The sequence below is a fragment of the Electrona antarctica genome, assembly GCF_951216825.1.
Source record: "Electrona antarctica genome assembly, chromosome: 13".
Classification (NCBI taxonomy): domain Eukaryota; kingdom Metazoa; phylum Chordata; class Actinopteri; order Myctophiformes; family Myctophidae; genus Electrona; species Electrona antarctica.
The window spans coordinates 17,373,810-17,445,898 of record NC_136794.1 but is presented as its reverse complement, the minus strand read 5'-3'; the positions used below and the strand labels follow the sequence as shown (position 1 = coordinate 17,445,898).

The 72,089-nt window shown below is 42.0% G+C and overlaps 4 protein-coding genes across 4 annotated transcripts; 1 reads left to right on the top strand and 3 right to left on the bottom strand.

Moving 5' to 3' along the window:
• Positions 1-9,207: 9,207 nt before the first annotated feature.
• Positions 9,208-12,110, bottom strand: LOC306935359 (uncharacterized protein). Its single transcript, XM_079518371.1, has 2 exons — positions 12,006-12,110; positions 9,208-10,850 (listed from the first exon to the last, which is right to left on the bottom strand). The coding sequence occupies exons 1-2, from the start codon at positions 12,088-12,090 to the stop codon at positions 9,529-9,531; spliced, it is 1,407 nt and encodes a 468-aa protein (XP_079374497.1). The 5' UTR covers positions 12,091-12,110; the 3' UTR covers positions 9,208-9,528.
• A 1,601-nt stretch (positions 12,111-13,711) lies between these two features.
• On the bottom strand, positions 13,712-23,756 carry LOC306934867 (uncharacterized protein; the record flags this gene model as incomplete). Its single annotated transcript, XM_079517676.1, has 10 exons — positions 13,712-13,720; positions 14,865-14,998; positions 15,839-16,276; positions 16,592-16,648; positions 16,927-17,367; positions 18,040-18,141; positions 21,182-21,229; positions 21,770-21,874; positions 22,285-22,539; positions 23,720-23,756. The coding sequence occupies 10 exons, from the start codon at positions 23,754-23,756 to the stop codon at positions 13,712-13,714; spliced, it is 1,626 nt and encodes a 541-aa protein (XP_079373802.1).
• Positions 23,757-27,750: 3,994 nt separating this feature from the next.
• Positions 27,751-36,113, bottom strand: klhl6 (kelch-like family member 6). Its single transcript, XM_079517911.1, has 7 exons — positions 35,864-36,113; positions 35,212-35,377; positions 33,142-33,591; positions 32,507-32,744; positions 31,294-31,496; positions 30,202-30,415; positions 27,751-28,954 (listed from the first exon to the last, which is right to left on the bottom strand). Exons 1-7 carry the CDS (start codon positions 36,103-36,105, stop codon positions 28,656-28,658), a joined length of 1,812 nt encoding a protein of 603 aa, XP_079374037.1. The 5' UTR covers positions 36,106-36,113; the 3' UTR covers positions 27,751-28,655.
• A 6,087-nt stretch (positions 36,114-42,200) lies between these two features.
• LOC306935066 (immunoglobulin superfamily member 2-like) lies at positions 42,201-50,863 on the top strand. Its single transcript, XM_079517906.1, has 12 exons — positions 42,201-42,308; positions 43,194-43,574; positions 43,923-44,339; positions 44,477-44,881; positions 45,664-46,047; positions 46,319-46,705; positions 46,807-47,205; positions 47,602-48,012; positions 48,273-48,662; positions 48,798-49,214; positions 49,517-49,909; positions 50,033-50,863. Exons 1-12 carry the CDS (start codon positions 42,236-42,238, stop codon positions 50,245-50,247), a joined length of 4,272 nt encoding a protein of 1,423 aa, XP_079374032.1. The 5' UTR covers positions 42,201-42,235; the 3' UTR covers positions 50,248-50,863.
• The last annotated feature ends 21,226 nt before the right edge of the window (positions 50,864-72,089 follow it).

Below are 72,089 nucleotides of genomic sequence, written 5' to 3'. Positions count from 1 at the left end.
GCTGGACAGTGGCCTGAAGAGGTGTTGGATTCAATGAAATACAAGGGAGAACATCTGGAAAGTACATTAGCGGCCATTCACAGCTCAGTCCAGTTTGATAGCGATGGCTGATGCAAACTCTTTGGAGTTGAGATGGCAGACGACTTTTAAGGGACACTGAGGTTCCCGCTGAATAGCGACGTGCGAGCCGAGGCCATTCACACATTAAGCAGATCAATCTTAATGGACCTACTTAAAGCGCCAGGTGAGCTAACATGGCCCTAAATGAGCCTTTTCCATAGAACCTAAATGTCTCCCAGATGTGTCGGACCCTCAGTCCTGTCGGCGTCCTTGGTCGTAAGCAAGAGAAAAATGGTGATGTGGGAAATCAAAGGCCCGTATCTGTTCAAAACCCACCATTCTAACGCCGCATGACACAGTCAGCGGTACACAAGTCACTCTAGTCAAGGATAATTGGGTAAGAAAGGGCAGCGGCGGGGAGTGCCTGAACAAGGTACTGCTGCCTCCACTCAACTGAGGCCTGTAATAAGAGCATGGGGAGGTGTGTTGAAATACAACCCCGTCACCATTCATCCTCACCCCCTCGAATGCAACAATGACTAGCTTGCAAGTCTGCTTTTCATTTAAGGGAATTACCTATGGGAGGCCGGCAGACGTCTCCTGAGTGGCTCTGTGTGTGTTCTCCCCATCCCCGCAGAGCTGTCTCATTAACACAGCACCCAGCAGGCCTGCTTCTGCAAGGCCCCGTCTCTGTCCTGCTGAAGCCTGCACAGAGCCCAGCAATAATGGGCTCACATATAAAGCCTGATTTATACTTTGTCATATGGTGGTGTCCGGCACCGGAAATAGCCGATCTACATGCTCTCCGTAGGTGCGCTATTTTCAGGTGCGACACCGGCACGCAACAAAGTATAAATCAGACTTTACACGGGCCTGGTGCACAATCCAAAGTTCATCGGCTCGGCTCGCCTCCCCCACCCCCCAGAGTAGTGTGGCGCAGACCTCCAGCCTCTCCTAACGAGTGGACTGTAATGTCCAAAGTACTTAAGAGTGATGAGAGAGGGAGAGAGACATTGCCAGGAGGGAGAATGTATGTGTTATGAGGAGGGGAGGAAGCAGCAGTAACTCTGATTCTTGGGTTTGAGGGGGTTTTCAGACGGTGTGTTATCCTATTGAATGTTTCAAATGTTACACGCACAACTTTTCTGTTTAAAGTGACAACTGACAAGTCTGTCTATTTTTTGAGGGGCGCTATTCCCTCCTATATACAGGTTTAATGTTTGTTTTTAGTTCAATGTTTGTTTTAAAAACGCCATTGACAATGAATGGAAAATGTCATCTTGTCCCTAACACAAACATTAAATGCCATTAACAATAAAGAGAATTTAATATTTGTTTTGTCACCGTTTGTTTTACATCACCATTACATCACCTAATCAACATGAGTTAGACTTTAATATATTAGCGCCCCTCACTTCACACAGGTGCTCCTATGTTAAGCAATAGTTTAGATTTTTGTCCTAGCACAAACTAATTATTAAATGCCATTGACAATGAATGGAGAATTTACGTCATGTAGACGAGCAAATCGGCTATTTTCGTCCTATACAAACTACAAAGATCACATTCCCATAGTCAATGAATTGAGAATTTACGTCATATCACACACAGGTGTGATTTATTTTTTTGTATGTGGCCAAAGCTGTCACGTCTGTAAAACACAAATTGGCTGTCAGTGGAAGGGCTAATTACTCAGTCATCAGCAGGGGTGGCTATACTGCCTACACAAAGCTTATGAGTTCTGGCGTCAACTCACCGGGGTGTGCCTCATATCATTTACATTTCATTAAGGCACACTGTGTGACATCATTGATTCCTCGGCGAACCAGGGGTTTCTGTGATGCATGCTCGTGATGTGGGGGAGGCGGGAGGGACGTGGCACCCATCAGGGCTGTCAGGGGCTGTCAGGGGCTGTCAGCGGACAGGATCCAGACCCTGGGCCAGGAGAGGCCAGGCCAGCCAGCTGTCACCTCTCTGACACCGGCGGAGACCATCCATCTGGCTGAGAGAGGCCCACAGTGGGTTGGAGAGAAACTCACCAGATCTTACCATGTGTGCACATGACTTCAGGAATATATGCAAGTGCACATTTAGTATGCCCAAGCACAATCACACACGCACGCGTCACACGTACACACACACACACACACACACACACACACACACACACACACACACACACACACACACACACACACACACACACACACATGCACCCACACATCAATGTTTGTTTGCCTATCCTGTAAATACACCCAGTGTACTATTATGCACATGTACAAAGCCACTCTAAAATGTGCATGTGTTTACACATGCATGTACTCGCCTTTCAAAGAACGGTCCTGTGCATCATGGAAGAAAAATGATGTGGCTCCTGTCCACATGGATTAGTATCTCTACGAGATATGTGTAAAACAGTACTGGCGGACTTCAATCAACAAACACTAATCAATCCCCTCCACTGGTTGTCTCATTCAGACCTTTTTTTTGTAATGATTTTTCAATTATTTCCATATGGAAATACCACACATTTCTGCGTAAAGGTTGGTGGGACATGCATTAAACGTTGCCTGCATAAACCCTCATTTACTGAAGAAATCCTGTGACTCTGTGAGCACTGAGCAGTTGCAAAGGCATTATCTTGTACGCCGAACTTCCTCTTCCAAATTTAGACATGCCACAGCAGTAGTTCGATCACTGCCAGGCTCCACTGGTATTTTCTACTACTGTGGAGGTTCATGTAGAGTAAAACAACAACACCACAGCACATTGGCTGAGTACGGAGCACATCTACCCTGGCATGTTTCAACAGAGGTCAGTGGAGGTGCCAGACATATGGAGAACATTTGGAAATATCCAGACTCCACATGTCCAACCACAACAGAGACAGACAGTTTGTTGTGCATCTCATTTTGCCAAAATTATCTCAATTATGCCAAATTATTATTATTGAGCCATGCCAAATAGTGCCCTCACCTGCATCAATCTCAGTGAAAGAAATATGTGTGCTATACTATAGCATCATCTGCCACCAAAAAGTTAATTTATTGCCATTTTGTAAATGGGCCATCAATTGAAACCATAATACTGTTTGTCTTTAAAACATTAGATATGTCCACTGGAATTTGTCTTGATTGGTTTATTGATTTTCAACTCTTTAATGATTATCTGACTTTGTTAGTGAGAACACAAATTAGCCGATTTATAAGGAACCAGTGGGTGAACTCACATTTGAACTCACATTTGAACCTGACATCTGAATCCAATCACTGGATGTCACTTTCATTTCTTCATTCAACTCTTTACACAACACTAACTAAAACCTCACCTCTTTTACTCATTTTGATCTTGTATGCAACAACATATTGTTTACGGTTGGAACAACTTCTACAGAACATTTCACTAGATTCTTCTCTGTCTTGAACGCGAAGCGCTGTCCCAAAAGTGTTTTTCATTTTCAAATCTGGCACCCATTGTGCGTGGACTCTGGAAATGTTTATTTAGTAATTGCTGTGAACAATGTCCCTTGCTGTTGGTAAGGAGCCTACAGGGGGCCCTAGTGACTGTGGCGGTGAGCCATGCCATCTTATTGGTGTGAAGAGACAGCAGCCATAAATACACCACATTGGCTACAATTACCCAATGAGGAGGTGCCAACACATTTTTTCCAGCTATTATCAGCAGGGATGCCTGTTAAGTATTAGAGTCAAGCAAAGGTGATGTGTTTGTTATGCACAATTTTGGACAAAGAGAGTCATTGTTTTGCTATTTGTGATTGATACATACATACATACATACATACATACATACATACTTGGACTCAGGGGGGTGGACGCCTCTGCCTTGCATAGTCCCCAGTGAATAGGCAGGTTGCCCTTCACTGGTAACCTTACATTGGATTTTAAATATATGAAGGTATTGTAGGCAGGGATTTTACAAAAAAGCCCCCCTTTTAAATACATACAGACATACATACATACATACATACATACTTATAAGGTATGCCATCTGGTGGCTAATGAACCAAACACATTCTCAGAAGTTGAAGCAGTTTTAGAGGACCCACTTTTAGGCCAGTGCAACAGAGCATGCTTTTGCCTCTTTTTTTTTAAACCTTACCCATTTTAACCAAATACATACATACATACATACATACATACATACATACAAACATACAAACAAACAAACAAACATACAAACAAACAAAAGTCCATAGACTTGGCTGCCACATGATGTGATCTTCAAAAGCCATGCATTGGAGGGGCCCCTCTAAAAGTTAAATTAACGCTGAGGACTGTACTGTGCTGTGCACTAGTCCATTTGTCAAGTGTTCTTATCACAGCAATGAGATGGCGGGAACAGTGAGTAATGGGAAAACTGAGTGAGAGAAGTACAGTTCATAATGAAGGGCTCAGAGACTGAGAAGAAGACAGATAGAGATTGAGAGAGAGGGGGGGGGGGGGCAGACTGTGACAGACAGACAGACAGACAGACAGAGTGAGAGACAGACAGACAGACAGACAGTGTCACAGACAGACAAAGATCAGCGATAACGTGATCTGATGTCATAGTCAGGCAAGCTGTTCCCTCGGTGGTCTTACCATGCATCGAACGACTGAAAGTTGAAGAAAGTGAGCTCTGTTTGGTTTGGCTTTAATCTTCCCATCAGGCAATGGGGGGGAGGTGGGTGGGGGGGGGTTAGGCAGTGTACTGGGAGAGTGTTTTCCATTTTGCCGCATGAGAATTGTGTCAGATTCTGCAAGTGCACGCGCACAATTCTCTTCGCCGTGGCACATTGACAGGCAGCTTGTTCAAATAAAGGACTGACAAAGCTCTGAACCGAGCGAATAAGCTATTGAGAAATGTATTTACAGGAACACGCATGACAACAGAAAACAAAAACAGAGCTATTTCCTCTGTTGTTTCTTAGAGGTCGTATCTACATGGTGCTGAAAAGATACATTTTAGAATGTTGAAAAGGGGAATGCATATTTTCCACTCTGATGTTAATTAGAAATGGTTACGGAGTAGTTTAGAAATGTGAGAAAATTGAAAACTTTTGTGACAACCTAGCTCTTTTTCTAGGCTATTCAACAACTTGCACAGAGCTTATCTATGACAAATGGTATCATACTGTATGCTGATGGTTGTTTTAAACAAAAGAGTGTGAAAGCAGATGAAGAGTGGTACTGATTGCACGGGAATGTGCAAATGATGGCTACATATCTGGTACCCATCTATTGTCTCCCTGTCTAGATGTACACATTATGCAAGCCTTTATTTACGTTAGATGACATGACACTGATTTTCCAAAACTATGAAAAAAACCACATCAACAAAGACATACAATGCTGAATTCAAACTGATGATGTGCTTGGACATTGCCAAACAATTTGACCTATGCCAAAACAGTTTTCTGTACAGCAAGTTGCATAGTCAGCCCTCTATCTGTTTATCCTGTTGGGGTCATCTTCAACGTCCCCACTGATCAAAAGGATGGACTCGCAGAAAAGCCTTGCTGAAATGAATACCTGAGACGTCATGGTGAACACTTACACAATATCAAAGAACATTTTTGTTCAAATGAAGAAAACATAAAACCTAGACTAAACACGATTTACTTCTGATTTTGGGTTTGTAGCAAAACATTTCAGAGCTGAAGGATTTCCATGAGGCTTTGTGACAGAGATACCGTACCAGCACAAAGCCATTACAGAGCTTCAAAGTCCAGCCAGATGACAAAGGGGTGTTTAGCAGACTGTAATTAGGTTTAATCTGTCTTGTATGTTAAAAGATCTACCCTTGTGACACTCGTGCAAACTGGCAACCACCGTGTGTGCCGTGTGTGCCATGTTCAAACCGGATGTGTGATAACCAGTGTTTATTTTACTGTGGTTGCCAAATATGAAAATATTATGCTTTGTTTGACAGACACTCTGTTGTTCCAATACAGATAGATGAGATAACATCCTCAAATTAACTTCCTGATTAGTGGAGTAATGACAGCATAATAGCCACATGAATCTGTTTCAAGACTTATGGGAGGATAACACACACAGCAATACAGTGCAATAACACACACAGCAATGCCTTCGGATATGTTGTTTCTTACTTTTTATCTGCTGTCCAATGATGATGTCATATAACAAGTAATTGTATGACTAAAATACTAATCAAAACTTAGACTGTTTTTGTTATTCTAGCATGAATCTATCACAGCTGTGCCCATTGTACCGTGACATTGGAAAAAATGTGGAAGTGGCAGAGAAGTTCAAGCTGACATGGCCCTGGTTATCAAAACGTGTCTGCCTCGGGCCATCACGTTGTACAGCATCCTCATGATGACCACAGATTGGTCTGCCTCGGGCCATCACGTTGTACAGCATCATCATGATGACCACAGATTGAGTTGAATCAAAACAGTCATAAACCTGCTTTCTGGAAAGCATTGCTGGTCAATAGAATGTGATCACACATTTCCCTCTTAATGTTTCCCTCGGTCCTGGTTTCATGTCTACAATGCTTAATGATTTATCCACACAATTAGCCTGGGCACCCAGATTGCACTGTCACAGTAAACTATGTATGGCACAGAAAGAGCCATTCATACACACCCTTTTATAGGAATTATATTGATTTCTCCTGACCCACCCGCAACTGGCCTCCTTGGGCCCAGGCTCCTCTGTGGAAGCAGCGCCAAGCCTCTATCTTAACCTCGCATAAAAATAAATGAGAAGCTATGGGGCCAGTCTCTTAAGCCAGAGGATATTGTTCGATTCCACGTCAGCCCGCCAGGAGGCAATTTAAACAACCCAGCATGCTAATCAACCTGGTATAAAAGGCTATTCTGGAGGGCAGCCCATTCTCCTCTCTCTTTCTCCCCCACTCTTTTCTCTTAGTTGCAGCATTCAGGGGCCAAAGCGAACCTAGACAATCTGAGAATAAAACTATAATTGGGCCTCTGTCTGAGAGAACATTACACTCCAGAGAGACATAACCATATGATGAGGAGCAGGAAACAACCAATCGTAAGAGGAGTTATGGCACCCTGTGCCGTGTGGTCTACCATGCTATTGTCAGGGTTTTAAAAACACTGGAAACGGTAGAAATCCCTTTTCACTGTAACATTCATGCCAGAGGGATGCAAAAGGAGGGAACGCCGAGGAGCGAAGTGCTTGTGGCCAAAATATCAGCGCTAGGATCTGAGCTCCCCTGCTGCCAGCAACACGTCAACAACGTCTCAGTGGGACCGCATTGTGACCCTCACGAGGAGTCAGTGCCCTGCTCCCCCACCTCCCAAATAATTCAATATTCTAATATTCCCATGGTATTTGCTGCAACCACAGAAATACGATAGGGTTCATTCTCCACTTGTGCTCTGAACCCACAGGTCAGTTGGTAGCAGATCACAGACTTTTCTGTGACTCAGGGGTTAAGCTAATCATGCGTGACTTTTTCACATGGCCTACCCAGTGCTCTCAGAAATCTACTCCAACTTGTCTTCCGGCTGGCCGATGAACCTGTTCCCGGCCCCTCTGTTTTTTGTTTTCCTTAAAATCATCATTTGACCACCTCAGTTGTTTTGAGAACCGCTTTATTGGTTCAGCTGTGTTTGTTGAATTGATGTCTTAATTGTAAGAGCTGAATTTAATTATGCACCTATTGCACAGGATGTGATGTAACCATCCCTTGGGCTGATAAAATAGAGTGCCAGTGTTCATTGAGGTCACTGAGGTTACCATGGTCACCTCCCATCACGTTTCATTGAAACAGACCTACAATACATACCCTGGATCTATAAAGCCAATATTTTACTACAATAATAGTAAATACACCCACACTCAGCCCACAATCAGTCCTAATCAAATAGAGATAGGTCCATGATTATTTCTGCTAAATGGCTGAATTCTAAATAGTAAATCCACACGCTTTAGATTGATTTTATATCACATTTTCTATACAATTCCCATAAAAACATACCTCTAAAATTGATTTACTGACATATATTGCGCTACAGTAGTCTTGAGAGCTAAGGACGTCCTTCAATGAAAGATAGCATGCCAGTGTTTAACTCGTCTTTTCTCAGAAGTAAAAAAAAGAAAAAGAAATCCTCATAATAAAGGCTGTCTACAGAAATGCTATGAAACACTTCCCCCTACTGACACCGAAAGGCTCTTGCAGTTTCTTCCAGTATTTAATAACACCAAAATAGCACCAACTGACCAACTTCTTTATACTCTTTCCATTTATTTTTTGTAATAGACAAAAAAAACATCCTGGCAACTATTCATTTAGTCACTTTATTGCAAAACATTTGAACACAAGCTTTGTCAATCGATTCAGTACATTTTCTGTATGAACATTGACAAATGTAAGACATTTTGTTACCATTATAAATCAATTTCATATTTAAAAAAAATCACACTTGTGTGAAGTGAGGGGCGCTCTTATCATACATACATCACATTCCGTGCCGTGAGTTTGGATCATCAAATAAAAACTACAGAAAGGTAAAGTGCAAGATTGTTAATAAAACAAAAGAACATAACTAAACCCTGAGTTATGCCATCATCCATGCTATCAGTTATCACCAGCTAGGCTACATTAACTATTGTTCAAAAACATCCTGAAGACATCACTATAAAAAACTAATTATGATGACTGGATCAAATTCTTTGGAGACATCCAAACTCTTAGTGCCAGGAGTCACAGTAAAATTATTATTTAAAGTAATATTGTTCTTCAAAAAGCATATACAATTGTATTGAAATCGGTTTATTATTGGCAAACTCAAATGTCTAGAATGGATGAATTTGGTGTACATTTGGTGTACAGAACTCAGACATCATAGGCAATAGGCAGTTAGGCACCATACCAATATTATATTTAACCTAGACTGGGGTCCACCTATGCTAGGCAACTCCCGGCAGGATCCGCCGGGAGAATCTAGACGCAGCTGCGCGACATGAGACTAATAAATTAGAGCGACAGAGAGAGAGAGGAGTGTGTGTGTGTGTGTGTGTGTACGTGTGTGCGTCAATTTAACAAAGGTGCAGACGATCGGAAATCAGCAGAGAGTGATCGACGTTTGCGCTACTGTATGCCGAATTCAAGTGGACTCGGCTTGGGTTTCCGAGGCTATAACATCAAATCAAGTCCAGTGTTTTAGTTGTATTCTTTCATACTGTATACAGTACTCATACAGTACAGTAGGCACTGTATGCGACTAATCTTCATTTGACATGAATCTTCATTCAAGATTGTTTCTACATTTTTTTCCTTCCCTCTTCTACTACTTCTACTTCTTGTTCTTCTACAGTACGTGTCTCTTCTATTATTGTATATCTACACCAGGATCATTTTGAGCCTATCCACTTTTCTGTCCTGATTTGAAGACTGCTTTTGATCCTACTCTTCTTCTTGACTGTTAGGTTGTGTTGTTCCTCCCAGTGTTTATCATTCTCTCCCTTAGTTATGACCAACTTCCATTTGCTCCTCTTTGGCCTCCTTTTCTCTATTTGATCCTTCTGCTCCTTTGTCACATACCTCTAATTGCGCTTGGTCGCCCGTGATATTGTTATCTTCCTTTTTCGGCGAGAGGCCGTGTGCGTTCACCTGTTTATCAACACCTTGAACACAGTTCTTCTCATGACTTGGGTCATCCTGAACCATACTGGACGCTGGCATGTTCAGTTCTTCCTGGGACATTTTTGACTCTGGTTCAGGGTTCTGACCAGGCTGTTCTGGTATAGTTGGACCCCGTGGAGGAGATTCTAACTCACAATTGGGATCCAATGATTTACTAACAGAGTCTGGTTGATTATTCCCTTCAAATTCCGGTGACTCTGCATGTTCACCACTCGCTCCCTTTACAACATCATTACCCTGTCCAATTTCCATTTCTTTGGCCCCCTGTTCTGTTTTCACTATTTGATCTTCATTATCCGCCTCATCACATCGCTCTACTTTCTCCTGGTCAAGACCCACGCCCGCCACATTTACATTTTCCACATTGGCTGAGGCACTGTGTGTGTTCACATGTTCATCAACATTCTGACTAAGGTTCTTCTCATCCTCGGATTCTACCCCTGGGTCACTAGCCCTATGAGCCGCCATATCGCTTCCTTGCCCAGGACGATTACTACAAGAACTTTGAGAGACTTCTTCCTCCTGGTTATCGCCAAACATCTTCTCATTGCAAGGTTCTTCACTACTTTGTCCAGGCTGGGCCTCATATTCTTGGGGCCCTGCTGTGTAGAGGTCTGTCTGTGAACCTTCTGACTCATCCAACTTGATCTCGATTTCGTGGTCAGGATGTGGCATGATTTCATCTGAATGATTAACGGAGGAAGGAGGCTGATTTGACTCCTTAATAGGTTCATCCGATTCAATAACTACCTCGTCTGCATTTGCTTCTTCAAACCCTGTAGAAAATCTTTCATGCTGGTTTGCATGAACAGGCTCTACTGTGTCATCCTGATTCTTACTGGGCTCTGCAATGTTTGCTTCTTCCTGGGACTGACTTGGTTCGGATTGCGTATGGTTCAGATCAGGGTTGGGGTCACAGCTAGGATCTTCTGATTCACTAACTGGTTGATTTGTCCCTTCAAAAGCTTGTGACTCTGTTTCTGGTTCAGTTGCCTCTGTAGGTTTTACTGTGCCCTGGTCTGGGCCTCCATCATCTTTAGGTTCACTATCGATGTCTTCAGTTTGAGTCACATCAGGAAATAGGGTTTTCTTCACAGTGTGATTTTGTTCGGTAGGAGACTGTGCCTCATCTGTCACATGGTCTGTAATGAAAGAACATTTATTACTAATAAACACAGTTGCACATTTCATAATCGTGATCTGTCCTATATTACACGTCTGGTCAATTACAGCATTCACCAGTATGTTATTTGATTTGTTTTTTTCTTTATAATTTTTATCCCACAATTTTGCAACCCAGTTTTTTTCACCCAGTGCCAATTATCTAATGTAATCCTGGGCGCTACACTTCCTCTGCCAACCTGGGGGGGGGGGGGGGGGGGGGGGGGGGGGGCAGCGGACTGACCTCATGCCTCCTTATATGCATGAGTAGTCCAAGCTGCTTCTTTTCACTTGACAGGGGGGAATTTCCCTGGCCGGACATAGCGCGTGGAAGGAACATGTTATTCCGACCAGTTCCTTTCCCCTCCATCAGGCGCCCCGGATGGCCAGGGGGAGGTAGTTTTATTTGATTTGTTAAAGATGGAGTGCTGTTATTTTTTCAGTTTTTCATGTGTTTATGATGTGCCAGTACTTCATTAGACCCCATGGTGTGGTTGTTATGTGCAATGATGTCTTTCCTTTGTATTGGGCTTCTGCCTGGAGGCTGAAATCTTGACAGTCAAACGTGCCAATGAAAATAACAGTGATATAGTGATATCACAACATCATCCCCTCACCTAACCCCTCCCCCTTTATCATACAACAACAGCTGTGGGTGCGGATTCAGTTCAGGTGGATCACCACCCACCAGGCAAACCAGGAATACTTAATGAACTGGTGGGCGTGTCCATATAAAAACGAAATTTTAACAAATACTGTACACTTTTTTGAAAAAAATCTTCCTCCTTGTATAATAATGAATAATGATACCTAATGGTCATGTTTTAGGGTGGAACAAAATCACGGCACTCCATTAATAGCAGACTGCTGCTATGAAGAACAAACTGTTGCTACAGTATGGCCAGAGTGTGTGCACCTGAATCAATCAATCAGTCAGTCAATCAACGTGCTTGTTTTTTGCATTATTCAACATGGCAGCATTGTAAACAATAACGCAATCTAATTTCACCGCTAAACATTACACTAAAGAATGTTTTCGAAAATATTTGAGGCAAGTAGTATCAGAATATTGATTTATGTGATCAAAACTGTTTTGACTGTTTTGTCTCTTCCTCAACATCACATTCATACTGTACCTTCTGGTGTACTATGTGATGGTTGTATCTCCTCATCATCTGCCTTCATCTGTACAGACTGTGCAGAGGTCTGTTCAAACTCCATTGATTCTCCTTCATGTTGGTTTGAATGAACAGGCTCTACTGTGTCATCCTGATCCTTACTGGGCTCTGGAGTGTTTGCTTCCTCCTGCGACTGACTTGGTTCAGATTGCGTATGGTTCAGATCAGGGTTGGGGTCACAGCTAGGATCTTCTGATTCACTAACTGGTTGATTTGTCCCTTCAAAAGCTTGTGACTCTGTTTCTGGTTCAGTTGTCTCTGTAGGTTTTACTGTGCCCTGGTCTGGGCCTCCATCTTCTTTAGGTTCACTATCGATGTCTTCAGGTTGAGTCACATCAGGAAATAGGGGTTTCTTCACAGTGTGATTTTGTTCGGTAGAAGACTGTACCTCATCTGTCACATGGCCTGTAATGAAAGAACATTTATTACCAATATATTCAAACAGTTGCACCTTTCATAGTTTTAAAATATTATCATTATAAAACGTGCATGCCAAACCACCCTAATGATTCAGCCTGGTTATGATCTGTCCTTTATTACAGAGCTTGGTTGAATAATAGTTTAACTGGTCAATCACAGCATTCAGCTGTCTGTTATTTCTTAATAGCAGACGCTGCTATGAATTACAGATCGTTGCTAGTATGGCCAGATCGTGCACACCAGAATGAATCGATTAATTAGCATTTCTTGGTTTTTGCACATATTCAACATGGCAGCCATGTAAACAAACACAATGTAATTTGACAGCTAAACAGTACACTAAAGAATGTTTTTGAAAACATTTGAGGCAAGCAGTAACAGAATATTGATTCATATTTGATCAACACTTCCTGTCAGAGATTTGTGAGACGACCATGTAGCGCTGGAAGCACCTGACATAATCTAATGGACTATTTTCTTTACCATAATTAAATTGTTTTGTCACCACATTTTGTGTCAATTTATTAATTTCTTTATTAAGTAGCCATGTACAAAGTGGGATAATTAACGGTGAGCTGGTCAGTGTTGAGAAATAAACCTCTTCAGAGTGATGAAGACCTCTGCTTCGAGTCAGTCTAATCACCGTCAGGGTTTATTTCTAAACAAGGACCAGCTACCGCTCATTATCCCTTGCACATTCACTCACTCTCTACTAATATTGTAAAAACGTTATCTCAAAATATTACTGTAATCATGTGACCAAGCATAATGGAAATGTTTTTACTCTTCAACATCACATGCTGTACCTTCTGGTGTACTATGTGATGGTTGCATCTCCTCATCATCTGCCTTCATCTGTACAGACTGTGCAGAGGTCTGTTCAAACTCCATTGATTCTCCTTCATGCTGGTTTGAATGAACAGGCTCTACTGTGTCATCCTGATCCTTACTGGGCTCTGGAGTGTTTGATTCTTCCTGGGACTGACTTGGTTCAGATTGCTTATGGTTCAGATCAGGGTTGGGGTCACAGCTAGGATCTTCTGATTCACTAACTGGTTGATTTGTCCCTTCAAAAGCTTGTGACTCTGTTTCTGGTTCAGTTGTCTCTGTAGGTTTTACTGTGTCCTGGTCTAGGCCTCCATCATCTTTAGGTTCACTATCGATGTCTTCAGGTTGAGTCACATCAGGAAATAGGGGTTTCTTCACAGTGTGATCTCGTTCGGTAGGAGACTGTGCCTCATCTGTCACATGGTCTGTAATGAAAGAACATTTATTACTAATAGATTCAAACAGTTGCACCTTTCATAGTTTTGAAATATTATCATTATAAAACGTGCATGCTAAACCACCCTAATGGTTCAGCCTGGTTATGATCTGTCCTTTATTACATAGCTTGGTTGAATAATAGTTTCTGACTGGTCAATCACGGCATTCAGCTGTCTGTTATTTCTTAATAGCAGACGCTGCTATGAATTACAGACAGTTGCTAGTATGGCCAGATTGTGCACAACAGAATGATTCAATTAATCCATTTGCAGTGCTTGTTTTTTTCCGTATTAAACATGGAAGCCATGTAAAGAAATACACAATGTAATTTTACAGCTAAACAGTACATTAAAGACTGTTTTTGAAAACATTTGAGGCAAGCAGTAACAGAATATTGATTCATATTTGATCAACACTTCCTGTCAGAGATTTGTAAGACGACCATGTAGCGCTGGAAGCACCTGACATAATCTAATGGACTATTTCCTTTACCATAATTAAATTGTTTTGTCACCACATTTTGTGTCAATTTATTAATTTCTTTATTAAGTAGCCATGTACAAAGTGGGATAATTAACGGTGAGCTGGTCAGTGTTGAGAAATAAACCTCTTCAGAGTGATGAAGACCTCTGCTTCGAGTCAGTCTAATCACCGTCAGGGTTTATTTCTAAACAAGGACCAGCTACCGCTCATCATCCCTTGCACATTCATTCACTCTCTAATAATATTGTAAAAACGTTATCTCAAAATATTACTGTAATCATGTGACCATGCATAATGGAAATGTTTTGACTCTTCTTCAACATCACATGCTGTACCTTCTGGTGTACTATGTGATGGTTGTATCTCCTCATCATCTGCCTTCATCTGTACAGACTGTGCAGAGGTCTGTTCAAACTCCATTGATTCTCCTTCATGCTGGTTTGAATGAACAGGCTCTACTGTGTCATCCTGATCCTTACTGGGCTCTGGAGTGTTTGCTTCTTCCTGCGACTGACTTGGTTCAGATTGCTTATGGTTCAGATCAGGGTTGGGGTCACAGCTAGGATCTTCTGATTCACTAACTGGTTGATTTGTCCCTTCAAAAGCTTGTAACTCTGTTTCTGGTTCAGTTGCCTCTGTAGGTTTTACTGTGTCCTGGTCTGGGCCTCCATCTTCTTTAGGTTCACTATCGATGTCTTCAGGTTGAGTCACATCAGGAAATAGGGGTTTCTTCACAGTGTGATTTTGTTCGGTAGAAGACTGTGCCTCATCTGTCACATGGCCTGTAATGAAAGAACATTTATTACCAATAGATTCAAACAGTTGCACCTTTCATAGTTTTAAAATATTATCATTATAAAACGTGCATGCCAAACCACCCTAATGATTCAGCCTGGTTATGATCTGTCCTTTATTACAGAGCTTGGTTGAATAATAGTTTCTAACTGGTCAATCACGGCATTCAGCTGTCTGTTATTTCTTAATAGCAGATGCTGCTATGAATTACAGACCGTTGCTAGTATGGCCAGAGAGTGCTCACCAGAATGAATCAATTAATTTGCATTTCTTGGTTTTTGCACATATTCAACATGGCAGCCATGTAAACAAACACAATGTAGTTTGACAGCTAAACAGTACACTAAAGAATGTTTTTGAAAACATTTGAGGCAAGCAGTAACAGAATATTGATTCTATTTTGATCAACACTTCCTGTCGGAGATTTGTGAGCCGACCATGTAGTGCTGGAAGCACCTGGCATAATCTAATGGACTATTTCCTTTACCATAAGCAGATCATTTTAAAATAAATTAAATTGTTTTGTTGCCACATGTCAATTCATTAATTTCTTTATTAAGTAGCCATGTTCAAAGTGGGATAGTTAACGGTGAGCCGGACAGTGTTGAGAAATAAACCCCTTCAGAGTGATGAAGACCTCTGCTTCGAGTCAGTCTAATCACCGTCAGGGTTTATTTCTAAACAAGGACCAGCTACTGCTCATCATCCCTTTACATTCACTCACTCTCTACTAATATTGTTAAAACATTATCTCAAAATACTACTGTAATCATGTGACTATGTGTAATGGAAATGTTTTGACTCTTCTTCAACATCACATACTGTACCTTCTGGTGTACTATGTGATGGTTGTATCTCCTCATCATCTGCCTTCATCTCTACAGACTGTGCAGAGGTCTGTTCAAACTCCATTGATTCTCCTTCATGCTGGCTTGCATGAACAGGCTCTACTGTGTCATCCTGATCCTTACTGGGCTCTGGAGTGTTTGCTTTTTCCTGGGACTGACTTGGTTCAGATTGCTTATGGTTCAGATCAGGGTTGGGGTCACAGCTGGGATCTTCTGATTCACTAACTGGTTGATGTGTCCCTTCAAAAGCTTGTGACTCTGTTTCTGGTTCAGTTGTCTCTGTAGGTTTTACTGTGCCCTGGTCTAGGCCTCCATCATCATTAGGTTCACTATCGATGTCTTCAGGTTGAGTCACATCAGGGAATGGAGTTTTCTTTGCAGTGTGAATTTGTTCTGTAGACGTCTGTTCCTCTTTCTCTGAAATAGCCAGCAGAACATTTATTACCAGTACACTCAAACATTCAGAAGGAGCGAGTGCATTCTCCGGCAGCCGGGTCGGAGGGACAGCAGCTGCCGGGGGAGAGCTGTGGGTGGATGATGACAGCTCCGTTCCGCCGCAGTGTCGGTCCGTTCCGCGGCCCCCGCTCCAGAAGGGTAGGGTTAGGGTTTGTGCCGTTTTATGCCGCCTGCCTCCGCGGCTGACGCTGCTGCCGGAAAATGCACTCGCTTCTCCCTCCAAACATTTGTATATTTTATAGTTAAAATAATTGTCATAACACTTGCATGGCAAACCTTTAGGGATTTCGTTGAGCAACACTGGCATCTGTTCATTCCCCAACTTTATGTTTTCTGTAAAGAAGTGTAAAGAAGAAGAAAACAAGATGCTTGTGATTGACACGCAAATGATCCAGCCTTAGCTGTAGTGTAGATATACTGTAGAATATTTTATTGGCATCAATTTAAATTCTAAAACAATGCATCTCAAAAGCAACAACATAGTTATGAGCTGTGCTTCATTCACAGTCACTTATTCTCTACATACAAACAAATATTATCTCAAAAGACTACTGTAATATGTGACTACAAGTAATGTGGAAATATTTGCACTCTTCTGTAATATCACATACCTTCTGGTGTACTATGTGATGGTTGCATCTCCTCATCATCTGCCTTCATCTGTACAATCTGTGCAGGAGTCTGTTCGATTGAGTCACTTTCATGCTGGCTTGCATGAACAGGCTCTACTGTGTCATCCTGATCCTTACTGGGCTCTGGAGTGTTTGATTCTTCCTGGGACTGACTTGGTTCAGATTGCTTATGGTTCAGATCAGGGTTGGGGTCACAGCTAGGATCTTCTGATTCACTAACTGGTTGATTTGTCAATTCCTCTGCTTTTGGTTCAGTTGTCTCTGTAGGCTTTACTGTGACCTGGTCTAAGCCTGCATCATCTTTAGGTTCACTAAGTATGACTTCAGGTCGAGTCACATATTGTTTAGTAGGAGACTGTGCCTTTTCACTGGACAGCAGAGGTTCTTTCTCCTGGTCTTTGTCTGTCTTCTCCTCTGGCCCTGATTAACAGAATGAACAGTAATGATGTCAATAAATGCAAAGTCAAAGAATTAGGATATTGTGACAAAGTACATTTTCCATAATATAATAAGAATAAATATTTCATATATTTTAGATTCATTACACATCAACTGAAATATGTTGATGTATTTTATTGTTTCAATATTAATATACAGCTCAGGATAATCCAAAATTCCTATTTGAATATTTCATCCGACCAATAAAAAAACATCTGTACAGCAGTCAGATCAGCAGTCTTTCCCATGAATCTGGTTTTGTGTACTGAACCAGGCTGGGAGTTTTTAAAGGCTCCGGAATCCTTTGCAGGTGTTTTGCAGGTGTAGAGTTAATTAGTTGGTTCAGATGATTAGTTAAATAGCTCATTAGACTACCTTTTCATGATATTCTATTTTTTTAGATAGGAATTTGGGGTTTTCATGAGCTGTATGCCACAATCATCAATATTAAAACAATAAAACGCTTGAAATATTTCAGTTGATGTGTAATGAATCTAAAATATATGAAAGTTTTTTTATTTATTAATACCTTACAGAAAAGAATGAATTTTAATCACAATATTATTATTTTTTTAGAATGCCCTGTATGTCTGGTTACTTTGCGGCCTGCCTATGAGTGGGTCTGTATTATGTGATTTCTGTTCAGGTTCTTACCACTTGGGGCCAGTCGGGCCAATGGCTGATTGCTTGGAAGGGTTGCATCACGGCTATGTCGGCTAAGGTGATGCCTTTTCTCCTGTTTAGTTGGCTTCTTCCCTGAAATGAGAATCAAGAGAAAGATGTATAATAAAATTAATTCACCAAGCAATCCGTTATTTCACTTGAATCAGTCTTCCAAAACATTTCAACATTTCATAGCTGGAAATTATGAATTAATCACAGTTCATAATGAACAAGCCTTACCCTAAGTGACAGTGGGTTGTATTTTTTGAGCAAAAATGTCCAAAGATGTCCAGTCAAATTATAAAGCTAATACATAATTATGTACTACTGTAAGTATACATTTCCCAAGTAAGCTCGCACACACGGCACGCGCACGCACGCACGCACGCACACACGCACACACCCATTGGAATGTAAATGCATGCCTTTCAGCCTTTGTATCCTACTCGTCTGGCAGGTATATCTCTTTGAAAACCTTTAGTGCTACGAGTGTGCGCGGGGAGACGACAATTAACACATCTTGTCTGCCCAAAACGTCATTCCTGGATACGCCACTGACACTCACTTGCCATTTCTTCCATTTCTGCACACAACCAGGACACTGGCTTAGAGTTTAGGTTAAACTCATTCTTGTTTTAACCACATGGACCCTAGCATCCGTCCTGGACATGTTTGTAGGCAAACATTCAGCGATCTACAAGTGCATTGAGAGCTTTTAGATCGGCTGTTTTCAGTGAAGAGATTTGGTGCAGTATTATGCGTGTCTTAAGTACCAGGTCTTATTACTTAACTTAAGGCCTGGAGGTGTTGATCACGCCTCCAGGTCTTAAATTAAGTAATAAGACCTGGTACTTAAGACACGCATAATACTGCCCTTGGTGTAGATGGAAAAAGGGAGGGGGCCAAGTATAGACCCCTGGGAGACCCCAGTCAATGAAGTACATAGGGTTTAAGTGGTTCAACTACAGGGCGCAAAATAAACTAGGCTACTTTAGAGACATGAGGCAAAAACAGATTTGTATATATTTTTCAATTGATGCATTCAGAGCTGAACATAATTATTATATGTCCATCAGCGTGTTTGCAGTTTCTACAAGTGGGACCATGATTTGGTGAATTGATTACAATATGTATTAATGTTGCAAACACACCCACTATGGGGGGGGGGGGGGGGGGTGGATGATAGATAATTTCTAATAGCTTTTACGAAATTGGTGCAGTCTGGATAAAATGTCCTTTCTAGGTGTGCAAGAGTTAATCGAACTAATCTATTTACTCAATATTATTTTAAAATATGATAATTGAAAATGTACTATAAAATAATCAATTAATTGATTCCCTATTTTGGCCATGTCAGTATAGGCAAAAAGTTTAATACATTTGCAAAAACAAAAGGTCAAAATAGCAGATGTACAAGTGGTCTCACATTGTAGATCAGCTATTTTCACTATTATCTAATACACCTGAGATGCGCACAAGGCTGTACACCCTTTCATGAATCCAAAATAGTTTTTTTTACTTAGGAACAAACCTACACTAAAATATAGTAGACATTTCAGAAGAGCTTTGTGAGCTTTTTTCCATCAGCTGATACAGGATTAAACTCATTGTTTATTTTATCTGCTCCATGCTGTGTAAAGAATAGACAGCCATAGCTGGCATTTTTATCCTGTGTAACAATACACCTTGCATGCCAAACCCTATTTTGAGGTTTCATTTAGCAATGCTACTCTCTGCAAATCTCCTGACACTCCTTTTAAGATAAGATAAACTTGTGGTGTCACAGCACCAACAACAGTGAGAATGAAATGCAGTACAGCAAACTAAGAACGAAAGGTGACAAATCATTTCAGGCCGTAGCAGCCAAACTATGGAATGCTCTCCCACTAGCGCTGAGATTTTCCTCCTCTGTGGGCATTTTTAAAAATAGCCTCAAAACATTTCTTTTTAAACAAGAATTTGTGGATGGTTCAACCTGAACTTAATATACCTTTGTTTTATGATGTATTTATGATGATCTTATTGTTTCTTGTTTGAGCTGAATTGTACAATCACATGTTTTATCTGCATTGTTTGCTTGTTTACTTTGTTCTGTATTTTTATTGTATGTAAGTCCTCTCTGTGAAAGGTGCTATATAAATAAAATGTACTTACTTACTTACAGCTAAGAGAAAGAATCAAGTACCGATCCAAGTTAAATAACTTCTGGCCTATGTGCAAAGTTTCACGCCAATCGGTCCAATGGCACCGGAAATGAGCTGTTCAGAGTCAGACCCACACATGGCCTTCGGCCATAGAGCATGTCGGAGACAGCAACTTCTTGCTAATCATTGCTAGAGAGTGATAAACTATTTCCAAATGGAGCTATTGAAGTCTATCAACAATGACTACAGTACTGTAGGCTAAATAACCTAGTTAGATTTGTTTCTCCTTCCAGATAATAATCATTATCCAGAACTAGAGTGTGCAGTTTTACTTTTTGAGTGGCGCTCCTATGTCCAGCTTTGAGGGTTTGTGCAAACACAAACATTGAATGCCATTGACAATGAATGGCCAGCTTTGAGTGTTTGTGTAAACACAAACATTGAAGACGAAGGTGAGGACGCAAATTGTGATTGGCCTGAATGAGATGATCATGTATGATGATGTACAGTATGATGATAAGAGCGTCCCTCACTGCACACGGGTGTGATTTTTGAGGGGTGCTAGCCCCTCCTATATTCAGCTATTAGAAAATTTTACGTCATAGTGTCTGAGCAAATCGACTTAGTGTCTATTTTGTCCTACACAAACATTAAATTCCCATTGACAATGAATGGAGAATTTTACGTCATAGTGTCTGAGCAAATAGGCATAGTGTCTATTTTACGGCGTGATGATGTACGATGATAAGAGCGCCCCTCACTTCACACGGGTGTGATTTTTTTAATGCATATAATCTGGCATATAATCTGGGTTCAGTCTTTATTGTGATCTATTTAACACATTATTCCCTAGGTCAGCACTTTCAGCTTTCCAATCACTGTCTGTAGTCTGTACAGTAGATAGCAGGTACTACATATCCAAAACACAACTTCAAAAACTGGATTTAAGCACATGCAGTTAGTATTTGTAATAACAAACAAAACAATACCTTCTGACGGCTGGCTCTCCACATCATATGTGTTTGTTTTCTCATTCCCTGTAGCATCCAGGTAGAAGCCATGGGAGTGGGGTAGGGTGGGAGGAGATAATGCAAAATAGTGATCAATCACTTTATTTATAAAGTGTTTATATAACACATTTCATTAGTTGCAACGTCGCAATGCGCTTCGCAATGATTAAAGAAGGAACATTTTAAAGAAAGGATAATAAAATAAAAATAACAATCCAAATTTCTAAGAAATTAAAAGCAATAAATGCAATTCAAAGCAACGCTAAAAAGGTTTGTTTTATTTAACAAACAAATCCTGCTTATGATTTGATGATTATGTGAAACGATGATTATAGAAGCACATCTCAATCTACTTAAGCATGAAATAATTATATATAAAAGATACAGGTGTCCTGTAAATACCCTAGTTCTGTAAAAGAAAAGAAAAGGGGGAAAAGGGAACTATTCTGCCTTAGCAGTCATAACAGTTAAAAGATACACATTGTATATGTTGACAAATAAAATGAAAGCTTTGTAATTATTTTGGCAATAACAATTATTTTAGACAGGCAATAGTTTCAACTGTACCTTGCTTGCGTTTACGGTAGTACAAGATGGCCACAACCACGAGGACAATTATAAGAATGGCTAGTATGCAGATCAATGGGATAATCCATGCCCAAGAGCTTTCACCTGCACATAAACACCACAAATAGCATTGTCACATTAGCAGCAATACATTACAGCTATTCTTTGTCCCTAGAATATTCATATAATAAAAGTCTAAAGAACAGAACTTAAACACTGTTAATCCAATTCTGCATCTACGCACTATTAAATTAGTTGATAGTTTATGGAACACTTCTTTATACAAACAGCAGTTTGTAATCAAGAGCATGTTTCATTTACTGTATATTATCAATTAAATCTGACTGATTTGAATGTAAAAAATAAAATAAAAACTCAGCACAGATAGTCCATTATCACTTTACTGTCAGAGGCGTTCACCTTTGTCCTGATGACAGCATAGTTAGATATTCACTTTTAGCTTATTAATTAACCATCACATTGTCTGAATTGCTGCAAATGTAAAAATGTCTTACCTTGGAAGCAATCCTTTGCCGAGAACGTGGCTGTCTTTTCACTTACAGGGTTCATTACCCCACATGTGTAGACGGTATCATCATCTCCTCCAACAGATATTGGTAACTCTGGGCCAGGGCGTGACTCTCCAGGCAACCTCCAGTCAAGTCTCATTAGAGATGGCGGACCTCGGGGCTCCGCAGAGCACACCAGTGATGCGTGGACATCAGATGTGTCATTCATCACACAGGATATGGAAGGCTCGTCCACCTCATCTACAAATGCCAGACCATTCAGTTCAACAAATGACATACAGTCAAATCCTCTGTGCTAATTTATCTCTGAGAGTATAAATATTGGCCCAAATGGATCGTTACAATATGGTTATGCCTAAGTATCTCAACCTGAGCCCAGGCCAGGTTGAGATACTTAGGCATAACCATATTATGTCAATATCGGTAGAGGGCACAAATCCACGGGTTCATGTACTTTTTATTTGCATTGTAATCCCCATAGGGGGATTTTAGATAGCCTCAAAAAATAAACCGTTTCACTCATATGGATTTGAAGAATCAACTGACTGAGAGAAAACGCTATTGTTACTGCTACTGAATTAGTTACATTTTCGCTAGAAACAGGCTGTATCAAACAGCCTGTATCAGGCCGTCAGGACTTTGGCGCTCTATAGAGCAAATTTGCCAATTCTACAGTAATGATCCACCCGCCATTAAAAAATCAGACCAGTCTGAAGTGAGTGGTGCTGTACTGTACTCGTGCTGTAGTACTTTACTGTACAAGCCCTCCTTCCTGGTCTGTGTGTGTGTGTGTGTGTGTGTGTGTGTGTGTGTTAGGCTGCGCAACAGTGACACTTGGTGGTCAACAAACGCTATTTCCGTACTCGGCCGGACAGACAGACACAGCCAGGGCCCAGGGACACACATAGCTGTCTATAAGAGTGGCTAGCACCACTCAAAAACTAGTTGCCTGCAGGTTAGACACAACGCATTGGTAGGTCCACATAGCAGCAAATATTGTGCGACTGCACTGTACCCTAAGAATTTAATTATAGTACACTGATTTAAGCAACACAGTTGCAGCTTATCAAAGTAATGGGTGTGTTTAGATTTAGGTGTGTCAATGTGCATTGACAATACTGTTGACTAATGTCTAATATGCTTGCACATTGGCACACCTAAATCTAACACACCCGTTATTAATTTGATTAGGCCCACATGTGTTCCTTTCTAGCCTGCAATGTTTTTCTAATCTGCTGTAGTTCTTAACCTGAACTGTGGAAGAAACAAACTACAGAACCAGCCTAGGATTTCATGCCTCTGAGAGTGGCACTGTAGTTACAGTTCTTTTCAGTGTTTCTGGCAGAGGATAGCAGGTGCTTACAATAGATTTGATTGTATTTCAAGGGAACAGACACGCACATGAGAGAGTCCAGCTCACCGTCTTCAGAGTGCAGAGCTACAGACTTGCCATTCATTATACTAATACTAACTATAGTGTAGGCCTACTGAAAACATACTCAATGTGTACAACCCCAATTTATAGGCAACGTCTCGCAAGGACAGGTATACATGGATACAAAAAATGAATGAATTGCGGACATCAGCTTAAGGGCTGCTATGAAGCCTGTTTGGTAAATACGGAAGATAATTTCTCTCATGCTATCTTCTTGTGCTTCATTTCTTTTCTGGTTAGTCTCACTACATAAGTTCCACTTTCCCATGCTGTCAAAACCTTGAATTCACAATTTAGTGGGCGAGGCCCGGGGGGCTAATTTTGTTAGTCCCAAAACATTCAACTTGATCTCTCCTGAATTTAGGCTTGCTGCATTTTGCCAAAGAGCCAACACATTTCTGCAACATGTTAATATTTATTTGTTCCTTATCTGAAATAAAAACTAAAACTTACCAATGACCGCCACATTATGATGTAAAGTATGCAACATTTTGTTGACCGTTACTTTTAATTCATAGTGTCCACTGTCTTCATGCCGGAGGTCTTTCAAAGTCAGCTCTGCTGTGTGCCAATCTAGGATGACCCTGTCGTTGTAGGTGCTATATACCCTTTCCTCACTGCCATCAAACTCCATGACCTTGCTGCCATTGTGTTTCCAAAGAATATCATCAGGTCGTCCCTTGAAGGTGGGCTTCAAGATTATCTTCGACCCCCTGCCTCCATAATCTGGGCCTTTCTCTACCACTGGACAGAAAGAGAGAAAGTTAAATTTGTGTGTGTGTGTGTGTGTGTGTGTGTGCACGCACACGCGTGTGTGTGTGTGTGTGTGTAAGAAAGAAAACTATTCTGATAGTAATCATTGCAGAGTAATTAACAGACAAAAAATCACACCCGTGTGAACTGAGTGGTGTAAGGTCTTATATAGCCTGATCAGCTCTGATCTGACGTAATGTCTGACGTAATGAAATCACACCCGGGTGAACTGGGTGACCGTAGCAACCATGCTCATTTGGTACGAACAGACAGACAGACAGACAGACAGACACGTAAACTAACAAAGCCAGTCGTAGGAGTGGTTTACACCACTCAAAAAAACTATTATAATATATCCTATTGAAATACTATTAAATTAATATTTGCAAGTGGGTTGCCAGTGTTGCCACCTGAAAACATTTCAGCCAATCGGGAGAGAGTATCCATTTATCAGTTTAAATTGTATAGCCATATTAGCCTATTGTTCCAGTAATCCAAACCAGTACCAATAGCCTACCTCCTCATTTCTTTGTCATCACTATCCTATCCTACATGAGTTGAGTTCTCCTGTTTACTAAAGAGTTGGAGAGCTGGCTGTTTTAACATTCATAGCAACCATTACTAGCCTATAGAATATAGAGCTATTTCACACAATTTTAGAGTAGGGATTCACACTTCTTTATGACTGTTGGTAGAGCATTTGCCAACATTTTGGTGGCATAGCAGGAGAACGAATTTAAACCTTTGTTAGTGCCAAATCTGGGTTGAATGTGATCTGTGGAGTTCCCTCTGGTGTGTTGTGAGTGTGGACTTGATTGACGTTTTTGAAGTGTAGTAGATAAAAACTTATGAAGTCAACCGGTAGGACAACCATGTTTTCCCAATGCAATCTGGAGCGGTACTGTACTGCGCATGTGGACGGGGATTGACTGGTGGTCACAGGCTGACTAAAGTAATTTAAGCCTGATTTAAGCGTTTGTTTCACCACACTCTAAATTTTTTACTTTACACTCCTACTTTTATCATCTGTAGCTCTGTAGAAATACCTTTACTTTTTGGACACGATACTGCGAAAAGGGGTTTCGCCACTGCTATTGGAGGGCTCGACTGATCGACCCATTTCGATTTAAGTTATGCAGCAGGGATGATCCTGACGTCTCAAACTGTCAACTGAGCCAACTTTAGCTTTAATTAATAACTCTTTAACATAAATGACCACACCCCGATCCACATCAACGGGGCGGTGGTGGAGCGGGTGTCCAGCTTCAAGTTCCTGGGTGTTCACCTCTCTGAGGACCTCTCATGGGCTCTCAACTGCTCCACCCTGTTCAAGAAGGCGCAGCAGCGTCTATATTTCCTAAGGAGACTGAGGAAGGCTCACCTTGATCACCGGATTTTGGTGAACTTTTACCGCTGCACCATTGAGAGCATTTTGACAAATTGCATCTCAGTGTGGTACAACAGCTGCACAGTGTCTGACCGGAAGGCCCTGCAACGGGTAGTAAAAACTGCCCAGTACATCATTGGCACCCAACTCCCGTCCATTGAGGATCTACAGCGCCAAAGATGTCTGCGTAGGGCGAGAGGCATCCTGAAAGACCCCTCTCACCCAAACCACAGACTCTTTGCCCTTCTTCCATCCGGGAGGCGCTATAGGACTATTGGTTCCCGCACTAGTAGGCTCAGGAACAGCTTCTTTCCTGTTGCTGTCTCCCTGCTGAACTCTGCCCCTCCTCAATGACACTGAACAACGATACCCCCTTCCTCCTACCCATCTGAACTCTCATGCTCACACCATACATACAGTAGTGGGTGGGTGTGTATATATATATGCATACTTAAGTTCTTATTTATACTTCATTGCTTATTTTCTACTTATTTTTCTATTTATTATATACCACTGTACATACTGTACATTCTGTACATTCATCAAAAAGTATATTTATTTCCATTACTGCATTACTGTATTGCATTCTGGCTGGACGCCACTGTTCATTTCATTGTCAAAGTATTTGTATACTATGTGCAGTGACAATAAATTGAATCTAATCTAATCTAATCTAAATCATTTCTGTGTTAAGCTTGTTGATATCTGTTTAATTGCCATTTGTTGTCTACTCTACGTCCCTGCCTGTCATGTGTCTATAACGTAACCATAACCGCGTTACGTGCGCATGTGTCGTCTTTCCCCCAACCTAAAAGTAATGAAAAGTAAACCAACTCGAGCAATTGATCATCATACTACTCACCTTGACAAGAGGCAAACGATACAACAACGAAATAGACGAAGAAATGATCCGTAGTAGCCATTACAGGAGAGAGTACGGTTACTTTCACTACGGCAGGTAAGAGAACAGGTGCTGCTTTGTTGCTGTAAACAGGATTGTCCACTTCCCAATGGGCTGAGAGCTAAAAAGGGGTGTATTCTTTTTAACTAACACCGGGTGAGTAGTAAGCAGGAATCTTATCTCAGTTAGGTTATCTACTGTAAACAAAGGCGTGGCTTTAGTGGACTTTAGAATTCCGCAAATGGAGAAAATATGTGCTCCTGCAACCGACAAATGACCATATCAACTGTACCAATTCGTCAACAGAGGCAGCAGTGACCAGTCAATGGTAATACCGCTCCCTCGACAGGCTGGCTTTAATTTCAGAATAAAAGCAGTTAATGACCCTAACAGGTAACAGCAAGAGTGGGCAACAAAACATTCTGGGCATTGGGGAAGACTGGGCACCTAGGAAGAGTGGGCACTAGGGAAATGTGGGCACCAAAACAGACACTGCACCAGCAATAGAGGGTATGCGTGTGTCATCATCATCAACTTCTATATTCCAGTATAATTAATATACTAATAATAATAATAATAATAATAATAATAATATAACTTTATTTGTATAGCCCCTTTCATGACATGCAATGCAGTTTAAAGTGCTTTACAGAGTAATAAAGGAACAAAAATAAAAGAAAATGCATAAAACAACATTAAAATAATAGCAGTATACTGCAATACAGTGAGGACATGAATAACAATAAGAATTTTAAACGCTCAACTAAAAGCAAGAGTGCAGAAGTATGTCTTGAGCTGTGCTTTAAAAAATTCTACAGAGGCTGCCTGTCGAAGGTATAGTGGGAGTTTGTTCCACGGCGTTGTCAGCCTGTAGAAGCAGAAAGTTGCTTCACTATGTTTTTTAGTAGAGATGTCCAGATACACTTTTTTCGCTTCCGATCCGATCCCGATACCACAATTTCTGTGTTAGCCGATACCGATGCCGAATACAGATACCAGTGTCGTGATCTCATGTTGTAGAGCTATCTTATCTGGTATTGTGTTTCTAGCAGACTCCTCACTCAAATTTGCACTTGCAGTTTGGGCAACTCCAAAGCAAACTCCACATGTCCCAACATTATATTTACCTGCCATAGTTTCAACCCCTTACCCCTGTTTCGGATCGGTGGTTAAACTGGCATATTCACCGATACCGATATGACCCGATATAAGGGCCGATCCTTTTCCGATACCGATACAGTATCGGGACATCTCTATTTTTTTTGGCACATCGAGCAGGCCAGCAGTGGAGGACCTGAGGGGGGGCGGTTTGGGACATATCTAGGCAGGCAGTCATGTAAGTAGGAAGGTGCGAGACCATTGAGAGCTTTCTAAACAAGTAAAAGAACTATGATTCACTTACTTATAGTATACAGTATTTGTTCAGTAACGGGTCTATCTCTCCAGCTACAGAAGGTCCCAATTTTATCCAATCAGAAGATCATTTACTGATAAATATAATAATCAGCTTCAAATTTATAGTGTTCCAGTCACACTTTTTCCTGTGGGCTGTACAGGTTTTCTCATCTACACAAACATCTGTCCTTGAAACTGTATGTAAATGATGTGTTATTGTTTGATAACAAATTACGGTTTTTAAGGTAAAGCACACCAATGCAACTCCTTGCAACTCAATGAGTTGCATTGGTGTTCCAACCTGACCCTTTGGTGTGGTTTGGGCTTTAGAGATACACAATCAGTCCCACACCCCCAAGTGAACATTTTTAGACAGCACATGAAAAACAATGTCCCATAAAACATTTCGTCTCCTCTATTATTTCACATGCATGTCCTTTACATGGCATACTGACAACTAATAGAAGCCTGTATGGTAGGCTATGTCATGCTGAGGTGTTAGAAGGGGCTATTCTGCGTATGTGTGTGTAGGACTTCATGAGCGTCACACTGCCATGATGTGAGACTCCCAGTGGTAGCACACACTCCTCTATCAGCTTGCTTGTGGTAGGATCCCAGCACATCACGGTGGGGATGACGTGGTTCTTATCATCACGACCGCCAGTAATGAAGAGTTTGTTGTTACAGGCAGCGATGGCGCAGCTCGCCCTCTCGGCCAGCCTGGTCACCAACGTCCAGGCGTCTGACCGCGGAGAGTAGCAGTACATGGCGTGCATGGCCCCACCTGAAGAGGGCAGTATAGTGAGACTGAGGGCCACGTACTGCACTGTAGCCTGCTCTACAGTGTTGATTTTGTCGACTAAAACTAGGACGAAAAATGTTCGTCGACTACCTTTTTCCACAGACGAAAACTAAATAAAAAATTAAGCTATGATGACGGAAAATAAGACTAAATATACTGACAATTTCGTCAACAAATAAAAACTAGAAAATGTTAGGAAGGGACTAGTGGACAAGAGATCCAGTATAAGTCATTTTATAATTGGTTCACGTTGTGAGCTTGTTGATCTGCTAATTTCAGCAAGTGAAAACTGTCATTAAGACAAAATACATTTTAGTCGACTAAATCAACTGTAGAATTAGTCGACTAAAATCTTAATAATATTTAGTCGACTAAAACTAGACTAACACTAAAACATTCCTGGTGACTAAAATGTGACCAAAACTAAATTAAAAATATTCAATGACTAAAACTAAAATAAAAATGTGCTGCCAAAAACAACACTGCTGCTCTACACAGTTGCTCCGGGCGTGATGTAAAACAGTGGTTCTCAAACACGTGTGGGTCGAGGAAACATTTTTATGGGTCCTTTATTTTTAAACAAAATTCAATGATTTCTTTCAGTAATTTCATAAAGAAATCAAAGAAAATCTAATAAATCCCATAAATTAGAAAAACAAATGTTTAAGAAGTAGTGAAAATAGCCGATCTACAAGCTCACAACGCGGCACGAAGCGACGCGTTGTGAGCTTGTAAATCTGCTATTTTCACTAGTTTGGGTCCCGGGAAAACATGTAATCTCTCTTTTGGGTCACGGGCTAAAACGTTTGGGAACCACTGATGTATACATTCATACACATACATGATGCACACACAAATTATACTTGCATGCCGTCTGATACTTTAGTTTACAGGCATACAAACTGGTTGGGGCTGAAAAAACAGAGACAGATGGATGAGCAGGAGAAAGACAGAGCCACTAGGGGGGGGTCTGTGTCCCGTCTCTCTCGGTAGAAGACCGTAGAAGACTGCTGGCTACAACTAGACTTTCTCCCTGTGCATGTCATTTTGCGCTTGCAAAGCATGGCTGCTCTTGTTTACATAATAGTTTGTCTTTGTGAGAGAGTACCACTATGTATTACATTACATCACATGGAGGATATAGGCCTATATGCTCTTGTCAATATTTTTGTTTTTGTTGAATGCATTCAGGTTCAAATCAGCAAAGTTCCCTTTAAAAGGCCACTCACCAACAATATAGATGTGGTCCTTGAATGTAACTGCATTGGTGCATTTAGCCTCGATGGGAATGGCTGCTCGTAGCTCCCACTTCTCTGTACCAGGCTTCCAGCATTGAACCCTGTCAGTGGCCAGCTTCCCATTGGGCCCACCACCAATCACATAGATCCAGCTGTCAAAGCTGGCTGCAGCGAAAGAGCTCACGCCTAGCAAGAGGGGTGCCACCTACAATGAATACAGACATGTAATTAATAATCCAAGTATTACACATACCGGTATTTAGATGTTGATGGTCCCCACTGAAACAGAAATAGGTCATTTTAGTTAACAAGATGTTGCATGGCCTCCCTGTGACAGTCTTGGTGTGATATTACTCATTTAGGGGAAGTTCAGAATGGCCAATGAGGACTGGATCTTGTGAAAGCGAAGCTTTGTTGTTTGTGTACACAGTCAGGCAGTGTTAATCATAGATATATATAAACTCTAGATAGCTCACCCGCGCTGTTGGCCAATGGAGAGCGACGTCGTTACGTGGCGGCCATCTTACATCGGGACACATAACATTGGGTCTATGGGGCATGTACTCTTAAATGACCATAACTTGCTCAATTTTCAACCGATTTTCAAACGGTTTGGTTTGTTATAAACGTCAGAGACGTCCGCATACTTATATGCTTTTATACGACGTTCATATAAAATAAATAAATTAAGCGGATGAGCGTCCTGAATCATAGCCACGTTGACAACGTTTGTAATAAACCAACCCGTTTGTAAATCCGTCAAGATTTGAGCGAGTTATGACTGTTTCTGTTTGAGCTGCCATTGAACATACTGTACTGTATCCCCGATGTAAGATGGCTGCCGGGTGAACGACGTCAGAAACTCCGCCTTGAGCCATCTAGTGTTTATATATATCTATGGTGTTAATGACAGGGATGGCTCCGGGGGTGGGGGGGCTTGGCTTTCCCTAAGGCCCCCACAACAAACCCAATTGACTAATAGCCAGCTCCCCTATAGTCACATTAGTCAAAATTTTCTGGAGCCGTCGCTGGTTAATGGTAATATATTATATACAAATATAGTTTTATATGTTTGATGTTTACCTGTGTCCAGCGATTGTGAAAGGGCTCATAGGCCTCTACACTAGTGAGTCTGTGTACCCCATCAAATCCTCCAAGTGTGTACACCTTCCCTCCATGGACTGCCATCTTATGTCTCCAGCGTCCGGTATTTAGAGATTCTATCTGGATCCATCTGTCAAGAGCACCGTTATACTTCCAAACCTCATGCTGTGTCTCTTTACCTCCTATAGACCCAAAAGCATCAAAGACATTTTTAAAACCATTGTATTATGCTAAGATGCTTACACTTAAAATATTCAGAGATGGAACACCCTGTCAGTAAAGGACTACTATGCTTGTGTTGTACTGTACGCTCAGCTGCAAGGTCCTATATCTGAAGAAAGAAGGTGTGAAAAATAAGTACGGTAACTGCTCTAACAGTAGTCTAAACAGCTTTAAGAAATTGTTGTCTTGCTTAACCCATGGCTGAACAAGGCAGACAGCAATAGCTCTTTGTAAGGAAACAGTTGGCCTATGCTGCTATTCAGTTCCTCAGTTGGAAACCATTCAAAACCATTCTCTTTGTTATTAATGTTGAGCTAACTCAGCAGAAATGTATGGGGGAAAAAAACATTTAGTAATCTAAACTAAAACTTCAACATAAAACAACAAAACAGAACAACACCATTACAATTGTTGGTTCACTAGTGCAGAAACTAAATAATATATATACATATATAATATAATATAATATACAGTTCTTAGAGGTTAGAGCAGATACGCGGCCCTCACGTGGTCCATTGGCCTGGCTGGCCAGTCCTCCCATATGCCAATTTTAATATAGGATAGGATACTGTTAGGTCTCTCACCCTAACCACTATAACCACTTTAACCCTGGTGTCTCTATTTTGTGCACGTGTCATGATGTGATGTATTGTGATTTGTAGCCTCGGAAACCCAGACGTTCTTATTTCCAGGGAGAAAAAAAAGAAGTCTGGGGCCGAGTCCACTTCAATTCGGCATACAGTAGCGCAAACGTCGCTCACTCTCTGCTGATTTCTGATCATCTGCACCTTTGTTAAATTGATGCACACACGTACACACACACACACTCCTCTCTCTCTGTCGCTCTAATTAATTAGTCTCATGTCGCGCAGCTGCGTCTAGTTTCTCCCGCCATAGAAAGCATAGGTGGGTTCCAGTCTAGTAGATTTGTTACATAGGACTTTTAACAAGCTTTCATATGTATGCGTACCAGATATGTATACTTCATTGCGGAACGTGATGCAAGCAAATTCCACCCATTTCCGGTTTTGGCTTTCGTCTTCCATCTCTGTCATTGGCAACCGGGCGACCTCTAGCCGACTACGCCGCAGAGGGTCCAGACAGGTCACAGTGGAGACGAAGCGTTCATCCTTTGTGCATCCACCGATGATCATGAATACCTCTGACAGGAAGTGATGCATACGGGGCTTGGTTCGCTCTGAGACCACCTACGTACATACATACACATACTGTATATAAAGCTTAATTTATACTACTGCTGTTACAGTAGCTTGAAAATCTGTTCATTCTGGCATTATACTCATAGTCACTCTACTATGAGTATAAATTAGGCTTAAGTATATGGAAGTGCAGAAGAATATCATTATATCAGACTGACCATAGACACAAGATAAGCTCATTCCCAATGTTATCCATTTCACAATAGTTCTTAGAAAAGAACCGCTGCTGAATGTGTCTAACAGGAAGTACAGGTCTACATATTTTCCAGCCTACTGGAACGTCTTGTAGCCCTGCATTTCCTACACTTATGGTTAGATGCTTTATGCGGTACAGTAGTAATTGTCCAAGAGCAGATGTTATGGGCTTTGAGGTAAACATACATACCTCCCTGCCAGACAGGTGATAAGTGCGGGCCTCCTGCAACAGAGGAAATGCCTCACTGCAGCGGCGAATCAGCTCATCCGACTCCACTTTTTCCAAGAAGTATGCTGGCCTCAGCAGTGGTAATCGCACATATGAAAGCAGCTTGGCCAGTGAAGGGTAGCGTTCATTCTCCTGCGCTCTCACCCAGCGCATCAGTGCATCAAAGACACACTCTTCATGTGTTGCATTCAGGTCATCACGCTGCAGGATGCACTCGAGAGCGTCCCCTGGCAACTCTGCAAACTCTTCATGACGGATGACCTTGCAGAACTCTTTGACAATGTATTCCTGAGCCCTGGCTCTCAAAGCAGGCAGGGAATGTCTGTCAGCCAGACGCAAAACCCAGATACAGCTCTCTGGTCGGAGGGACTTGGTGAGAAAGCCGGCACACGCCTCCACCACGCGCAGGAACTGATGGGGAGAAGGAAGGGGGCATAATAGTTTATGAGGTTGTAACTGTGTGTGTGTGTGTGTGTGTGCGTGTGTGCATGCGTGCGTGCGTGCGTGCGTGCGTGCGTGCCACTGCTAGTTTCCAACTGATGGAATTGTTCATGATAATGGGGGCCGACGTTATACAATAATTATCCGATGTACTGTACTTGTGGCCCATTAGCGTGTTGGTCTTAAAAATGAGGCGTAGTTAGATGCATTATGTTGGCCAATTGCTATATTAGGAATTGTGAGGAAAAATCTGAAAGCGATTGCACCTAGACCAGCTGTGGCCAGGTCTAAAGTGTCCCTCAGCGCAGCATTTCCCTATTAATATTAGATACAGTAGGTGTAATTACCTACTGTAATAGGCAGGTTTGCAATGTGTACTACTGTACGTGTGCACACTGTGACTGCCCTGCAAATGTATATCCATCAAAATTCAAGACAAAAAATTATAATAATAATAATCTGGGCCAGATTGTAGCATATCTATGGCATTGGTGGGACCAGGACATTTTTGTGTTCAGAAATGGCAGATATATAATATTTTTCATGCAATTGATTTTTAATTATTCCTATTAATAATAGGAGAGAGGGAATGAGAGAGAGAGAGAAATATAGATTAATGTATTTAAACAAGTAGCCTACATATTATAGCTGATGGCAAAGATCAAATACATCTCATCATGTAAGAATGTCTTTCTTTGTCTCATTCATTTTCTCATTTTGTGATTATTAAGTTGATATGTCAAGATATCACAGATGTCTCTTATACATAAATCACTTGCAGAGATGCCCCCTGTAATGTCCTGTAATGACTGCATGCCCAAAATATGCCATCTCAACATGGCCTCAGAGGGTGGTCCACCTCCCGCTTCCACTTTTTTGGTTGAAGGAGAGGAGCGCTTTAGTTGTCCCTGTCTCCTGACATCATTATATCACTAGCAGAGTTTCACACAACCCCAAGGTGTAGCTTTAGACCATGGCATGCATGCACCACCTCCTCGCACCATGTGAGAAGGGCCGTAAGAACTGTTTTTGAAACTATTCCATTGCATCGATTATTACCGGATATTAATTTGTTTGTGTATTATATTAATGATGTATTGATCAAGCACAATAATGAACACAATAAGTGCAAGACTCAGATGTTGACTATAATTGTTATTAAAAGACTAAACCATAAGTACTCTATAGCATGTCAGTTACAATAACGCCCAGGGGTCCTTGAGGGAGTTCCAGGGGGTCCCCAGTTAAATGATAGTTTCGAACCAAATGGACCCTTATGGGTCTGTAACTCTGAGAGTGTACAAAGGGTCCATTTGGTTCAATTTGTACACTCTCAGAGTTAAATTGACATTGATTTCACAATATAAATTCGAGAGACAGGAATGTCATTAAATGGGGGTCCGTAGACTAATGCATGTCAAACTGGGGGTCCTTGAAATGAAACAGGTTGAGAATTACTGCTAGAGCCGTAACACTCTTCTCTTATGGACGGGTCCCTGGCATATCTCTTCAAATGGGGGTCCGCGGGCTAATTAGTGTCAATTTGGGGGTCCTTGACATAAAAGTTTGGGAATCACTGGTATAACTCACCTGGAACTGACTGGCAGCCTCCAATATTCTTTGCACGTTGTTGTGAGTGATGACGGCTTGGCTGGTGTAGGTGTAGTCCAGGAGAGACTTCATGGTCTCTCTGTCCAACCCCTTTATCTCCACCTGGTCCTCATGAGTCTCCTTCAGGCCACTGCAAAACATCGCCCTGCAACCACATAGTCATAGTGTATTCACATTAAAGAAACATACCAGCCTTTTTGACATGTGGGTTCTTTGTCACTCACTCTTACTTTTTAGTCGCATAGCATTTTGATGAAGTTTGATAACTTTTGTGTGATTTTGAGATGATTAAGAAATTATTTTAGAGGTATTCAATAATATTCAATATGATTCAATGTTCAATAATATTCAATATGATTCAATGTTCAATAATATTCAATATGATTCAATGTTCAATAATATTCAATATTCAGAGGTGTATTCAATACATATTATGAATACACTTCTACTGTATATCTCAACAGTTGAAAGATATATCTTTCAACTGTTGTCAAGTCAAGTAAGTTGTTGTAACTTTCAAGTCAGAGTAAGTTGTTGTGTTGTGTGTTAGTTATATGCAGTTGCTAGGTCTCAGGATCAGCTTTTCTCATATACAGACTCAAATGAACTTCAACAGTCTGTTCATTTGTACCTGAAGTAGTTGCTGGCAGCAGCGAGTACAGTTTTGTGGCAGGAGAAGTCTTCGCCCTCAACGACCAGAGTCACATCAGTCAGCTGTCCACTGAGCCGCATGTTCTCCATCCCTTTCTGCAGCTCCATGGCTAGACCCCCGTCCTCCCAGCACAGCTCGGCTTCACCTCCCATACTCTCCTTCTGCCCCTCTTCGGAACAAGGCATGGGTCCATCTGTGGTTCTCTCCAACGAGACACTCATCCTCACACAGAAAGTTGGCTAGATCCACTCTGTGTAAAGCACACTGTCCACTGAGGGGTTCACACATACTGTACGTGTGTGTGTGTGTGTGTGTGTGTGTGTGTGTGTGTGTGTGTGTGTGTGTGTGTGTGTGTGTGTGTGTGTGTGTGTGTGTGTGTGTGTGTGTGTGTGTGTGTGTGTGTGTGTGTATTGTTGTTTCTCTCCTGGTCTCTTACACACTTCCTGTTCCTGTAGTTTATATGCTTGTGATTGGTGGATCTCCGTTTTGAGGAACAAATGAAGCAATGCTAGCTTTCTTGGAACTTCCTCCTCTGAATATTTTCTAGGTTGTGGTCTGAACAAAGTTGAACTCACCCCCCCAAAAACACACGCATGCATGCTGTGTTCCCCATTTCCCAATATCACATGTCTAATACTCAATGCAAACTGGTTTTGTCCTTTACCCCAGGCCAGTAGGCCTACACAGTTTTAATTATGTGGTGCACCAGCTTTGGGATCAAGCACATCGCAATTTCATTTTCTTTATTACATAAGGCTGACTTTCAGATTCGATAAATAAGTATGATTTAACAATAGGCTTATTTTGTTGATTAACTTAAGTAAGTACCATTGTAATATGCACATATATACCTATACTTAATCACTCGGTTGTGTAAGCTTAGGTAACAGAAACACATTTCTGACACCATGCACATGCTCTCCTTTATCAAGGTAGGCCTACAGCAGGGCTATTTCTGTCAAGATGGCTGTGCAAGTACTCTCATCTTGTTAGAACATGTTTTATGTGTTCCTTCATATCCCATCTACTTCTGTATCATTCAGCCATGACATGCATATCTTGTGGCCACAATGTGGCTTGTGCAAATGTATTACATTCTCTTTGTGTGTTTTGAATATCCTCCAGAAAATGTCATGCAACACTACCATGGTGCCATCTTGTTCTTCAAGCTTGCTGCTTACTTGTGACTGTTAATTCAACTGAATGACCAGCCACCTGCACCGAAGAGCTTTAAAACCACAACAGATGATTATTAAATTACAATACATGTCTTCAGTGTATCCACTAGGTGGTGCCATTACCTTATTTTCAATATCATGTATTGAATCAATTGTTAATATTTTCTGTGCTGATGTTATACATTTTATTTCCAGTCGGAATATTTTTTATCAAAAGCTGGCTCTGATAATCAACAACAAGATTACCCAAAACCTTCCAGCCACACTAACTACTTTTTGGCTAATTTCCATTTACTACCCCCCCCCCCCCCCCCCCCACACACACACACGCACATGCACGCACACACACACACGCACACACACACACACCCACACACACACACATGCAGGCACACACACACACACACACACACACACACACACACACACACACACACACACACACACACAGGCACGCATGCAGAACGGAAAGCATATTGTACAACCACCACCAGCTGGAAAACATATTTGAGAGATACTGTACCGCACATGAAAGAGGAAACCCCCACTTGACATGAGTGTAGTAGTAATACAGTACTGTCAGCAGTACTACTTGTCAACCAGTAGATGTCCTACTGCACCTACATTTCTCAATGGAAAATTTGCAAGAACATCTTCAACCACTGCAATTTAATATAATTAATAATTAATAATTATATTGTATATTGTATTAACATATGTTATTCATTCAAATAAGTACCATGTTGCAGCTTTAATTCCTTGATTTATTAATACTTGAGTAATTTATGCTTTCCTTTAGAAATACTGCTGTGGTGTAATTCACTTTTTAATACAGACCATTAGGCTACAATATGTAGTCAAGGTTATTAAAACTAACGAAATAACAAAAACAAAAATTTCCGTTAAAACTAAAACAAATGCCCTTAGTTTTAGTTTTTCTTGTTACCAACAGTAACTGAATCTATATTTTAAATGGTATCTTTTGTTTTATTATTATTTATTATTATTATTATTATTATTATTATTATTATTATTATTATTATTATTATTATTATTATTATTATTATTATTATTATAGGCTTACAGTAGACCTACTTACTCTGGCTTTTGGATTCTGCACCTGACAAATTACCCAAAGTATGAAAAAAACTAAAACTAAAACTAATAAAAACTCAACTAAAACTATATCTTCTCTCTCTCACTGACATGTCATCAATAATGCCACTATTAGTCCATGAGCCAGACAAGTTTTCATTACGAAATGAGTGGGCAAAACCATACCTATATTAAATTGTTTAGAAGGTCAATATAAGTAAATTAATATATGATAACACTTCCACAGGAGCAGCTTTTTCATATTTATCACACATTTTGTTATTTTCACCTATATACATGATGGGTGAATAGGATGAAAAAAATTAAGAACTAGTGATCACCATGAAACTTCCCTAGTTGATTAATTACATGCAAACAATGATTTATTGTATTACAAGTTTTCTGAAATTGTATATTTAAATATGCAAATTAGGCATTATATAGGAAAATATGCCTGATTTTGCCTGACTCTGTCAATTGAATATTGTATTGACAGAGTCAACATTCTTATTTCATTTTGTTAACATGTCAAAGTCAAAGGTTTTAAATGAGGGAATATTCAATGTCCATATAGTAGCCAATGTATCATCTAACTATAAATGCAAAGTCTCTGTGTCTGTACAGCTGTATGTCTGTAATACATGTCACACGAAAACCGTTCGCCCCACCTACTTCAAATTCGACACACGCGTTCTACACCCGCACAGGGAGTGCAGTGCCCGGTGTCGAGTTGGTCGGACCCATGGTTGTCCAGAACCGCCACAAAAGGCCTCTGCCCGGGCCACAGCTGACATCACAAGGCCTCTGCCTCTGCAACTCCATATTTGGGCATGCCTAAATACGGGTTCGTCCCACCGACTTCTGACATCTGCATAGACCCCATATTTGGCCATGCCTGACAAAGATGGGCATAAAAGGTGATACTGCTGACATCACTATATGCCAACTTCTCTATTCTCTCTCTCACACAAGAAACTATAAAGGTCATTGACCCTTACTAGGCCTTTCTGACGGGTGAATTGGCTAATAGATGGCAGTTACAGATCACCTTTTTTACATGCCGGATGTGCGTGACGCACAACAACGTGCACAGAGAGATAACGGTCGAATCCGCTGGTCAGACAAAGCACGAGATGCACGCCTAAAGCTGCAAAATCTGTGGTTGGTGTCAATGCAGGATGCACTCTCAGTCCACGGCCACGCATCACCCTGTGTCCAACCAACATCATCTATCCATTCACTCTGCCCCACCAACAGTTTCCAGTGAGACCCTGCTTCGGCATGACTGTCAATAAGTCTCAGGGCCAGACACTACACCGTGTTGGGGTCTTCTGCATGAGGAACTTCTTCAGCCAGCCCGGTGTCGAGTCGGTCAGACCCACGGTTGTCCAGAACCGCCACAAAAGTCCTATGCCCGGGCTCTAGGCAGGGCCCCTGCCCAGTGATCCCACGGGCACTGGCCTGTGGGAGCACTGGTAAATTCAGTCCTTTATTTCCGAGTCAGTCAAGGCTGCCTCTGTGATAATCAGGTCCTCTTCTTGGGGTTGGTTATTGCATGGATCATTTGTGTGCAGAATTTTGCATTAAAAAGCCATTTAAGCATATATGAAAGTATTGAATAAGTAAAATGACTATTCCAATCAATTACCCATACTTGAATTATGCAGAAAGGTGTGATTATAGGTCTCTACACAATAATGGCTCAAACGTTTATCATATATTTTTGTAAGAATGTGTGTGCAGGTAATATAGGGGGCCACATATTCAATGCATGATAACGACCACTAAGCTATGTGTATGCAATGGTTATCATGCCAAACTGTGAAGTAGAGATGCACAACAAGTAAAAAAAATCACACCAGCTTTGCCCACCGATTTGATTCTATAGCTATGGCCCTGGCTCGTGTTATCACACTATAATAGTGTTTCTGATTGTATCTCTAGTTACAAAACGTACAAACACATGTTACCACTCATATTAAAGCTTAGAATGGTGAGTTTTCTATAGCCATTAGGAACATGTTGGTTCTTAGCACACACTTCCAAAATGGGGATATTTGCAAGCCTTATTTTAAATTTGTGTGTAATGTGTGTCCAAAATACTGCATTAAAAGCCCATTTAAGCATATATGGAAGTTTTGTGGAAGTAAAATAACCATTCCAATCAATTCCCCATATTTGAATTATGCAGAAAAGTGGTTTGATTGGTCTCTGCACAAAGTAAGGTTCAAAAGTTGATCATATATGTGTTGTCACAATTTGCATGTGGCAATATAGGGGTGCATGTACTCAATGCATGATAACTACCACTAAGCTGCTAGTCTGCGATTGTTATCATACAAAAATGTGAAGTAGAGATGTACAGCTAGTCAAAAATTCAAACAAGAATTTGCCCACCCATTTCGTAATTAACGCGCAAATTAGGGGGGTCTGGCTCATGGACTATATGCCAACTTCTCTATTCTCTCTCTCACACAAGAAACTATAAAGGTCATTGACCCTTACTAGGCCTTTCTGAAGGGTTCTATAAGCTTGTCACAAAAATAAAAACTAATAATAACTACCGGTAGCTAACCCGCTCTAAAACGAATCAAACTAACTGAATTAGAACAATATAGCTGCAAGCAGCAATAAGACGGGACCAAGCAATAAGTCCTTTTAGGCTGCTTAACAGTGCCACTTTAGGTCACCAGCTGTATTGCAGCTGTTCGTACCCCAGACAGACAGACAGACAGACAGACAGACAGACAGACAGACGAGGCATGAGTTATGCCTGATTAAAGTGCCTGTTATCACTGCTTGCAGCTATATTGTTTTGTACAAACTTCTCTTCAGCTGGGATTTCAGTTAATGGTCCATAGATTGTGTGTAGAGCATTTCACGTAAATTGCTCAAAAATCCCTGCAGAAAATCAGCTTTAAGCGTTTTTCAAAATGGCGGAAAATCTGAGGGCGGAGCTTACTCATCAATGTGACAGATGTGTTCCCCATGAGTCAAGTGCCATGGCTTTTGGCCAAACGAGGCATGACACATGAGTTATGCCCTTAGAGTATATATGAATAGAGACGGCACCGGATTTCTCCTCTCATTCACTTGCATTAAGTTGCTCAAAAGCGCATGAGGCAATTTCACTCCTCCTTCCGGTTAGGAACAGAGTGCATTCTAAGAATTGGGCCAAATCGTGAACGCGCTGTTTCGTTGACTATCATTGCACACGTTCACGTATGAAACCGCGTTCACGTGTCATCATGAACGTGCGCAATGATAGTCAAGGGACCAGAATTGACCCAGCGCTGCAATACCAAATTCGGCCACTATGTCCATTTCGCCTCAGGGTTTCCTCCGGGTGCCGTCTCTATTCATATATACTCTAAGGTTATGCCTGTTCAAAGGTTTCATTTTCAAATGATTACTATAGCGGTCCCCTTTGGCCAAGTTGAGTAAGACTGGTTTGGCATGACCCTCTACCATACTGTAAAGTTTCATAAACATGAAGAAGAACTTTCATGAAACTGCAATTTTCATTGGCTCATAAAACCTTAATTCTTTCAAGTCACGTGTAGAAATGTTCATGCATTTTGATCCAAGATCCCAGGAGGAGATAGATTTGAACTTCAGCCAGGTTCAGCCAGAACTGCTATTTTTGGTGGAAGAAGAAGGAGAAGAAGAGGAAGAAAAAAACAGACATTTCTACCCTACTGGATATTTATAACACTGTCAGTGCAAGTGACCGATTAACTGTTTCTTAGCAGTAATACACTATGATTACTCAAATGAGATAATAGTATACTATAGTTATATGCTTCTTACTGCAAAATAAAATTATATTATTTATTACACGTAACATGCTACTTTGTAACATGCCACTTCCAACTCTGGCAGTGACTGACATTTATCTGTCAGAATGTGATGCTGTGGTTTGTGTATATTCAGGAAACCACTTTTCTGCAGCACTTCCCCTTTGTGTGTCGTACACCTTCACACATGCACAATATGAGTCAACCTCAACCAGTATTTAGACAGCCAGACAGAATGAGCTCAGTTTCATACTTATACTATAGTGTGAGCATCATTCAGGATGACGCTTTCCCCACAGTCTCTTTGGAGGGCCAGTCTCTTACTGTTTCTGGGTCAAAGTATTATCCACTCTGGTAAGTATCCATTTGACACTTTGCACGAAACGGCTGTATTTTGCTGAGTTTGCTGAAATGTTGTTTTATAAGTCTTATTATTTTAAAGATTACGTCTTAAATGTTAGGCCGACTACTACGTTGTATAACCACTTTGAACTACAAAACTAGGCCTACATTGTTTCTGTTGGATTAAAAACATGCATGAGTGAAATCAGTGGAAATAATGAATTTACCCTTGCTGTAGATAAACTAATTACAGTAATTGTTCATATAATTAAATAAAATGTCCTCTGAAACAGATCTTCGTAAAATAACTTCCCCTGTCCCTGACAGTTTCATTTGCGTACAGTACATTCAAGATAATGTGTCACATCATTGCACAATGAAAAGACATGGACTGACTTTATAAACAGCTTGTGTAAGCAGATGAATTACTACTTTACACCTGTAAACATTTGATGTGAGAATAAAGATGATTTTGATACAGATTAATAAAGCTATTATGGAGTTTGGTCATCATCTAAAACATAGCACAAAAATGGGTGCATGCACAGTGGTGCATCGAACCCTAACCTGACTTGATACTAATGTAGCCTCGGCCGGGAGGCGAACCCGGGACCTATGGATCTGATTGGCGCGTACGTTACCAGTCGGCCAGTAGTCGAAGAGTCGAAGACCCACACATCTGGGTTGAAAACGCAGAGGTAAAGTCGGTGACGTATCACGGCCACAAAGCACAGGTGTAAACGGCACTTCCGCATACGTCACGTTCTATGACTTGGCCACCCGAACTGCGCACAAAGTTGTATGCACAGAATTGTGAGCGTGGAATTTCGAGAATTGTAATAATAGATAATAATTGTTCAACATCTGGATTTTTGTCAATTTTTTTTGTCAATTCAGGAGAGGCCAGGGTGTTCACAGAAGTGCAATCTGGCCCCCTCTATCGTGTGTTGAACTATCCCCTTTCCATCTCCTGCAATGTGAGTGGTTTCAGGAACCTTGATGCCATCCAAGACTTTGGATTCAGCATCTATAAGTCTAATCGACCTTCACTACCAATCCAGATCATCAGCACAAAAGACCCAAACTATAGCTACGCCGCCTATAGTTCCCGTGTGAATAATCATGACATCGCTGTGGAGCGTGTGTCGCCTACCTCTGTCCTCTTTAAGATCAACAATATAACAGAGTTTGATGAGGGAGACTTCGAGTGCCATGTAGTTAACTCAGAAAGTGCATATGGATATGATGGGACCTATGCTGGCAAGACTACAGTCAATGGTACAGTAATTATGTTTTTTTTGGGGGGGTGGGGGTATTTTCTAGACATAGAAAATGCAAGATGCAAATATTATTCAAAACCTTCTCTGCTTTAATCATAATTAGATTATTAAATGTTATAGTCAAAGCTTGTATTGGGTGGGGGTGATTGTTGACTGATCTTCACTAAAATACTAGATGTAAATATTTACCATAAACAATTTTCACCTTTGATCACTATTTAATTCCTAAAATGCTACCTACTGTAAGCAAGTCATTGTATTTCTTTATTATAAAATAACAACAGTCTGATTGTGAAGGTGATTGTTGAAACTCAGCATTATTATTTCCCCCATTTGTCTTATTTAGTGATTGCCAACTCCCTGGCTGTTTCGACCCCTGACACCACCTCTCTGAGCCATAAAGTGGGTGAAACCATCACTCTGACATGCCAAGCCTCCTGCTACACCAACCAACACACCCACCTGTCTGTCACTTGGTCTCTTCTTAGAGACGGGGAACATCATGCCAGACCTATCATCTCACTAGATAGAGACTTTACGCTAAGTCCTGGGCAGGGGTTTGAAGAGCGCTATGAGTCTGGACTCATTGGGTTGGAGAAGGTGGGAGAGGCCACATACAAGCTAAAGATGAGCCAGCTGGAGCCATCAGACCAGGGCAATATCTACTGCGAAGCCCGGGAATGGATCCAAGATCCAGACCGCTCCTGGTACGCTATCGCTAAGGAGGTTACAGGGGCCATCGCCCTAAAGGTCAAACCTAAAGGTTGGTAGTATTTTAATTTTAATGTGTGACATGGGTCGAGTTGGCACATTTTTATTCTCTTCTTCATGTTGAGCGTGTCTGTGTAACAGGAAGTATCATCACTCACACATCACATGCTTATTTCCTGTCTTGCACAGAGGTGGCACCAAGCAAGGGTACTTTAACAGTGAGAATTGCAGTGCCACGGACGACTCTGCTGGAGGGGCAAGAGATGTCTTTATCCTGCAACCTGGACACTCAGAACCTGCAAGAGCGATTCTTCTCTGTGGCTTGGCTCCAGGACAGCACAGAGCTGGCCCGCATCGGCCCTACAGGGGTTCTGTCGGTGGGGCCCGAGTACAGTGGCAGAGATAGTGGAGGAGAACTTAGAGTGATCCGGATTGGGGACACAGATCACAGGCTCATTTTGCGACCTGTCAGAACTCAGGACCAAGGGGAATACCGCTGTAGAGCATGGCCTCAGGACAGAGGAACGGATGGGACATTCATACAGGGTGCAGCCCAGGACTCCACTGCCCAGCTAGTCACCATCTCAGCCACAGGTAGGTACAGTTACGTGTACTGTATGTCTGCAGTTGAGCCCGGCCGGGATTCGATCATGACAAAGGAAATGTTGCTGGCAGTGGTGCCGTGGAAAAAGTACTCAAATGTTTTACTTAAGTAAAAGTATCAATACTGCAATATAGAAATACTCTGTTACAAGTAAAAGTCCGGAATTCAAAATGTACTTGACTGAAAGTATTGGCATCAAAATTTACAAAGTACCAAAAGTAGAAAGTATACTCACTGTGCAGAATGTCCTGTTTCACGTTTTCAAATGTATACAAATCTATTGAAAATAGCAGATCTACAAGCTCACAATGCATCACATCACATATTTTCAAATGGTCAATGTACTGTATATAGGGCTGAAAGTGGTTAATGTATGTTTTGTGATAATAATCAAAATACAAAGTAACTAGTAACTAAAGTTTTCAAATAATTGTAGTGGAGTAAATGTACAATATTTGGATCTGAGATGTAGTGGAGTAGAAGTAAAAATATTGGAAATTGGAAATACTCAAATAAAGTACAAATACCTCAACATTGTACTTAAGTTCAGTACTTGAGTAAATGTACTTGGTTACTTTACACCACTGGTACACAGTCTGGCTGCTCTCCTTGCATTCACTACTTTAAATTCAACTTGAAGTTTATTGTCACATAACAAGTTTTCACCAGTTATAAAATGGGTGAAGAATGGTATTGTTATATAGCGTGATCACATTCTGTATCTATTTAGCTAAATAACAAATATATTGTCTCTTATCTCTTCTGTTCACAGCAAGTGCGCTTTCAGTTGAAATGCAAAATGCAAGTGTGACCGTTCAAGAAGGTGACAGGCTGCAGCTCACCTGCAAAGTGAAAGGGGCTAAGGGTCGGCTCTCCATCACCTGGCAACATAGATCAGCACCCATAAAAAGCATCGGCGATGTCATCAGCATTGACCAGGATGGTGTTATGGAGTTAGGGTCGGGGTTTGCACAGCGCAGCCTTAAGGCAATGCGTCCAGCCCCGGATACCTTCACCCTGGAGCTGAATGAGGTGACACCCGCAGATGGTGGCGTGCACCTATGCACGGTGTCCGAGTGGTCCATTGAAACGGACGGCACATTGCAGAAAACACTCAGCCAAACAAAGTCCAGCAATGTGATAGTCTCTCCTGCAGGTAAAATACATATTATTTTTATTGTCAAGAATGAAGGCTTTTGTGAAAGAGAGAGTGTGCATTGTCATTTGTAAAGCTAGGCTAGACAATACCTATCTTTCAATTGAAAATCTGATATTTTTAGTGCACAACAGAAAATAATTTGGCATAAGAGTGTGGGTATGAGTGCGAGCAGATGGAGTTTTCATCTACTATAACAGAATGCTACATCTGAAATTACAGAAAAGGCTTCTGTGCCACTAACTAACCACATATCATAATTTTCTAACAGAGGCGTTACTAGAGGTGCATTTAATTAGTCTGAAGAGCATTGTGACGGTCGGCGAGCAAACACAGCTGCTGTGTCGGGTACGTGGACCTCGTCTGCCTGTGACTGTGACCTGGAGCCTGCAACGAGAGGGCACCTCATCCCCTGATAACATCCTGACACTGTCTCGCAATGGCGACATTACTTGGCATGGTGACCAAGTCCGCTACCAACTGAAAACTGAAATTTCTACGACCTATCCAAAACCTGAGGTCAAGCATACCCTGCTCCTCATTGGAGCAAGCCACAGGGAGGCAGGAACGTACCAGTGTGACGTTTCCGTCTTCATGCGGGGAATACACAGGAAGTTGCGGGCATCCAACCGCGTAGCTGTGAGGGTGAATGACCCAGGTATGGCCATGGTTATAAGGCACCATATGAACCTTTCAATCTTTTTCTCTGTTTCTCGCCAAATTTGTCTTATTCTTGTCATTCTTAATTTTCTTTCCTAGTCAGCAAACTCTCCCTAAGAGCTTCCAACCCCGTTGTGAAAGGCAACGTCAACACGGATATAGAAATAAAATGTCACATTGCTGAGAGGACATCTGACTCCTCTCGCTTTGCTGTCACATGGTGGGTCCAGCATCACACGGGAAGCAATCGGACCATTCTGAGCTCTGACCGGGATGCTGTGCTAACGTTCGGACCGCAAGCAGAGTCTGGCACATGGCAGCGATTCGGCATGAAGCGCAGCGAGGGCCAAAGCATTGACTTGACCATTCGCCAGGCTCGTGTTGGGGACAGTGGGACGTACCACTGTGTCGTGGTGGAGTGGCTACAGGATCCTCGTGGAGAATGGTATGAGCTGTCACCCGCCCATGGAGCCATAGACGTACAAATTGTAGAGCCAGGTTAGTTGCTGTATTGTATCATCACTTCCTGCCAGTGTGGACTTTATATTTTAGTGCCGGGTATATGCCGGGTGAAAACATTGTATCTGTATACTTTTCTCCAGCCTACTGTTCAGAAAAATAAAAAATAAAAAGGAAAATAACCTTTATTCCAATTGATCCAGTGTAGTTATTATTTGGTCTTGTTAGAACATTTCATTGTTTAAAAAATGATAAAAACCCAAAGACAGGCTTAAATCCCTATTTGGGGCATGTCATCATAGGCAAAAGAAAACATCTGATGTACAAGAACACAATATGGAGTTTTCTGACAAACAACAATATACAAATGACATACTGATATGAACATATTGATTTCTCATCTACATTTCTCTTCTCAACTCTCTCCTTTTGTAGCCAACGACTTGCGTGTTGATAAGACCGAGATGCACCTGATGGCCAGGGAAGCAGACGAAGTGGATCTAAATTGCAATTTGACCTCAGGTGCTGCGGCTAACAATTCCTCCCGCTTCACTCTCACTTGGTTCTACGTGGCACCTGGTGCCCCTGGTGGTACCAAACTGGTGGAGCTTGACCACAGCGGCCTGCTGACGTACCCAAAGAACCAGGAGCTCCAGTCCCTTCAGGAGAGGCTTCGTCTCTCGAGGCCCGCGCACACCAGTTTCCACTTGAGGATTCACAGGGCTGATGAGAGCGACAGTGGGACCTATCAGTGTGGAGTGGAGCAGTACCAGCTCAACCAAGGCGGCTGGCAGCTGAAGGCCAAGGACAATTCAGGCCCAATCACTCTCAGTGTAAAACCTACTGGTATGATTGCCATACTGGCCTCCAACAGTGATATCAATACTTGTATTATGTATGCATGTGTCTTTCATTTTGATTTTACGTATTCTATTTATGAGGTTAGTGGAACACAAAAAATAATCTACATCTTTTTCTGGTCCCCATGAGGTTTTTTTGTTTGTTTGTTTGTTTGTTTGTTTGTTTAAATTTAGGGTTAAATTACTCAAAGGTTCTGTTTATGTTTGTGTTTTTCTTCACAATATGATGTGTGTGTGCGTTAACAGAGGGTAACCTGTCCATGCTGAAAAAAGATGTGGAGCTGAACGTTACTGCGTCCCAGAAATTCAACGTCTGCTGTGACATCACCTCACGATCCAGCCAATCATCTGCATTCCAAGTCACATGGTTTTGGAAGGAGACGGGGTCTGAAAAACTCCCAATCTACACATCCTACCGAAACGCCACCCTGCAGGACAGGAGTGACAAGCGCGGGCGTCTGAGGTTTGACCATCCTGCTCCCGACCGCTTTGAGCTCACCATACTGGGCTCTGTTGCTGCAGACAGCGGCCTGTATCTCTGTGAGGTGGAGGAGTGGCTTCTCTCTTCATCCCACGGCTGGAGAAGAGTGGCAGTGGAGACATCAGGAAAAGTCACTGTCACTGTTTATGCAGGAGGTAAACGCAACACTGTCTGTCTCTGAGTCAGGATGCTCCTTGGGCACTCACTCATGTGTTATAATCTTTTATAATCTGGTGGTCATCCTCCTGTTGACGTTCTCCATTGACCTATGCACATCTCTCCTTTTGTAGCCAACGACTACGTGCGTGTCGATAAGACCGAGATGCACCTGATGGCCAGGGAAGCAGAAGAAGTGGATCTAAATTGCAATTTGACCTCAGGTGCGGCTAACCCTTCCTCCCGCTTCACTCTCACTTGGTTCTACGTGGCACCTGGTGCCCCTGATGGTACCAAAGTCATCCTGGTGGAGCTTGACCACAGCGGCCTGCTGACGTACCCAAAGAACCAGGAGCTCCAGTCCCTTCAGGAGAGGCTTCGTCTCTCGAGGCCCACGCACACCAGTTTCCACTTGGGGATTCAGAGGGCTGATGAGAGCGACAGTGGGACCTATCAGTGTGGAGTGGAGCAGTACCAGCTCAACCAAGGCGTCTGGCAGCTGAAGGACAAGGACCTTTCAGGCTCAATCACTCTCAGTGTAAAACCTACTGGTATGATTCATTACTGACCTCCAACAGCTGTCTAAATATGTGTATTATGTATGCATGTGTCTTTCATTTTACGTATTCTATTTATGAGGTTAGTGAAAACAAAAACAAATCTACCTCTTTTTCTGGTCCCGGACCCCACAAGGGAAAGGGTAATTTTTTTAATTGTATTTATTGTTTAGATTTAGGGATAAATTAGGCAAAGATTCTGTTCATGTTTATGTGTTTGTGTTTTTGTGTTTTATGTGTGTGTCTGTGTGCGTGCGTGCATGCGTGTGTGTGTGTGTGTGTGTGTGTGTTAACAGAGGTTAACCTGTCCATGCTGAAAAAAGATGTGGAGCTGAACGTTACTGCGTCCCAGGAATTCAACGTCTGCTGTGACATCACCTCACGATCCAGCCAATCATCTGCATTCCAAGTCACATGGTTTTGGAAGAAGGAGACGGGGTCTGAAAAACTCCCAATCTACACATCCTACCGAAACGCCACCCTGCAGGACAGGAGTGACAAGCGCGGGCGTCTGAGGTTTGACCATCCTGCTCCCGACCGCTTTGAGCTCACCATACTGGGCTCTGTTGCTGCAGACAGCGGCCTGTATCTCTGTGAGGTGGAGGAGTGGCTTCTCTCTTCGTCCCATGGCTGGAGAAGAGTGGCAGTGGAGACATCAGGAAAAGTCACTGTCACTGTTTATGCAGGAGGTAAACGCAACACTGTGTCTGATATATATCTGCTCAATTAGTTTACGGTTTCACAAATTAGCCTGTTTGGTGAATGTACTAAGTACTTTGTTAGGCTATCATTCTAGTCTTTCTCATCAACAGGAGTTGTCGCAGCTGGGTCCGGATGTCCCCTAGGCATTATTCTTGCTGTCCTCACATTTGTTATCGTCTGTCTGCTGGTGGTCGTCGTCCTGTTGACACTGAAGATCTGCCGGGGCCAGGTGTCAGGAGCCAAACAGTCGCACTCTCTGTGGGCAGAAGGACACCCTCTGAAAACCCAACCTGAGCCAGAGCCACAACCGGAGCTAGACGAATGAACTTTGAAGTTTTGGAGTGGAGTAAACGGCGAGGAATAATTGCACATAAATCGACCCTTTTGTTTGACTTTGTTGCAATAGTTAGTTTGATGAAACATTTTGTTGTAACCAGTTTGATCTCCAGGTTTACTTGAGAATGTATATTTTTGCAAATGTGGGATATTGTCTCTGCCATGTACTATCTTGTAGCAGCATTTCATCATATGCTAATTTATATTTTATTTGAATTCTATCTATTGGTGCTGTTTTGTGGAGTATTCAATTTTGTTTGTTGATAAAAAAAATTGTTTGTTGATAATTTCCCAGTTTTAATTTCATCATGTGGATTAAAACTGATGTAGATGCTTCACCGAATAATATGATTTGGTTCTTCACTAACAGTGAGTGTTGGTTACCTTACCTTTAACATCAAGTTTAATGTCACATAACAACTTTAACCAAGTTATAAAGAAGTGGGTGAATTTCTATTTACCCACAAATTGCAGTTACGTTAAGGCGTGACATGTTTAGTTGCAGTATTCACCCCCTTTCACTTTTTCCCATGGAGTTGAGATGTTATTGGGTCTGAGACTTCTGAGACTGTACAATAAAGAGTATTTTTTTCAGGATACATTGTCAGGACTCTTCATTTAAGCCTCATTTATATTGCGTGCCATTGCAACGCACACTGGAAATAGCAGATCTACAAGCTCACAACGTGTTAAATTGTGAGATGTTGGTGAAAATGTACATACTTTTAAGGAACTGTGGCGTACAACTGTCAGTATGTATGTGTGTATGTATGTTGACGGGAAGCAACAGGAGATGATTAATGTGACAAACTAGCTGACAGAGACAGGCATGCAACACAAATGTGGAAAGAACAACATGCCAGACGGGGGAAACGAGAACTACGTTCTCTATTATGAAAGCAGGATGTGGTTGCTTGTGGTTTATCTCGTCTGCATATATCCACAGTCACTGCCTGTAAGAAAGAGGCCAAGCAAGCAAGGTGCATCTGTCTTTTCTGACGGTGACCATCCTTAATTAAAATGTTGTCATACCTACATAATTAAAGTGTGTGTATATGTGTCTGTCTGTCTGTATCTGTCTGTCTGTCTGTCTGTCTGACTGACTGACAGCTTGTTGTATTTTAGCAGATGCTCGGCTACTCAAGAAAAGAGGATGATCGAATGCAAACTCGAAAAAGGAGAGAACAGCAGTCCCTCTCATCTCTCTATTTCTCTTCTTTTCTCTCTCGTTCTCACTCTGCATCATCATCCACATCAATGTTTAACACCCCATCTGTGCGGAAAAGACTAGAATAGAAACCATTTCATCCTCCACTCTCACTTTGGAGTAAATGCATCTGGACATCAGGTTGCTGTCGTGCAGAAAAGCTTGTGTCAGCTGTTGAGTGCAGAATAAGGCAGTTTAGTACAACTCAAGATAAAAACAGTGAGTTTATTTTTTATTTTTTTAAGAAACCCACAATGTACGGTACAGCAACTTGAAAAAGTGTAGCTGCCGTAGCTCTGGGATGAGATAGAGAGTCCTACACATATCTGTGCTTGCTCTTGATTCTTGTCAATGCTTCACTAGTGTAGTGAGTGGCCTGCCTGGCTCTCACCAAAGGGAGTACACCTCTGAACACTCTTTCAACTTTTATGCATTCCGTGTCCTTGTGTTGCTATGGCAACACCTGCCTGAGCAAATAATAAGAGAGAGACATTTGGATTGCAATCAATGGTCATGTGTACATGATGCTGCAGGTCTGTAATATTGAAATGCATTTGCATGAAAAACACCAGCCACTGCAGAGGTCCCCCATCCCATTCATCCTATACAGCAGCCAAGACAGCCCGAAGCCTGATTTATACAGTTGTAGGACGGTGTCGCCTGCTGAAAATAGCCCATCTACAAGCTCACAACATGTGGCATCCAGGAGGCAATGAACTTGTAGATCGAACTATTTTCTGAGATTCGACAGAGGGTAGCATATATTACTGGTAGGGTAATCATTTTGTAATGATGCAGAGGGGAGCCATAGCCTATATTGTAACATAACAACAGCAAGGTCAATAGGTCGTACTCTCTAAACAGCAGGGTCAATGACCCCAATCAGCATCAGCTGCAGGGGTCAATGGGTCATGCACATACTGTCCATACACACACACACACACACACACACACACACACACACACACTGTAACGACCCTGCGAAAGACCCGGCCGTAATTTGCTCCTCCAAAGGAGCTAGCTCTCTTGGCATGGCTTGTTGCTTGCCTTGTCTACTGAGTTGGAGATCGGGGTTCGACTCCAGCTCAGGGTGTTAAACATTACAATACATACATACATACATACTGTACATGCTCACTTAATGACAATGGGTGGTGCTCATACACACATACAGTACATACATTGCAGGGCTGTCAACATTGGAGTGTCAGAATTAAGGAGATTTGGGGGGGGGGGGGGGGGGGGGGTCTGGGGTAGCCACGCCCCCTTCAAGCCACACCCCAGCACCCTCACACAACATATACAAAAATACAGGCAAGGCTTTGAATTGAAAGTAAAATAACTTTTTTTATTAGTCAATATTGCAAAATAAACATTGCAATATTTGTTTTGTAATAATTAGCCTACTATTTCTAAGGTGGATTGAGAGGCTAACATATCGGCTAAACTTTAGTAGTGCAGTCACAGATTTGATCAATTAACTGTGTAATTCGCCATCTATTGAAAGAAGTCTGATTTAATTATTTTTTTATTTTCTCCAGTTTATCCCGTAAAATGATGGTCAATTATGTGTTTTGATTTCGATTTTTAGATTTATAATTGGCCTATAATTTGTTTTAAGACTAGGTTTAGTGTTTAAGTTTACCATAACTTTTAGGTTTTTAGTCTTATGTTGAGGTTAGGGTTAATTCACCCCATGGCTCATCATGGTGAAACTAGCCAGTGGCAGGTTCACGACTAGCTTGTGGCTTCCTGTGAGGTCAGGTTTAGTGTTAGAGTTTAGGGTTACTTACTTACTTACTTGGTTATTTGAGTTTCCTCTATTTTTGTAGGAGCTCACTCAGGCATAAAGCCTCTTCTTCTAGGTTACATTTACATTTCAAGGTGTCTCGTTGTCCTCCTTGTTTAATTTTGTAAGGCTATTTGCCTATTTGGTGCTAATGACACCTTTTGCCCCTGTTGACTTGGTGTGAAATGTGCTGATGTGTCCCTTATGAGGCTCTATTTAGTCCGATTTCAAGTGATTGTTGGCTTTTTTAGCATCTCTGTGGCTGATCAATTAACTGCACATGCACAGTTTAATTCTGACACGGGTTGCCATGCAAAGCCGCGGATATCCCCCAATCCAGTTCAGGACAATTCAGGAGCACCGCAGGAGATGGGGTCGAAATTCAGGAGTCTCCTTCCGGATTCAGGATTGTTGACAGCCCTGACATACACACAAAGTCACTTACAGTAATAGAGGCGGTTGGCACCACTCAAAATACTTCTAGGCTTCAAGCAACTGGTCACCTGACTATTCCTTGCGAACATTCCATCCAATTCTTCATGTGGGTGTTAGAGGTAAATTGTACATGTAGTCATTTATTGGATTATATTATAAATTATAATTGCACCCTGGAGGAGGATTATAAAGTCTGCTGCTGGTGCGAACATTTGGGGGGGTGGGGGGGGGGGGGGCTTTTACAGGTCCATGTCCCGGAGGCTATACTAGCACAATGTCTATAAAAATACTATAACTTGACAGCTGCCAGTAATTATTTTCCTGCGGCTTTGAAGTCCCATTCAACTAAAGAAGACATTGTTCTCTCTCTCTCTACTTGCCAGTCCATCACCTAGCTGTCAGCACTAGAGGGAGCTGTAGTCACCTAGCAAAGGAGGCAGACAGCACAGAGGAGAGAGAGACAGATGAAGTTAGTCACCATAGCATCCAGTGTTAGGAGTAATCAGGAATGCTTGGTGCTTGGAGTCTGTTGGCTACTGTGTGTGTGTGCGTGTGTGCGTGCGCGCGTGCGTGCGCGCGTGCGTGCGTGCTAGACTAGTAGTCTACTAGTTTAGTCTAGTCTAGATTACACTTGTCATGAACTGACTCAAATCATGACAAATATGGTAGACGACACACGGGAATGAATGCAAAAATGTGTTTATTTGAAACTAAATAAAGCATAAATTATACATTACTATTAGAGTGGGGTGTGAGTAGTCAGTGTATCAGTAGTGAAAATGTAGTGTATGTGCAGGTGCATTAACTAAGGACCAAACTAACTCAAAAGAACCAAAACCAAACAATGTTTCCTGAGTAAGGGAGAGAGGGAGAATGGCCTCGACCAGCCTGCTTAAATACTCCTGAGCTAGATCAGGTGTGCCTCATCCTCTAGGCACACCCCTGCAGGCTGGTCCCCTCCTCCTGCACATGAACAGAGCAACATCACACAAACAGGATGGGTCATCACAGTAGTCTAGACTAGTTTCATATAAATAAAGGCAGAAAAAGCCCCCATATATATATATATCCATAGAGAGAGAGAGAGAGATAAATAAAATAAAACAGACTACTGCAACTCTCTGTACTGAGTTGAGTTGCTAGCTCATCCCTCTCCAGAAAATGGGATCACATCACCGTTCTGGCCTATCCTGGAAACCAGATGAATCTGCCAGTGCAAAAAAAGAAAAAAAAGCTTGTCTGGCCATGCCAGGCTAGTTCTGACATGGTCAGACTAATTCATTAGCTTCCAGTCAAATTTAGAATCAATTCAAAAAAATCTACTGTTTGTTTTTACAGTGCTATACGGCCTGGCACCACCCTACTGTATATTGGACACAACTGAAGCTAAAAGGCGACCATGCCTTCCGAATCTGTGGCAGCAACTTGCCACTAGCTGTTATCCAGGGCGGCTGTGGCTCAGGAGGTAGAGCAGGTCGTCCAATGATCCATGGGTCGGCGGTTCGAATCCCGGCTCCTCCTGTCTACATGTCGAAGTGTCCTTGGGCAAGACACTGAACCCCAAATTGCTCCCGATGTGCTGGTTGGTACCTTGCATGGCTTCCGCTGCAATCGGTGTATGAATGGGTGTATGAATGGGTGAATGTAATGCACAATCTATGTAAAGCGCCTTGGATAAAGGCGCTATATAAATGCACCATTTACCATTTACCATTTATCCACCCTGGCCATTTAAGACACACATGTTATCTCTGGCCGTTTCAATCAAATTCCCGTTGCCTCCATGGAGTACATGCTCGTATTCTTGTCTTTTTTACCTCTGTGCTCTCCTTCATTGTTCTCCATCTAAAATGTGTTATATCAGGAGGGTCAGGGTCAGTGTGTTTATTTACAGTGTCTGATACCGTATGCTCAGCTGGATTAAAGCCATGTTGAACTTTGGTTCAGCTTTTATAGCTGCCCGGGCACAGTATAGCTAGCTACAGTATTCCAAGGTTCCCCCCAGGGTCAACACTGCTTTAACCCTTATCGGAAAGTACAAAAACAAACTCTTGTTATTGCACTCTGTTGGGCAGAGATTCTTCTCTAAAGAGGGCATAGCTGCACTGTGACCTTTTACTAGAAATGAAGCAATAAGCCACATACTACAAGACCAGACACACACACACACACGCGCACACACACACACACACACACGCACGCACGCACGCACGCACGCACGCACGCACGCACGCACGCACGCACGCACACACACACACACACACACACACACACACACACACACACACACACACACACACACACACACACACACACACACTCCTCTCCAAACTGTACAGATCCGCCATTGTCTCCAGAGACTGCATGTATGCTGGTATATAGGGGAGGCCGGAGCGTCCAAAACAAAATGGTGCAATATGAAGTAATCTGTTCACTGTCAAGGGAGTTCTCGACAAACTCTTTGCTCCCAATTCTCTTTCACCACTGTATGTTATGCATACTGCACAGATGAATGGGCCAGCGATGCTTTAGCCTTCAAACTATCATATTACAACTTGCTAAGTTCCAATCTGTTCAGTTTGTAACAGGCCACGCAGGTCTAATTGTTTCAGTTAAAACAAGCTAGATTATAGAATAATGAATTCCTTTGCTTGTGTGTGTGTGTGTGTGTGTGTGTGTGTGTGTGTGTGTGTGTGTGTGTGTGTGTGTGTGTGTGTGTGTGTGTGTGTGTGTGTGTGTGTGTGTGTGTGTGTGTGTGCGCACGTGTGCACGTGTGCGTGCCGTGCGTGCATTTGGCAGTGTGCTGGGTTTCACTTCTGAAAGGCACAAAATAAGGTTTGATGAAAATATCAAGTTTCATTTTGACTGTGCCAGCTCACATTGATTGATGGTGTTGGAATGGAATTAGTCTTGATTTTCTCTGCGTTTGCTGATATTGTGTCAGTACGTGCACGAATAAAACAACAATTCTGTCTCTCAAATGTTATTTTATTTATTTATTTATTTCTTCCGTTCATTCTCCCATAACGTCCACTGGCCTCTCCGTTTAATGAAACAGCGAAGACATCCCAATGACCCCACTGACAAACATGGATTATCCACTTTGGGAGTAAATGCAGCCTGATGTTCCCGGAAGATAACCAAATAAACAAACATTCTACTTAATTGGCTTGCTTAGGGCGTGTTGGGGCCTTTTTTCAAAGGGCCTTCACAAAGGCTCATGATGCCTTCCTGTATGCCTAGGGGCGACTCACACGGTCGCAACAGATTGATGTATGCTTGTTGTATGAGATGTATAGCTGATGCAAGCTCGCAATGCATTTCCAATGGGAGTCACATGGTTTGACACAACATTTGTGTTGTATGAGGGGGAGGGGGGCAGTCGAAACACAGCCGAAAGCCATACAACAGCTTGTAGTCCAAAATGTTGTATCAAACCATGACTTCCATTGGAAATGCATCGGGCGACCATGACACTTACATCTTGCTTACATCTAGCATGCATCAATGTTGTATGCTAGATCGAAAGGTGTGAGTGAGGCCTCACTCACACTGTTGTGCCCCCCTGTTGTGCCCCCCTCCCCCGCATCAAACAAAAATGTTTTGTCAAACCATGTGACTTCCATTGGAAATGCATTGGGGCGGCCATTAAACACGGACAAGACAACTGTTGTATGCATGTTGCAACAGTGTGAGTGAGGCCCTACTGTGTGAGCCTTTGCTGCCCGCTCATGGTTGCTACCAATATTGTTCATAGTACAATTATTCTGAGTTGTCCTTACCGTCGTGTGCCGCCTGCTGGACGAAAGTGTTATGGCACTTGTGTGTCGGTGATTTCAGGCTATTCCACTATGACTCGCGTCCGCTTTTGGCTTCCATCTTGGATGCTAAAGTATTAAAGCTACCGATCGGTGCACAGCAACCGGAAAAAAGGAAAATAGCAAGGCAATCTTATAGAGATATCAAAACGCCTCAAGACGAGCCAACTCGTCAAAAGCGCCCCGCACATTGCGTGAAATTAATTAATCAGGACGAGTATGTATACCTGTCAACGGTAAATCATTGGATATCTCTGTCAAGCTAATATAATACTATATTATATATATAGATTGTGACGGCGACATGCAGCCAATATGAATAAGTGACATGATGACATATGCAAGCAACCCTATAAGCACCAGGACATCATCATCTCATGCATCTCATTGTGGTGCGAGACATCAGTGAAGAACATTTCAGCAGGGACTATACCTGGATCAAACGTCACCGAGGCAACAGGCTTCCAAAGAAATGTGGTCTTTTAAAATGGAGCAACAGTGATTACTTAAGTTGACAATGTGAAGATTTCCTTGCCAGGGAAATGGGAAAACAACGGTTAAGCTGGTTTAAGATTGTCTGTATACAATGTGGCTTTATCTGATGTCAACAGACATGGGGGGCGTCTGGAGACAGCGGGGGTCTATCTGAGAGATGCGAGTAGTGTAGCAAAATGTCAACCAGCTCCAAAGCATTCACCCACTGGCAGTAGTGGAAAGTAACTAAGTACATTTAGTGTATACAATTTTGAGGTATTTGTACTTTACTTGAGTATTTCCAATTTCAAATACTTTACTTTTCTACTCCACTACATTTCAGATCCAAATATTGTACGTTTACTCCAATACATTTATTTGGAAACTTTAGTTACTAGTTACTTTTTAGAAAACGAATTAGAAAAACATACATTACCCACTTCAGCCCTATATACATTTCGGCCATTTGAAAATAAACGATCTACAAGCTCACAATGTGACACATTGTTGTGAGCATTGTTGTCAGCTATTTTCTAAAGATTTGTATACATTTGAAAACTTGAAATGAGACATTCTACATAAGTTCTACTTGTGGTACTTTAAGTAGGCTACATTTCGATAACAATACTTTTGAAATTTTACTCAAGTACATTTTGAATTCCAGACTTTTACTTGTAACAGAGTATTTTTATATTGCCATATTGATACTTTTACTTAAGTAAAACTTACTTTTTTTCCACCACTGCTCACTGATATCTGGGAACAGTAGCTAATGCAACCCTGGTCCCTATCAGGGCAGTCCATCAGCTCAGGCTGAGGGAGCTGTTGATCGACCAGCAGCACTTACTGTAAGGCCAGATTCACATCCCATTCCGTACTACTGCTGGCTAGCAGGGTTGAACCTCAAAAATCTCATCCCCGGTTTTCGCTGAGTGGCAGAGAGGGGGTTGTAATGTCATTGACCAAACTGTGGCACTCCTTGCATCTGTCTGCCTGTGAGAGAGGAGGGGAGCAGGGGAGGATGCTTGAGAGACAGGAGAGCAACAAGCTTGGAGGAAAGCACTCTTGCTATTTTGTTCGTTTATTTCTGCATGCTATAATGGGGAAAAAGCAGGATTAGACTTTGCACAGTGTCTGGCTTCATATAAACACTATTTTCCACATACCTCTCGACAATTAAAAGTGGCTAACATGCTTTTCTACCTCCCCCTCCTTAGACTGTATGTCATTCTGCCTTGAGAGATGCATATGTAATTTCTTTCCTTTTTATTTCAAACTCCATAAAGTTAGGGGGAGATTTCGGAAGCGCCTAGCTTTGCCCAGAATGTATGTAGTCTTGTAGCTTGATTGTTTTGAATTTGATGACCAGCATTTATTATTGTTGAGTCAAAAGCCTGGACTTCCCCTTTCTGTTCTGTTGATTTGAGTGTGTAATGTTAAGATTCAGTGTTCACCGATTGTGTGTGTGTGTGTGTGTGTGTGTGTGTGTGTGTGTGTGTGTGTGTGTGTGTGTGTGTGTGTGTGTGTGTGTGTGTGTGTGTGTGTGTGTGTGTGTGTGTATGTATGTACAGTATGTATGTATGTCTGAGCACGGACAGCTGAAACACCTTGGCAATACCACTGGATGGCACTGTTGAGCAGCGTCACACACACGCGCGCACACACACTGTACGACTAGTACAGTATGAGTGCAGTACAGTATGAGTACAGTACCAGTACAGTATGATGAGTACAGTACGATTAGTACAGTATAGTACAGTACAAGTAGTACAGTACAGTACAAGTAGTACAGTACAGTATGACTAGTACAGTACAGTGCAGTACGAGTACAGTACGAGTACAGTCTGTACATTACAGATTCGTTTTTGCGTGGTGCTAGTCACTAAAAGGAACAGCAATGTGGGTCCCTATACTGTCCCTATACTGTCCCTACGCGCGCACACACACTGTACGACTAGTACAGTATGAGTGCAGTACAGTATGAGTACAGTACCAGTACAGTATGATGAGTACAGTACGATTAGTACAGTATAGTACAGTACAAGTAGTACAGTACAGTACAAGTAGTACAGTACAAGTAGTATAGTACAGTGCAGTACAGTACGAGTACAGTACGAGTACAGTCTGTACATTACAGATTAATTTTTGCGTGGTGCTAGTCACTAAAAGGAACAGCAATGTGGGTCCCTATACTGTCTCCATGTCCACTTGAGTACGGAACAGTATGAGTAGTACAGTACAGTATGAGTAGTAGAGTACCGTACCGTAAGAGTAGTACAGTACAGTACAGGGGTGTCACAGGGTAGGCTATCTGAAGGTGGGGGGGGATGAGCGTGGGGAGGGGACGATGCCCACGCGCCGAATTTGGCATTTTATTTATTTTTTTGTTCTATTTTTTTGTTCTATTCCCGGCCAAAATTCCCAGGTATAGGCAAACTAGGCATGCTTTGGCTAGACAAAAATGGCACAGTCGCTGTTCTTAAATGGGCCAATATAGGCTTTCATATAGGGGAAACAGAGTCAGTCGGGTGGTCAAAAGTGGGGGGGGATGAAATCAGCTATCTGTGAGAGTGGGGGTGTCGCGACGTATTCACAGTGAATGGTGGTGACGCGCCTGGTACAGTACATGTAGTACAGTACAGTATGAGTAGTACAGTACAGTACAGTACATTATGACTAGTACAATACGAGTAGTACAGTACAGTATGAGTAGTACGAGTAATGCAGTACAGTACGTATAGTTGCACCACTCAGTTCACACAGGTGTGATGTTGTTTGTTTGTTGAGTTCTTTGGTTTTTAACAGTTTTTAACTGCACGCACGCACGCACGCACGCACGCACGCACGCACGCACGCACACACACACACTGTCCCAAGCACCACTGAATTGTTGGGGAAGGCTTTCTGCATTTAGGCCTACTGTATACAGTATGTGTCAACGTATACTGACTGCGGCTGTGTCTGTGCAGTCTGAGCCATTCTCAGACATGTTAGTTTTGGCGGCTGCCGGTGACAAAGGCGGTATGCTGATAGCTTCATTACCATGGTTTTTAGACGCTGTCGCCGCCGCCACTTCCTCTGTCACCAGCATGCACCCATCAGCTCCCATCTACACCCATCAAGTCCCATCAGCCTCTCTGCCTGTGAGGCGCTTCCTCAACTGCCGTCTCTCTTACAGTACTCATGTTGCTAATTAGCTGACAAACACAATAGCTCGTCTCAGCTCCCAGCAGGTTCGGGTGGTGCATGCATGCATGCACATGCGAACACTTAAAATAAATTGATGTATAATTTTATATATTCCGAAAACTGATTATAAAGCAAAAAGGGGGACATGGCCATCTCTCTTGCACTTTTAAAAATATGTTTGCAAAAAATCTATTCTGCCACTTACATGTATAATTACTTTATAATAAGTACACATCTTCAAGAATATAAATGCCATACCATAGCAATAGAAATAGTTTCTCCTTTGGGCCCTTCAGTCAAATTAGCAATCAGCTACCATGGTAACGAACCCCTTATTCAGTAAAAAAAAACAAAAAAACATATTCTTTGCACATTATTGTAAATGTAGCAGTTATGACTGACATTTATCTCCATTACATCCCATTATGATCCTTATTTGCTGGGGCCATATCGGTGTCATCAGAGCACACCTGTCAAATCAGGTTGGTAGAAATGGCATATTAAATAACATGCCATCTCCTGTTGCTCCTCCCTCTACAGTCTACTCTCCCTCTACTCTCTCTGACTATTGCTTTCTCCCCCAACCCTCTCTCCTGGTGAATGCTTATTGACACTCAGGCAGACAGTACTGTCACACATCATCAGGGTCTTATGCGTAATATGCCTAAGTCGCATGACGGTGTTGCAGACCAAAACATATAGCCCATCCTCAAGCTCGCAACACATAACGGATGTGGCTGTGTTGCACATGCAACAGGGCTGCAGGGAAGAATAACAGGACACAGTCCGGTCCATGTCCGGGTGTCCCGAGCATGTCCGGAGTGAGAGAGCAGGCAGGGGGTGATCCTGGCACCCAAGGCATTTTTTTTAGATGAAGTCTCCCATGCATCCGGCCATCTGTGGTCTCTGATTTACTAGTACCGTATGTAGCTATTATATATGTGCCTCTTTTCCCTGCATGCATGCATGTACAACAGTGAATTATGACCTGACAGGCCCCCGGGTTCATGCAAGAAACAATATACCCACTGAGTTCTGCTTTACATTTGAATTGCAAACTTCTGCAAGACATATGGGGCATGCTGTAGATGGCAAATGGATAATTATCTCATATCTGAATGGAGACTTCTGTAATAGCCTGGCCCTGCCTGTCTATTTCTGTCTATATCCATATTTTGGACTAGTTTAATGGCATTCCGTTGAACTAGGCCATCTTTCATTAGCATATTGGACATGTCGCATCCGGCATTGTATTTTTGGTTGTCATAATTTGATCGATGTTCCTGTTTTTCCATCGCTTTTTTATTACAGTGTGTTAATAAGTCTTATACATATAAACAACCCCCACTCTCTCTTACAACACGCATGCACGCACGCACACACTCATACACACTCACACTCGCACGCACACGCACACACACACACACACACACACACACACACACACGCACACACACACACACACACACACACACACACACACACACACACACACACACACACACACACAATAATACAATTCAATTCAATTCAATTCAAAGGGATTTATTGGCATGAGAAAACATACGATTACATTGCCAAAGCAAAAAGTGGAACAATACAATGAAAACATATACTTGCCCAGTATATAGCTTCTGAAATACTGGGGCAAAAAACAACAAAAACAACAAAAGATATAGGCTACATTGCATGGCAGTAACCTGGTGTCACCAGACTTTCCACCTCACCTGGGAGTGGCATCACCTCACCCTGTGCATGTTGTAGCCAACATGTCCAAAATCACACCAACCACAGCAAGCCACATTTGTTTTAATAAATGGTCTCCTCCCCTATTAGCAAGTCGTCAAAACCGACCGCGTTTCCCCAGGAGTAAAAACCAGGAATAGTACTAAGATTGTACATCAGGGTCCTCCGTTTTCAATTCATCAGAACGTTTAAAGACGTACAAATATACACTTATATGGAGAACAAAAAGGAAATCATCATATATGCAGTTGAAGAAAGTAAAAAAGGGGAAACATACTGTATGGAAAAAAGCGGGGGCATTAGCTTTTTTACAGGGGCCAGTTTTGAATTAGTGCTGTCCATAAGTGGTCTTGAAGGAGCGGTTTTGAAGGAGTCTAGGGATTCACATTTCTTAATGGCTGTTGGTAGGGCATTCCACATTCATAGGACCTAAATTAATTTAAAACCCCTTGTTTGAGCCGAATCTGGGTTGGACGTGATTTGTTGAACTCCCTCTGGTGTTGTGAGTGTGGACTTCGTTGACATTAAGGAAGTTGCAGGTACATGGGTATCTTGGTGGTGTAGCAAATCTTCTAGACCAGTCCCATTACAAGTTGCTGTACTCTGTCGTCAACCCTAAGCCATTCCAGCCTATCAAAATGCGCAGGGGTGTCTGGGGTGAGGTGGGTTATGGGAATAAGGCCAAGTGGTAGCCTGACCAGTTTGTTTAGAGAAGTCTGGAGCCTTTTTTTAAGGGCCTTTGAGGTGCTGTGGCATGAGGTGCATGCATAGTCGAAGAAACCTTGTATGAGGGCTCCTGTTAGGGTCTTCAATGTGTTTTTGTTGACCAGTGAGGAGATCCTGTACAGGAATCTTGTTCTTTTTTTTATTACATTGGTGGCCATTTTATCTTTTCGTGTGATAATATTGTCACCCACTTTAACTGAGAAGCCGTTGGCCTTTCTGAGATTACTATTTGTTCCAAAGAGAATGGATTCAGTTTTTCCCGGGAGGTAAAGGTAGTGTGATCCAGGTTCCGAGTTCAGAGCTGAGGGCCTTTTCAACCTGCAGTTTAATTGTTCCTGTATGAGACCAGCAGTGCAGAGTCATCCGCGAATAGGAACAAATTGCAGTCACAAGCTGATGTCATGTCGTTAAAATATATTAGGAATAGTGAAGGAGCTAGTATGCTACCTTGTGGAACACCACAGCTCACAGGGAGGGGGGGGGGGGGGGGGGGGGTAGTGTTCCGTTCATCTCCATCATCTGTTCTCTCCCCTCCAGGTAGGATTGCATCCAGCTCACAGATGTGCTATCAAAACCAATTAACCAATTAAGCTTATTAATCAGTATGGAGTGGTTTACGGTGTTGAAAGCCTTTTGAAGGTCCGGCATGACCATGCCGCAGTATTTTCCAGCATCCACCTTGTGTTTGATGTGGTCGCTCAAATAGAGGAGGCATGTGTCAGTGGAATGGGATGTTCTAATACAGAAAATCCACTGGATGTTCAAAGTTCAGGTTGTGTGGGTGTAATTGAGGATATAAAATCTAAAAGTCTAAAAAATAAAAATAAAATGAATGTCATGAAACCTTTAAAATCATCTTTGCCTACACCTAGGTTTTTGTAGAAAGCTTTGATGTGCTCTACACCAAAACGCCCAGAGTGGGAGGGCAGTTTGTTAAATAAAGATAAGAGTTGGCATGATAGCAAACATCACAAGCAAACTAAATTCAAAGCACATGTTAGCATTTAGTTCACCAGCAACATTATAAATATTTCTACAGTCGTCTAATTGCAAATGTGAGCAATATTCATCATGTCCCCTTATCACAGTATATGTATTAATAAAAACAAGAATAAACTTCAGACGGAGCAGCTCCTAATGGCACACATTGCCTTTTCAAAGAACCAATAGCCACGCTAACATGACAACTTGCACCAATTTATGGATGGGAAGTAAAATAATATAATGCAAACTTCCTGTAATTTAACTTCAGCCTCCTAACGTCATCGGCTATGTTGAAAATAGAGGAACAATGATTAAAAATGGACAGACCTAGAGACAAAGCTGTGCTTTAGAGTAGCTAGCAACACCAAAAAAAGGGTGTTGAGTACTTGGGTGCCGTGCGACACAACGAAGGCATATGAGTTTAAATTAAAGTGTGTTTCTGGTGTTCTATCTTGTGCATGTCTCTGCCGCAGCAGGCCGATTAGGCCTTGTGTGGCAGTCTGTAGTAATTGTCATGTCTGTTGGTTGGTAAGCAGCTGGTTTTATCCCAGAGAGGCGAGCGAAGCCCCATGCTGTGCAGCAGAGTACCTAATATTACAGCTGAGAACTTGTCAAAACTGAACCTGTGGAATATTACACACAAACGCGCAATCTTCTTTTTTTCTTGTTTTTTTTTCTCCTCAAAACCACATAAACGGTGCCTTACTGCCTTCACACATTCATCTTTATGATAAACAGGGGAGGCTTATCCCTTCCCCCACCCATGTATGCCGATGGTTCCTGCGTGCCCTTGGCATCGCAAATGGGATGACCCCCACATGGCTAGAAAATGTTAATGAGACGTTTTTTCTTTCTTAAAAAAGCGTATTTTTTTCTTTTTCGAAATGCTGAATGTCATTAGAATTTGCGGTTTAATTCATACAAATGGCGAGGGGGTATAGTTGCAACTTTGATGTGGTAATGAGCAGTTGTGATTTCTGTGTGTCAAGCATGTTTTAACGGTAAGAGGCATTCCCAACAGCTACTTCAAAATCAATTAAAAACGTTTTGCTAACAGCCCTGCTTAGTTAAAACGATGGAAACTAATTCTCTCTCTAGAAATCAGAATGCCTCTCACTTGCATGCACGCACGCGCGCACGCACACGCGCACGCATGCACACACATGCACACAATGCACACACGCACACAATGCACACACAAACACAATTTTTAACTCATGTAAAGATGGACCATAAATGGTCCAAAATATTGAATGAACATTTTATTGTGTGGGCTTCAGCCTGGTGTGTGTGTGTGTGTGTGTGTGTGTGTGTGTGTGTGTGTGTGTGTGTGTGTGTGTGTGTGTGTGTGTGTGTGTGTGTGTGTGTGTGTGTGTGTGTGTGCGTCTGTGTGTGTGCGTGTGTGCACGTGCGTCTGTGTGTGTGCGTGTGTGTGTGTCTGGGTGGGTGGGTGCCGGGTGGGTGTGTGCGTTTGTGTGTGCTCGAGTGTGAGTGTGTGTGTGGGGGTAGATGGACTTAGCTCATCCATGAGTATTTGCGTGCCTGTACAGTATGTATTGTTATTGCCATAGGCACCAAAAAACAATCTACTTCCTCTGACTAAACTACATGAAGCAGGTCATTTCTTCAATGGTTGAATAACTGTGTGGTTGAACGGTTTGTGGCATTGTATAATAAATGCTCATCATTTATCTAGTCCCACTCTGAATTATACCTTGATTCATTCCCCCGAACATACAATAACATTTACTGAATTGCATTTTCCACATAGAATCAAACCATGCTCGACAGAATTGGTGCTGCATGAAAATCCAACATTTAGAATTTGTAATACTTTAATTGTGTATGAACTGTATATTTCAGTATGTTGCTGTATGTTGCTGTCACAACAAGCACTTATTAATACTTTTAATTGGTTAAATACTTAACTACTTTTGTTTTGGGCATGTCAAATATTCTGTAAATCTTTCAAAAATAGTGAAACGTTTCACTATTTTACGGTGCAATGAAACATAAAAGAGGACATACAATTCATGAAGAAAGAAAAAATATATAGTATGACCTTCAGACATTCCGTTGTGACAGTGTTCTGTCAGTCAGTACGTTCTAATGTAACATGTATGAACTACCATGATGTGATGATTGAGAGGAGCTTGGCTCGTACCTGTACCTGCAAGGACATGGATTTCACAACCTCACAGCTTGTGGTTTCTTTCTTTTTGTTTGGAAGTTTGTTAAAGGAAGGTTGAGCAAGATCAGATTCTGTGTGTACATATGCCACATTGTATGCTGTACAGTGTGTACGGCGTGCGTGCGTGCGTGCGTGCGTGCGTGCGTGTGTGCGTGCGTGCGTGCGTGCGTGTGTGTGGCATAGGTTCACACATGTGGTTTAGTTTTGCCACTAATCACCAGGTTGCACTCTTTCAGTGAAATTCTGCCATTTTACTTTGCTCTACGAACTACCTCTAGAAGGGAACTGTTATTGCATGCATATCTCTGCATGTTATAGACATGCAATGAATAATGCAATGGAGATCAAACTGAGAAAATGGAACTGTGATGAATAAACCTACGGTGCAGTAAACATACTGAAGGTACTGTAACTACAGAGCCTGGAAATGTGTGGAAAGATTTTACATAAAAGAATAGTTGCATGAGATAGTGTTTGCATCCAGTGTACCTCCCTAAATGCGTGCACAAGCGCGCGTGTGTGTGCGTGTGTGTGTGTGTGTGTGTGTGTGTGTGTGTGTGTGTGTGTGTGTGTGTGCGCGCGCGTGTGCGTGTGCGTGCATGTATGTGTGCGTGTGTGTGTGTGTGTGTTCACAGATTACGTTTAAGAGCGTGGTGTGCATGACTCAGCCTGGGGTAGGCAGGCAGCTCTTGTTTCTCAAACTCTCCACACAGTGGAGTTAATATTGCCGTTTAAAAAGCTTTTTTTTGCTTCCTCTTTTTCTTTTTTTCTTTCACCAAGTAACTACGGCTGTCCCCGAACATTCGGGGTTCGAACCTTCGCTCGTTAGGGTTGGCACTCGAATCTTAATTAATGGGCTTGAACCATTCGGTTTTTTTTGTTTTTTTAATTATCATTCCCCCCCCCCCTTTTTTAACTCAAATATTTCTCGACGAGAATGCGATATGCATAATAAGAGTACTATGTTCATGTTGTGTTTACATGTTACATGTTTAGATGTTATTAAGGGGGGCACACAACCGATGCGCCAGTGCGCATACGTCGTCAAAATGTTTTCTGCGCGTAGATCAAAGGCATGCATGGCGCAACAGCTGAGACAGTTATGTAGAGAAATCTGACAGGCATTCAAAAGGAACTCAAATGTGATGTTAATGTCCTGTAAGTAGACTTAGAAATAAAATTAGTGTACATGTGGCTCTTATTTTGAAGAGGAAGTTAGTGCACAGGAAGTCCGTTTCAGTTGCTACTATGACATTTTCCCAAAGTTACGTGCTCCCCCCCCAGTCCTAAAAACAGGGCTAGGGTACAGCCTTGAAGTAACACGACACATAGGCCTACAACAGGAATGTTTAATTCGTAAATCATGTCCCACCTGAATCTTGAGTGGTTTCAGTGCCATTTCAGACAGCAGAGTTTGCCATGGTAGTGCCTGCATGTGCAGTTCCACAAAAGTCATAATGAGTGTCTACACGCATGCAATGATAAATTCATATCCCACTGACACTTTCATCAGTTCTAACTTCTCACTGTGAAGGTGACCTGTGAATATTTCATCTACCAAGATATTGAACCGTGTGAACAACAAAATTGATGAATTTTTCATAGCTAAACACTCAGGACTTTAAGTGTGCTCTAACCATCAACCACATACTCATACTGCCATGACAGATGATGATGTATCCCTCTTTGCCACTGACCAATCAGAATAAGCTGTGATTCACCAATAATGGCATACACGTGTATGTCCATGTCTGCGAACCCACACACTTCCTCTTATGACTCACAGGCCAGGCTGAAGGTTTCACATGGGTGTGTTGCCAGAACAATTTGCCTTGTTCGGCATACGCAAATCGAGCGCTCCGGTGAGTGTGACCATGAGAAATAAACAAGTCATGTTATTCAGCCTGGGGATGATAGATAACATCTGCTTTGTTTTTATTATCCAGCAGAGGGAAGGACCTGCCTGTACCTGTGAGCAGTGATGATGACATGTATGTGTTGTGTAATTGTGAGCACAGTACTCTATCCTTCCATAACTCCTTCCATAACCCTCTCTGTCTCTCTCTCTCTCTCTCTCTCTCTCTCTCTCTCTCTCACACACACACACACACACACACACACACACACACACACACACACACACACACACACACACACACACACACACACACACACACACACACACACACACACACACAGCTGTTCCGTAACAGCTTTGTGTGACTGCACAAATGTGTCATATCTGCATGTGTGAGTGTACAAGACTTGCTATACAACTAGGAAAGGATTCAGGTTTGAGTTAGGATTGGATTAGGTTTATGGTTAGTGAATTGTGAAGATTAGGGTTAGTGGGACTTTTGGTCATCAACTACATCAACAGGCATTAGTGCCTGTCACCATCACCTCAGCTGCATGTGAATCATTTGTCCAAAAGGGGTTAATTTTTCACCCAGTGTCAATTATCTAATCATGGGCGCTACACTTCCTCTGCCAACCTGGGGGGGCAGCGGACTGACCTCATGCTTCCTTCTATGCATGAGTAGTCCAAGCTGCTTCTTTTCACCTGAAAGGGAGGAGTTTCCCCGGCTGGACGTAGCGCGTGGAAGGAACACGTTATTCCGACCAGTTCCTTTCCCCTCCATCAGGTGCCCCGGCTCGGCTGGCCAGGGGGAGGTAGTTTAGAGACCAGGATTACTGCATGTTTTTTGTGAGGGTACCTACCCTAGGGGACACGGGGAGAGAAGATGAAAAATTGTTTTTGACATGTGTGCGGATGTGCAGTTGTGAAATACACATCCCAGGACGTAGTTGGGGTGCATGCATCCCTGGGTATGGACTAGTTAGTTACTGATGAATAATGTATAACATACAGCTGTGTTTGCACAATGGGTGAAGCCCACAGAATCAAGCTGCGGGAGAGAAAGTGGATGGAGCAATGGAGGGAGGAAGAGAGAGAGAGGCTGATGAACGTAATGCAACATGGAGTGTGTGTGTGTGTGTGTGTGTGTGTGTGTGTGTGTGTGTGTGTGTGTGTGTGTGTGTGTGTGTGTGTGTGTGTGTGTGTGTGTGTGTGCGCGTGTGCGTGTGTGTGTGTGTGTGTGTGTGTGTGAACACCTGGTGTAATAGTCAGACTGTGACATTATCTGTGCCTAGTCAAAGCCAGGTGTACAATAAAGATGTAATCTACTTTAATACCAGTGTTCATTTGATGCATTAATTTGCATCAAATCAAACCAAAGTAATTTACTTCCATGAAAACCATATTGGGTGGGAAACAGCCAGGTAATTAATCATTGCAATCAATATACTGCATTATGGAATTCTTGTTTCATTACACAGAATTAGTTGTGCAGAAAATTGCTGCATTGTAATGAAATTGAAAGTTACTTTGTCTAGCACAATTTACTTATTTATTAATGACACTGCTATAAAATGTTCACCATAGTTGCCTACAATCCATAGTGTTAATTTACAGATCCATTTGGTTACAAATGAATTAAATGTGTCATGCAGATTTTTTATTACAATAGCAAGAACACTAGCATTTTGTACAATACATAAGGCACATGAGGCCACATGTGGGCTTGTGTGCATGTGCAGGAACGGGTGCACCTGCAGTGCACCTGCAGTGCACACAAGCACACGCAGTCACAAGAAACAAAGCTTACAAATGGACAGAGAAACGTTAATGATACTGTATGTGTTTGAAAACAATATCAGAGAGAAATGAACGAGGAAGAGGATGGAGCGGCTGTAGCTCAAAAGGTAGAGCCGGTCATCCAATGATCTGTGGGTCGGCGGTTCAAATCCCGGATCCTCCTGTCGCCGTCCACATGTCGAAGCATCCTTTGGCAAGACACTGAACATTGCCTCCAATTTGTTTGTGCTAGCTTGCCACCACTGGTATGTGAGAAGTGAGGACGCTGCTGTCGACTGTTTGCTGCTTCACCTCCCAATGTATGAATGAATGAACCATTGTAAAGCGCTTTGAGCACTTGGAAAAGCACTATAAAATGCAATTCATTTTAAGTGTTACTTTAACCCTGCGAATGTACAAACAGAACCAAATAGATTTTACTGTGTAAGAGAAATGGTAGCCTGACAGTCATTTCATATTAATACTCTGCATTAGGGGCCCTTATGATGAATAATTAATCCACAGGAACATGTAGTGATTTGTGCTCCTCACAGCCTAATGCAACGGTAAAGTTGATTTTGGTGGCATGCATGTATGTTTGTACTCTTGTAGCCTATACATGCCCTTAAGGCAAGTAGTGTGCGCTGTGTAAATGATTCTTTGTGCAACAACTAGACTAATGTCTTGATTCTCACGTAGAGAGAAAAAAATGAGCATCAGCTGTAAATAATAATCGGTTACCTGCCAAAGTGGCGTGTAATCTTGAGTCAGAGGGTGACTCTAAGTGTGGCGTGAGAAATTGAACAGCAGAATGATGTCTTTATATGCTGTTAGGTAAATCCCTACTCTGTATTATCATGTGTATTGTGTACCAGGCTGTGTATGGAGCTGTCTTGTGACAAATACTGACACGAGGGTGTCATTCATCCATGTTCTGACATCCTGAATCTTATGCAATCAAGATGCCACTTCATGCTGGTCTTTTTTCAGAACTACTTGACCACCGACCTGTGTGTTTAATCACTTAAATACTATTTTATACTTTCAACAATTAAAAAAAAAGCCAATCTACAAACAATGTTTTTGTCTCTAATGACATGCTTCTCCTTGACACTCCTCAACTTGTGATGGGGCTGTATAAGCGTTTAGAGATGAGGCCTGGAATAGTTCTCGCCAGAAGGAGGATGCTCTGTTGGACTATTGATTGTCATAACTCTATTTTAAGCCTAATTTATATTCCATTTAGTTGCTCGCCAAGAATAACAACTGAACATTCGGTTTAAGCCACCTTCAATGAACCATCCATGAACAGAAGAGTTTCTGTTTGTAATTGAATGGATGTAGGTTTTCATTGGTCACTGTCCTCCCAATAATAATGTACTCACTGTCCAGAGGTTTTCGTTGGTCACTGTCCTCCCAATAATAATGTACTCACTGTCCAGAGGTTTTCATTGGTCACTGTCCTCCCAATAATAATGTACTCACTGTCCAGAGGCGGGAAAATTAATTCAGAGGGTTACATGTCGTAAAATAACCACTGATTGAAAATAGAAAGCAGACTTCTTCTCAAACTCTTCAAATGAGTTGCTCCTTTCTTCCACCTTTCCCTATCTAAAAACTCTCTATCTCTCTCTC

Excerpts from the sequence above, each read along its gene's own strand:
- klhl6 (XM_079517911.1), bottom strand. The coding sequence starts at position 36,105 with ATGAGTGTCTCGTTGGAGAGAACCACAGATGGACCCATGCCTTGTTCC. Across the intron at positions 32,745-33,141 it reads ATCACCTGTCTGGCAGGGAG|GTGGTCTCAGAGCGAACCAA; the intron begins GTATGTATGTTT and ends GTATGTACGTAG. Across the intron at positions 28,955-30,201 it reads GGACCACATCTATATTGTTG|GTGGGGCCATGCACGCCATG; the intron begins GTGAGTGGCCTT and ends TGCCCTCTTCAG.
- LOC306935066 (XM_079517906.1), top strand. The coding sequence starts at position 42,236 with ATGACGCTTTCCCCACAGTCTCTTTGGAGGGCCAGTCTCTTACTGTTT. Across the intron at positions 46,048-46,318 it reads TGTGATAGTCTCTCCTGCAG|AGGCGTTACTAGAGGTGCAT; the intron begins GTAAAATACATA and ends ATTTTCTAACAG. Across the intron at positions 46,706-46,806 it reads TGTGAGGGTGAATGACCCAG|TCAGCAAACTCTCCCTAAGA; the intron begins GTATGGCCATGG and ends TTTCTTTCCTAG.
- LOC306935359 (XM_079518371.1), bottom strand. The coding sequence starts at position 12,090 with ATGGAGTTTGAACAGACCTCTGCACAGTCTGTACAGATGAAGGCAGAT. Across the intron at positions 10,851-12,005 it reads ATCACATAGTACACCAGAAG|ACCATGTGACAGATGAGGCA; the intron begins GTACAGTATGAA and ends CTTTCATTACAG.